Raw genomic sequence first — 72,089 nt, forward strand, 5'->3', positions numbered from 1 at the left:
CCTTCTTCTCCTCTCCATCCCATATCCTTTGTGTACATGTGTATATATGTAAATATGAACATTTGATTTTGAGTATAGTATGCTTATAAGTAACACTTACTATGATTTTATTAGCTACACGTTTTTAGCAAAGTTGTCCACTTGTGTAACAGTCACTAAATTATTTATATCTTGGCCTACAAAACCTGAATTTATGATCTGCTTTTTATTTTTAAAACTAGACTCAATAAAAATTTTACCATAAAAATTTCAGAATTTTTACTTTAGCCAATCAGTACAGTAAATTCTTCAAGTTGGCCCCTGTTCTGCTGCTTGATAGCTTCGACCTTTCTTTACTAAAAATGTATTATCTCTTAGTACGAGATTTGGATGATGTTTTCATTTGTTTCTCTTGAAAATAGAATCATTAAAAATTTAAACATATAAATTTCAGTTCCTAATAATTTTTTTTATGATTTTTGATGATTTTCCAAAATCAGAATAAGGGAACTCGAATCCATTCTAGAATTGTCCCACAAAAACTAATATATCTCAAATTACTTTTCTTTCATCGTTTCTTTCATACAAACTAGACTTAATAAGATTTAATTTCATATTTAATTCAACTTCTAAATATTTTTTCATGAATTTTGGTGAGTTTTCAAAGTTAAGACTCTCCTACTGTCCAAATAGTTTTAATGAAAATACTTTTTTCCATGGTTCTTTGCACTATCTTTCATTCAATCATACATAATCACCATATATATTTTTTTATCACTATTCAATTTAATCACTTATGTTTATGTTTATATCACATACTCATTTCTTAATCTTAGTACTTTTTCAAGATACAAATCACATTCTCTTATTTACCAATTTAGTGTTTTAAGTCTTTTTACTTCATCAAATACTTTCTATTTCTAGTATTTAGATTAAAATACATGTTTCATACATCTCGTTTGCAACATATTTAGCTCAATCTATTGAAATACAAGTAGGATTAGTATGAAACTTACCTCATTTGTCAATAATTTCTTCTTTTTTTCTTCATTTCCATTCATTTATCATTTTCACCACTTTCTTTCCTTTTTCTTCTCATTTTATCCACTTTCATCTACTATTTTCTTGCTCTAAATTGATGAACATGTTCTTTAAAATCTCTACTTCATCTTATCTCTTTGGTGTCTAAGAAAATTTTTAAGAATTTTGAGTGAAAAGGTGCGTTTTCATGGCAAATGACTAAATTGTAGAGAAATGAAAACCTCCATTGCAAAAATCTTACAATAAAATCGTATAATTTAATATGCAATATCTTTATGCCATCATTTCAATCTAATGTTCAATATTTCTTCTTACTTTTCAATTTGATCTAATGGTCCATATTCCACCAATAATCAAGATATTTTTCTCATAATTATCTCATTTAAGTAATGGCCATTTTACCTTTCATGTTTCTTCAAAAATTCCATTATTGAGTCACAACTTACTTTTAGTAAAATTGCAATTTAGTCCATCTTATTTTTCCACTTACTCAATTTAGTCCTTGTCTGCCAATTCCATGTCATAAAAAATTGGGTTATTTTTATTCTTAGTCCTTTAACTTACTCCATTTCACACTTTGACCATTTAGATTTTGAATATTTACACTTAAGCCACAAGCTTTTCACATATTTATAATTTAGTCCTTACTTTAAATTAATGTATCACAACATACTTCTTAATTCAAAATTTTCCTTGGTATCACTCAACCTTTCTTTTACAATCCTTATATCCTTATCTCACTTTATCGGAAAAATCAATTACACTATTCAATTTAATACTACTTTTACAATATATTGAGTTTAAGGGGGTTACAGTGATGAAGTGATGAAAGGTGTTGAGAATGGTGGCTTGGTGGTGGAATAAAGAATTATGTTGAAAGTTGTGGGCTTTGATGGGGATGAAAGTGGAGAGGGCAAGAGTGAGGACAATGAATAAAGGTGAAAGAAGTATGGGTTGATAGAAGTTGAGGATGATGAGAGCGAAGGCTAAGAGAGAGCCATCTAAGGTGGTGAGTTATGGTTGTTGGAAAAGAGTTGGGGAGAGTCAAGAAAGAGAGGTTGGGAGAGAGATCCTCCAAAGAGCCATCTTTGGATATGTTGGTTGATTTTAGTTTTAAGTACTAGAAGGTGATAGGTAAAGGGTGGCGGTGGAGGGAGTTTGAGTTAAGGGCTTTATAGGAATTAAGAACATGGAGTAGGGTGGCTGTGTAAAGGTGATGGGGCAAGTGATAAGAGTGTTGGCAGAGTGGGTAGGGGCATTGGTAGTGTTAGGCTTGGACTAGACTCAATTTTCAGTTCAGATATTCACTTAAGATTTTTAAGATAAAAAATTAAAATTAAAAACAAAACAAACTTAGAATTGTAAGTTGAATATAAGTTCGAATAACAAGAACAAGTCGAAATCAAACAATAAAGCTTACAACATATTCGAACTTGTCAGAATTTGGTCTCAAAATGAAGCCTCTGATTAAATGCAAAACCGTCTAAAAAAACAAATGTGAAATTGACCCAAAATTTGATCTGACCCGGACAAAATTGGGTTACAACAATATGAACAATACACCAATACACGAGTGTATCAAACACAAGAAAAATATTATGATCTAACCTAAAACCAACTATAATGTGTGCATTCATAGGGTGAATTTAACAAAGTTGTTGCATTTCAAGGTAAATAATGATTCTTGACAGCTAAGTTTTCAATGATTCAATCTAATCCAACTTCCTTAATTCAAAGGATTAAATAAGGGTGATCTGATTCGATTCAATCTTCCAAATATGTTTCCCAAAGTGATTCTTCATTGATGGGCTAGATATCATCCATATACTCAACATATCTCATAAATGCGGTTCAATAAATTGCCAACATCTCAAATACGAAAACGGTCTAAAACAACTCTAGTGGTGAGGGAGTAGGCACTCTTTTGGCACTCAATTTGCCAGTTCCATCTTTTTTTAACATTTTTATTACAACTTATATATTAATATGTAAATAGATGTTGTTGAGATAAATTTATAAATCATTATTATAATAATTCATGAAAAGTAATTGCATAACCAACTAGTTGACTTTAAAACTTAAAAAAAAATTGAAGTTGGTAAAACAAATTTATTTTTAATTAAAATTATATTTTACCTTGCTTCAAAAGATATATATTTTATCTACATATAGATTATCTAAGAAAGAAGTAGTATTGAGATTACCCTTATACTGACACAGTCTCCACGTGAAATTATTTGAAATCCGAACATAGTAATCAATTTCCAAAATCTAACATTATGGTTACTAAATGATTTTATATTTTTTAAACCAAATTTCAAATTTAATATTTGCAAATGATTTGAATAACATTTTTATGAAAAAAAATAAAATAAATTAGAGCGTGAGTGACAGGAGAGATGGAGAGGGAGCAGTGCATGGTTGCTTAAAAATCACATAATTTCCAAGGATTTGATATTATGGACCATTTGGCAGTTGGCATGATAAAACCACAGAATTTATATTTTAAAAAAATGGGAACATTGAATGTTTTTTGTTTTTCCTGAAACTACTAAATAAAAATAAGGGCATAAATGCATGAGGCATCTCGAGATCGCACCTTCAGTACGAAAGGCTTCAATTTTTACTCGAAATTCATCGGATTAGATCAAATCACATGAGGACAAATGTCCCCACTCCTTTATCAACTTGTCACTATATTAAATATTATTATCATTATCTATACATTATATTAGGTAAAAGGACCTCTCTAGTCCCTCTCAATTTCTAAATTGAACAAATTAGTCCCTCTAAAAAATTGGAGCAATTTAATCCTTGTCAATTTTGAAAGTAAGCAATTAAGGTCAATTAATCACAGTCTTAATGTCTCAATTGTGCATTGTTTTGATTGGTATATTTACATATTTTGTTAATTTCGTATTGATTCTAAAAAATTCAATAACCTCAACATTTACAAAACTACTGCGGGCCAAATTTGTTAAATCATGACCAAAATTATAGAATGCGTAAATTGTGAGAGCTAAATTTATTATCATATCAGTCAAATTTATGTAAAATTGACTAAAATATTAATGTTGTGATTAATTGTCCTTAGTTGCTTATTTTTAAATTTGACAGAGATTAATTTTTTTAAAATTTTTTTAGAGGGACCAATTTATTCAATATTGAAATTGAGAGAGATTGGAGAGGCATTTTTACCATTATATTAAATGTTTATAGAAGCATAAGTTTAAAGAAATTTTTTAGTAACGTAAATACCTTTTATTATTCATAATATGACTAAACTAATATTAAAAAAATATTATTCAATAAAAATAAGAATAAATTCAAATAGTAATTAAAGCATTTAAAACTTATTCAATATACAGTATAACTTTACTTCATGTAATTAATGCAACATAATATTATTAAAGAATAATTACTAATTAACATAATTAAATTATTTTAATAGTTCATATATAATGCTAATAAAAAAATTCTAATTGTTATTAAAGTATTTGTAAAAGCTATCTTATAAATTAAAGTCTTCATTATTCATTTTTTATTTTTCTTAACAGTTAATAAATTCATCATGATAATTTGTAAATAATATTTAATCAATAAAAATATCATATATTAGATTATTTTAAACTTTTATACATAAAATATAAAATTAATTATTATATGATCAATTAAAATTTACTATCCAAAGGAATTTATTTTTCTTTTTTGTTAATAGAAAAATAATAATTTAAATATAAAATTTGATTTTTATTATTTATAATTATATAAAATTTTCAATAAAATTAGAATTCTCACAAGCATGATAAATTTTCTTATCAAATAAATTTTTGTAACCAATCCGGCTATAAACTTTGTTTAAAAATATGTTTTAGTCACTCAACTTTTAAAAATTACATCATAACCACTACATTATTGAATTGTTACATTTTAATCACTCGTCTGTTGACTTGTATTAAGAAAATGACACCACATATTAATTTAAAGTGATAACATAAAATATAGCTATTGCTTATAACTCATGCTTATATAAATATATATTTGTTTTATTTGCATCTGCAACTTTATGAAGTCAGTTTTAATTAATTATAAAGTCTTATTCACAGTTGTTAAATTAATTTTCAATTATGTTACTAAACCCAACTACTAATCCAGTTCATCTGCAGATGTTTGTTTCAATTAATGTTTTTATTTTTACACGAAGCTTGTTACTACTTATAACCCCTCCAAAGAATTCACATTTTTTTTACGAGACTCAATAAATAACTTTAGTGATTAGGTTGCTTTCAAATGAGATTTTTGTGCCTCTTTATATTCAATACTTACAACTATACTTAAGATTTTGACTAACTTAATCGTGAATTTTACAAAACAATAAATATTATTTTAAGAATAATTTTATTTGTTCATATAAAATTTAGAAAAATATCTCAAAATTTATCATTTCAATAGAAAATAATTTAATGATTATATAAAATTTTCATCGAATAACGAGTGTGTATAATGGGAGACACTCTAAACTCCTCTTCCATACCAACTCTTCAACTAAGGAAATTGGAATAGTTCAGCCGCCATGCAAATGAGAGAAATGTAGTGACAGCAAGAATACTAATATGTTTTTTAATAAATAAAAAGCAGAAGAATACAAGTTTACAACTCAATTTTGGGTTGGTTTTTTAAATCTCTGCAACTTTGGTTTACGTAATACAATTTTTATCTACTAGTTGCATAATTGACATTTGAAACCATATTTTGTGGGAATAATTTCCTACTCCATTATTTGTTCCCCCACCGAAATATATATACGAAATAGTTGAGGATAAAGAGAGAGTGAGGGCATTTGTCAGCCTCCACTACCTTTTTGATTTTGTTGTCTTCCAACTCCTTTAATCAGTCCACTAACTAACTAGTAATAATAAATATTCAAATATTAATTATGTGTTGGATTGTTATATTTGAAAACTCTTTCTCTCTTCTTTTAATATAATGTATTTATTTGCTCCCATCGAAATAAAAGATTTGAGTCGATATGGGCATGCATGTTCAAAAGCTTTATGTTTTTTAAAGTAAAACAATCATATTTGTGTTGAAAGTTAAAAGTTTTATATTTAATGGAACAGCTTGGAGGTGAAAAACTAAATGTACGTGTGTCGTGGATTGTTGTTGGATTTCCATTAATTTTAATGTTATGTTACAATAGATTGAGAAACATTGCCAGAGTTGTAATTATATTCACGATTTTTTTCTTTTTACTTGGTGTTTATCCGTTCTATTAATTATATTGAGGGTTAGTTGTAGTAAATATACTATTTTTATTTGTAATGAGAAAGTAGAAGATGAGCCATACTTAGAAGTGTCCAATCCGGATTCAATTATAAAAAAATAAAATAGTGGTTGTCAAACTCAAAAAGGGAGTCGGCGTTAAAAAAGAAAAGATAGGGGGAAGATCCAGTGATGTAGGTGTCAGTAAATTTTATAAGTTGGTGCTTGACAACGTCAAACAAATGAAGCATTTTATTATATTGAATATGGATGATAGAAAACGACTCCTAAAATGGATTTGCATGGACCACCAATGGGAGGTGGGTGGATAGACATAATTCTTCCTCACTGGGCCTGGCCATTCATCCAAACAAACAAGTTGATCAAATCTAATTTTTATTTTCCACCAAATTTATGAATATCTGCAAGGTTTCTCCAAGAGTTTTGGGTCAAACAAACCCTCATTCTATTCACCTAAATAATTTCATTATAATTATTATTAAAAATACACATTTAATAAGTTTTAAGGATAATTATTTGTTATATTTACGCGAGTTTTTTTTAAATTTTATAAACAATGGGAGATTATTATTATTATTTTGATGGTTGAATTTTAGCTCTGCAATGAGGGAATGTTGGTTTCAACATGTTTTCTTTAAGATTTCATGGTTGACAACATTGTATGGAAAAAGAAATTATTTTTAATAAAAGATCAAGATTGTCTAGGGATTTACGTCAAGATAGTTTTAGGATCGTATCCATGGTCAAGCTAGTTAGGTCACCGATTCTTGATCCGACCAATTTGATTATCAATCTAATTTTAATTAAATAAATTCTTAAAAAATTCTTAAAAATTAAAAAATCATAGAATCTAATTCAAATTAGTTTCTTTATTTTATCTTGATTTATACCAATTTGCAATGAATCGTTTGTCACTCTTGTTCAAGATCAATGTACTGATCAGTTTAAGCTCGACCAGTCTGATTTTAACAACTATAGTCAAGATTATTGTGGATTTAAAAATGAATAGAATAAATATTAAAGAAATTGTTGTGTAATACATGATGAAATATAATGGCTTAACCTTTTTTCCTCTCAATTATCGTCCAAGAATTTGTGTAAAGAGAGATCCTTTTTGGATTTGCGCAAGCTGAGCATAGCCTTGAAAAGACGTTTGCTTTTGGTAGAATATTGTTGATCCACATCTTCGCCCACCATCGACAACGATACTGTTCTTCGAGGCTCTGACGGGTACTGTTCCAATCAACACCCATATATGTAAGCAAAAAAATCCAGTGTTAAATATGTTAAAAACTCACAATTAGTCCTTGGTTCGTGGCCCCTACCCTTTTTTTAGCGTTGGGAGAAGTGGATCTGGGCATAAGAGACACAGTTCGTGGCAGCGGAATGTGTCGAGGAGAGCTTGACCGTTTATCTGATTTCAAAATAACCTGTAATCAGTACGTAACAAGGAATTCAGACGGGCTTTGAATCCGTATCACTGTTACCTTGTCTCGGGTTCATTGAAACACTGGTCAACAACTGGGGGCGTTGTCTTGGAAAATGCCGTGAAGACCGTAACATAAAGTATCCATCACTACATCACGATTGTAATAACATCAATGGTGAATCCTAGTATTAGGAACATACAATATATTGATACTATTAGATTCCAAGATTACCCGGCACGCTCAGAAGGGGTATCTGCAGGTTTTGCTTGAATGCCTGAAAATATATAACATGTAAAAATAATATGGAGGCCTATGTATTAACATTTAGATTGTAATTTATCTCTTTTATTAAAAAAATGAGCAAAATTGTCATTGTATATTGGATCAAAGAGCAAGTCGGTCCTTTTGTTAAAAATTCTATCTATTTTAATTGTAAAAATTGTCCCTGTAGTACACATGATATACCACATATTAATGCCTGATTTTTCCATCAGCCACACTGGTTTTTAATAGTCTAAATGGATGAAATTTTTAATAGAAATGACCAATTTTTTCTTTAATCTAATGTACAAAATGTATAAGGGTTAATTTGCCCATTTTTTAGTAGAGGGGGAAATGCAGTCCGGCTCTTAGTACAGGAGCCTTTATGTTACTTTTACCAACAACACCATCAAAACTTCGTCTGATATGCCTTTGGTCTGAAAATATAAGGACTAAAATGTAAATTTGAGTACAGTAAAAGGACCAAAATCAAATAATACCAAGATTCTTATACAGGTGCAAGTCTAATCTAGCAAACATGTTAGTGCGGTGGGATTTCAGCCTAGGGTTGGCAATGGCAACATCAGTAAGTGTCTCATTAACTGCAAGAGATAACATAAAATTTCGATCACATGGATTCAGAAAAACAAAAAGTTTCTATAACAACATACTTGCCTGGAAATATGTAGTGCTTATGGTGCTTGGGTGCTTCTAACACCAATGACTGCTGGGAAAGACCCCCTAAATTAACGTAGTCTTGGCATGTTCGCAGTCTCTTAACAGAACAATGTCAAACAAGCTCAGTGTAATAAGATTTTGAGAGTAAAGTTAACTAAGCATTTTACCTGTTCCAGGCAAAACAAACGAAGCTCCATTACAGAATAGTCATTAATCTTTTCATCCAAGAAAGTGTTGATCTTGTATGCTATAGAGCCCAAGTGATCCACTGTATTGACCAAAGCTTTAATGGCATAATCTTTCAAAGTGTCTTCCACTCTGCTCATTGTCAAAGAGAAACAGGATTAGGGGATGTTCCTCATCATAAGTTTCAAGTATATGATGACTTACATTTGTTTCTGCATTTCTTTGGTGTAGGCCATTTCAAAATATTCTGCTGCAGAATATAACTGTTCCCTCAGATTCTTCAAATCCTAAAGTATTACTCATCAATGCGGTTAATTTAATCCATATGTAAATGTCTAAAATCGAAAATGAACATGATGGTCAGTGTAAATTTACCTTAAGATTATCTGCAAAAACCAAGCTCTGCTGCATTAAGACTTCATCACGGTGGGAAGATTGCTGAGGAACTGGAACTGAAGTGGGTGAATTCATATTTTTCATATACTGAAAAACCAGAAGATTGTTAAAACAACTGAAGAAATATTTAATCAACTAAAGACTGACAGACTTTGTTTCCACAAAAAAAGAGAAAAAAAAGAGAGCAGATAGTGAAATCACTTGACACTAAAAACCAAACTTGAGGCTGGGTTTCAAAAGATATTTAGTGGTTGTATTTTGTTTCAAAATGTTTGGGGATAAAATGAAGAATCTCACACGTTAAAAAATTGATATATTATAGGCCCCTCTTCTGAAAGCAACATACCCAGAAATCTCTTTGGCTCCTTTCAGTAGTTGCAAAGATGATATGAATTCCCTAGTGTTGAGGACAAGGTTTTTGTTTTCTGTTTATATTATTTTCAAAATAGCCAAACCGAATGCTGGCAATGTGATGGTTATTGGGGTTGGGTTAATGAAACCAGAAAAAGATGTATTAATTTCATAATGGTAGTCCCTAGCACGACTCAAGCATTTAATTAACTGCCATACATAAATGAATATAATTGGGTAGATTGCATGCAAATGTGAAAATGGAGTTTATCACATTATAAAAGGAACCCTTTAATTTGGTCTATAAATCTCAACTGTTACCAATGATGGTTTCCACCACACTCAACTGTGACCTTTAATTGCAATAATGACCCCTAACTCACTTGCTCATTATTGTATTTTAGTTGATTCTGTATACCTAATCCTATTGTTTTATATCTGTGTTTGAGAATATATATTCATATTATGTACTCGCATACTTCAATTTTTTTTTTTTATAATGGGTGGGTTGTGAAATAAAAAAAAGCAGCCGGGACTTTAATTTTGTGTCCCATCTAGAGGATTTGAGTAAAAATGTAGACTTAGAAAATATGTTTGAATAAAAATTTAAAGGCTGTTTTTTAAATGGATCAAGTTTTGAGTAAGTTTTTTTTGTCCGGGCCCAATCTAGCTTGAATTTGCACACACACAAAAAAAAAAACAAATTTGCTGCTTCTTGCTACTTTTGTCACTGTTTTGATATCGTTTCGTTATTATATTGTTACTATTTTATTGTTATTATTTGGAGATTGTATAACTCTTGTTTTATTGTTAATTTTATTACTATTTTAGAGGTGGTTGCTTGCTAAGTTGCACCTATCTTAGTGTTATTTAAGTATAAATAATTTTTTAATTTATTTTCAATTTGGTGTGAAATATTTATTTTAATTTTTTAGTATATTCAATGTATTATACTTTTTAAATTTGTTTTTATATAAAAAATTAATACGAACTGGCCAGATGCAAGTTTTAGTATTTTTATCTGAGTCGGGTCAGAACATAAAATTTTGTTGAGGCCCAGCCCGGGCCAAGATCACATTTACATGGAACACAAGATTCAGTTAAAGGATTAATTATTTTTTGGAGTTTATAGTTGTTATTTTAATAATGTTATTTTTAGATTTTAAATTTGAGTTTTTTTTAGGAGTACAGTGTCACTCTATAAGATTTTTATTTATTAATTGGCTGTGTTCGAACACCACAATGTAACCGAAAAAACGAAATTTATTTTCTCAAGTTTCAAGTTTTTATTATTATTTAAAATTGATATAAATAATTAGAGTGCTCTAATTAAATGCAGACCTATTAATTTATACAATTATTCTTTTTGTTTATATAATGATGTATAAAATTAGCCTTTAATAAATACAATAAATTGAACGGAAAGACATTATGCTTATTGTTTTCTAAATGGATAGTCTAGTAGATTTGATAAAAGTAAGTAATGCTATCAAGCGTTGAAAAAATTTTGATAACTCACAATGAGAAATTTCTACAAAAAAATAATATAGAAAATGATAGGTAGATAGGACCTACTTATCACTTAATAGAGAATAAATTCAATAGTTTCTAAATCTATTAATTTCCTTTAAGATTATATTATCATTTATCAAACAATCAAATCATATTTAATATTTAATTTTAAATAAAATACTAAACATGTTTTATGAATTAAATTCAACACTTAAAATTTTAATTTATCAAACATAGCGTAAAATTTAATATAAAATTTACGACATAATCCCAAATCAAATATACCTATTTTTATAAAAATAAAAATAAAAATATTATATCTTTCATGTTAAATATTTGACATAGAGGTCTTAGTATTTAATATTTTTCCTATAACTAATATTGTTACTTGTATATAATCATCAATGAATACAACATTTAAAAAAAATCATATATTCATTTACAATTCCACTTATAATAAATTTTAAAAGAAAATACTTTTACATAAATTTAGTAAAACATAACATGAATTTGACTTTTGTTGGGGTCAAAGGTAATAAGGCCCATGAATGGAAGTCTAAGAAGGAAATATAAAAATAAAAAGCGTCGACAGCAGGGTTCGAACCTGCGCGGGCAATGCCCAACAGATTTCAAGTCTGTCTCCTTAACCACTCGGACATATCGACTATATACTTCGCTGTGGAAGTATATTATACTTGAATATATAAAATTACTGAAGTTAGTCCGACTTTCATGTGCCATTAGTGTAGTTCGACAAAATTTAAAATTTAGTCCCTGTACTTAAAAAAAAGTTAAAAATAAAGTTTTTTTACTTTTTAAGATTTAAAAATATTAGTTCAATCATTAACATTATTAGTATTTCTCATCAAAATTTGCGTACTTGACATGTTGAATAGACTGATTCATATAACATTGTATATGACTGCCAAAATATGAACATTTTAAATTGATAAATTTTGACAGAAATTATAAACAAAAAAATAATGATTAGACTAGAAATTTTAAATTGAAATAGTAAGATGTAGTATTAATCTTTAAAATAATGAGCTAATTTCGTGTTTAATTTTGGATGGATTGTTGTATTGTGAATAATGAGAAATCACTTTCAAACTTCGGCCTTGTGGATAAATCAATATTGAGATTGTCGATGAAATTGGGTAAGATTATATATCTATTCTCTTGGGCAAATAAGTCGGCTCAAATGGAAAATTGGTGGACAAGACCACAAATTTTACAAAATTATGCAGATGAAAATTAAACACTTCCACTCCTTTTAGATATTCATTGAAGGGAAATAATAAAAGAAAGGGATTACAACTAAAACAAAGTTTAAATAATGAATATTTGATGTTTGAAGATTTGTGGGGACAATAAATTATCTTATAACTTTGTGATATACAAGTTGGATCACCATCTACTAGTGCATGATTGTATCTCTTCATCTTCACATTGATTCCATTTTTAAAAGTTGGAATAGGGCAACATCTGGTCCATCATGACAAAGTTGTTTATGATGCTTTGGACTCTTATTCTTTCACGTTCTTAACGTCCAATAACTTTTTTTTTTGTTACACAACTCAATACCTATAATAAGTATACCATATACAGATGATTTTTGCGACTTGAACTCAGGATGGGAGTTTAGAGGTGAACACTCAATGTTAATGCATATTGAGATATAGATATGGGAATATATAGAGATGTTAGTTATGGCCATTATCAGCATATCACCTCCAACTTGTCAATTCTCTCACAACAACTTTCTTCAAGTCCTCCACTCTCGTAACTCCAATTTGTCAACCCTTTATTACATCTTTAATCGTTGTGTATGGCTCAATTGCATTGCTTCCTTTCCTCAAAGCAGTGCTCTTTTGTTTCCCTTTAAAGATAGTACCTCCAGAGAAACAAGAAAAGAAAAAAAAAAACTAGCAAAAGCAAAAGCAAAAGCACCACTTTGAAAATCATGGGCTTGGAGTCTAGAAAGGATGTGGATAGGGTCTACATTATTAGGGAGAGTCCAAACTTTCAATCATTCATCAACCATTCATTGGAAGGCTAGCAGAAAGTTCACTTATACAGGTTTCGGAAATCTATACTTTTAGGAAACAAAATCATCTTCATTACAATCGGGTTTAGTCTAGTTCGTTCATGTAGACATCTTGGTGCGAGTCTCAAGGCCCAATTTCAAGCACATGAATGTGATGAATTGACGTTACCTTAAGGCCCAATAACAAGGTTAAAGGTCAAGCAAATCAAACAAATATCCGATCAAAGACAATATGTGAGGATGAAACTTTTTGAGGAAAGAGGGAATGATACATACATGTAATGAGTGAAATTTATTAAAGTCAATTCAACCAAATTGCCAATTTTCAAGCTAAAAAGATAGTCAACTTGCGACAAATATTTTTTTGGGATCCAAACATTTATGGGCTTAGATGTCTATATAACGTTTGAAGACTTATTTCTTAGCTCCAAAACGCACTTTGAATCACTCAATTTCAAGTAAGGAGTTCAAGTTATGACCATTTTAGTGACGAGATTATTACGGAAATGACGAGTTTTAGACTTTTTATTCGAGTTTAAATCATATTGAGTTCGAGTTTCAGGCTTAATTTTTATTTTATACGATCCCAATATTTTATTTATTAGGTTTTATTATTTATTTATTCTGAATTTTGGATAATTTTTAAGTATTTTAAGTTATTTAGGAGTTTTACGGCGACAAGAAAGTTTAGCTTAAAACTACTTGTTGTTTAGATTAACTAGAATTTTAGTATACTTGAAAGTTTAATTTATATGTATTTAGTTAGCCTATAAAAAGGCCTCTGCATTGTACACAACAATAAAATCATTCATTATTCAACGATTTTCTCTTTTGAGTTAATAAATTCTCTTTGAATTTTTCTCTTTAAGAATTTCTCTTGAATTTTTTTTTAAAAGAGATTTAACAAATTTTTTAAATTATAGAGATTATCTTCAAGCTTTTATAGAATTGAGTTTCTTATGCATGAAAAATTATTTATAAGATTGGTCATCATATACCATAGAATAATTAAAGGCATAAATGTGTACGTTTTGGCCTACAATGCTACCAGCAGCTTTAACTAGAAGGAAAAAAGATATAGGATAAAGTAGAGGAAGCTATCATTTCATCTTTTTAGGAAAGTTTTCCATATAAAAAGTGATATTGTCCAACTTTATGGAAAAGTGAATAAAAAAAAGTTATGTTATTTAACATACTATTCATGATTCCCAGTTTCATATAATTTACACCGTAAATTATCCAAATTAACAGTGCCTATCAATTAAGCATAAAGATCAGGAACAAGTGTAGGTGTAGTAGTCAAACATATTAAGAGGAAATACATGTTTGAACTTTGAAAATGATATTTTTGAAAAAGATAATTACGAATCTCAATAATGAATAGTAAAATGAACTTGAAGAATATATAAAAAAAAATTGAAAGTGTGGTCTGAAAAGTATGGTCCCCACTTTCCACTTGGTGTTGGTGAAGCTTTGCTCAAGGATACAGGGATAGCTAACTTATTTAAACTCCTTATATGTTGTAATAATAAACAAACTTAGAACTGGAAACTCTTTATATGTTTTTTCTTGTAAGATTAGTTTATGGATACCAAATTAAACTTTTTTGTTGTTCTCACTCTTGTTTCAATTCAATTTTTGTCAACCTTTCCAAAGGCAGCCGTAAGTAATGTAAGTATATATCTGCATACAACTTCAGAAATTAAGTCAGGTGTGGCTTTTATTTTATTTTGTTTTATTGCTTAAGTTTGGTGTTGTGCACATAAATGCCAATGTCACAGGTGCATATTGTGTACATGGGAGAGAAAGAAAATGAAGATCCAACTGTTACCAAAATGTTTCACTACAAAATGTTGTCCGACTTGCTTGGAAGGTATTATAAATTTACATTTACACTAAATTTCAATAAAAAAGAATAACATAAGCTTTGCTCCTTTTTTTGTTTTGGATGGATCTCAGCAAGGAAGCAGCAAAAAGTTCAATGCTTTATAGCTATAAACATGGCTTTTCCGGGTTTGCAGCCAGGTTGACAGATTCCCAGGCAAAGGAAATTGAAGGTGATATAATTTCCTAGCTTTTGTTTTATTTTAGCATCTAAAACTTTAAAAACTAAGAAAATTACTTACAAATTGCAGCATTTCCTGGTGTTGTCCAAGTGATTCCTAATCAAGTTCACAAGTTTCATACAACTAGAAGTTGGGACTTCATGGGGCTAAATGATCATTCTACAACAAATCTTTTAACTAAAAGCAACATGGGTGAAGGAATAATCATTGGAGTAATAGACTCAGGTAATAAATAAATCTCTACACTTACAAGGCTCAATATAAAGGCTGATAAATTTGGAAACCATGATTGTAGGAGTGTGGCCAGAATCTGAGAGTTTCAATGATAGGGGTATGAATCCAATTCCACCTCATTGGAAAGGTATATGCCAAGAGGGACAGTTGTTCAACTCCTCAAACTGTAACAAGAAACTTATCGGAGCTCGTTGGTTCGTCAAAGGCATCTTGGATCAAAGCCAAACACCTATAAATATAAGTAATGGAGAGGATATTCTATCAGCAAGAGATAGCTCAGGGCATGGTACTCATACAGCTTCCATAGCAGCTGGTAATTTTGTAGTAAATGCAAACTATGAAGGACTAGCTGCTGGTTTGGCTAGGGGAGGTGCTCCACGAGCTCACTTGGCAGTTTACAAGGTTTGTTGGTCTTTTGGACATGGAGGGTGCACTGATGTTGATCTTCTCAAAGCATTTGACAAAGCCATACAAGATGGAGTTGATATCCTATCGGTGTCCATCGGCATTTCTATACCTTTGTTCTCTTACGCAGATCAACGTAATTCGATTGCAATCGGTTCCTTCCATGCAACTGCAAAGGGCATTACTGTAGCTTGCTCCGCAGGGAATGATGGTCCTACTGCAATGACAGTTGAGAACACTGCTCCTTGGATTATCACTGTTGCCGCTACTACCATAGATAGGGCCTTCCCAACAGCCATTACACTAGGAAATAACCTCACCCTTTGGGTAAATCTTCACTTAGCACTAGATTAATCAAACAATAGTCCTTTTTAACATAATAATCTTATTGTCTTGCAGGGACAATCTGTTGACACTCGAATGCATAACCATGGATTCACTGGCATTACATTCTCTGATCGCATTGCCTTAAATAACAGCGATGATTCAGCGTTAGGCCTTTCTTTTGATCTAGTCAGATGATTTTTCATATATGTTCTTTTTTCATACATCTGGTGTGATACGTTTACTTTTTCCAGCTTGGGGTGCAAGCGAGGAAGTCTGAATGCAACATTAGCAGCAGGACAGATCATACTTTGTTTTTCACAATCAAGTACTCAGAATATATTTAGTGCTGCAATTTCAGTGGCGGAAGCAGGAGGGGTAGGGCTTATTTTTGCGCAATATAGGAGTGATGGACTTGAGTCATGTCATTATATACCATGCATTAAAGTAGATTATGAAGTAGGAACTCAGATACTTTCCTATATAAGAAAAACAAGGTACACATAAATTAAGAAAGTGAAGAATCAATATATATGGCATAACTTTAACACTTAAATTCCTTTACCTTTTCCACCTCTCTTTTAAGGTCTCCAATTGCCAAGTTAGGTATTCCAAAGACAATTATAGGGAAATGGGTATCTCCTAAAGTTGCAGATTTCTCAGGCAGAGGACCTAGTTCAATTTCCCCAACAGTGCTAAAGGTAAATTTAACAAGCTATAAACTCCCAATTTCATCATTCTTCTTTTAACTGCAGTAAGATTTTAGTTTTCCTTTGTCTAATTACGGTATATAGCCCGACATAGCTGCACCAGGCGTGGACATCATAGCTGCATATATACCATTTGGCGCAGAAAAAAGTAGTGGATTTGCACTACTGTCAGGAACTTCAATGTCTTGCCCCCATATTGCAGGCATAACAGCTCTAATCAAATCTGTACATAAGAACTGGTCTCCAGCTGCAATAAGATCAGCTCTAGTCACCACAGGTGAACAAATTTTACTTCCCATATTGACATTTTTTCATACACTTTAAGGGTGTAATCTTTTCTTCCCTCAACTATAACCATTAGTTCAACGCTGCAGCTTCCCAAAAAGGAACCGATGGATCAAACATAGCCGAGGAGGGCTCAACTCGCAAGGTAGCTGACCCATTTGATATGGGCGGTGGAGTAGTAAATCCCAATAGAGCTATCGATCCAGGGCTCATCTATGACATTGAAACAAACGATTATGTCAAGTTCCTTTGCGGCACTGGGTTCAGCAGCAAGTCTGTGAGTGGTTTAACCCAGACCAAAGCCAATTGCACCAAAAATAGACTAAATGAGTTGAACCTCAACCTTCCATCCATCACCATCCCATACCTGAAAAGAAAAGTAACAGTGAGCCGGAAGGTAACGAATGTCGGACCCGTTGAGTCAATGTATAAAGCTGTTGTGGAAGCTCCACAAGGTGTAAACATGAAAGTAGAACCCCAGATATTGAGGTTCAATAAAACCACCCAAATTGTACCCTTTAAAGTTACTTTCTTCACGACTGGGAAAGTATATGGAGATTATAGATTTGGGAGACTAATATGGAGAGATCCGAAGCACACTGTGACAATTCCTATATCAATGCGAGCTATTTTTGTTTGAGCCATACGATGATGTTGAAACCGTTGCTATTAAAAATAAAATTGATGAAATAAGCTTTAATTTTGTGCCAGGAATGATTGAAAAATGGTTTGTGGTGCCATTTAAAAAAATGATTTATTATTTTTGTATGGTACCAAAATCGTATGAAGGTTATGAGAATATTGGCAAATGTTAGCCAAATTATTAAAATAACTTAATTCTCAACAAAAAAAAAATCATAATAGTAAAAATTAAGGCCGGAAGTTATCACACGAGTACGTTTGGTTCACTGTAATGGAATAGAGCTGTAATTGAATAGAGTTGTAATGGAATAAAGCTGTAATCAGTAACTCAATTGTTTAGTTGAATGAAATGGAATAGTTATTCTTGTATTTAGTTGAATGAAATGATGTTGTAATAGCATAAGGAAAAAAAATCAAAATGACTAGAATACTATTTGCATAATTTTTTTTAGGTAGATGAGTATTGTTATTGGTATTAAATTTTAATAAGATTATTATTAAAAATAATTTAATAAAAATAATAAATAATTTAACTATATTTTAACATAATTATTATTAAATATAATTTAATAAAATAATATATAATTTAATAAAATTATTATTATATGAATTAAAAAATCATAATATATAATACTATAAAAATAATATATAATCTACTTTATTATTTTTAAACTGTAATACATATTTAATGTGCTAAATTATGTTTTTATTATTTTCTTTTTTTCCTTTTAAGCAATATCTACGTCAACTATCATGTGTTTTATTCTAAACACGGCAATTATCACTTAATTTAATCTTTTATTATTTCTTTTAAAGCCGTAATGTCCATTTTAATATGTAAATAATCCCTGGAACTAATTTGAATGATAGTTCTTGCCTAAAAAAATAAAATATTATTTGCAAATATGACGTAGAAGGCCTGCAAGTTGACATCATGACTACCTGCAGTATCCCATGAACAAAGTCGACTTATTAAGGGTGGGTTTGGATGGACGATTGGGTGCGGTGCGTTTAGCTTCCTTTTTGTCTCACGCTACAGTATCGCTACAGTATCTAATCTCACCGCCACCGCTATTTTTACACTAACTGCAGGTAAACGCACTGCCCATCCAAACTCACCCTAAGTTATTGAAGGATTAAAAACAACAGTAACAGTGCTAATCCACGTTACCCAATTAAAGCCAGCCATCAAAGTCTTTCTAAAACCTTTAGCCAAAATATACAACAATCACAGTACTCTAATACTGATAGACATGACACTCGAGCCAAGTCCCCAGCACCATTCACTGTAATTAATTCCACTACACTATATGGATGCTACATATATTAGGACAAAGGGACACATTTACTTCAGTCTAGTTATCTCATACAACAGACATTAACAAGTTCTTTTTTTTTTCTTTTTGACCTAATCAGAAATCTCATCAGGAATACATGGCCAAAATGAAACCAACAACATTTACCATGTAGCACATAAACTACAGCTCCGTTCCTGAACCCTTCCCTGATTGATTCTCATTTCTGATCAATATTCTAGATGAAGGATTAAATTGCTCTCCCATGAAAACTAACAGCGATTGTTGATAGGAGGCATTTATGCTCGAATCTAGTATCTGATGTGGAAGTACCATATCTGGTTTAGCAAATGCTCTAGCCATGCTCACTCGTTGCTTCTTCTTCAACATCTCCCCTTTAGGACTCCCTGCTGGAGAATCCACATGGCAACCAGAATTTGGGGTCAAAGGCTCATGATGAGATGAGAAAGACTCATCTATAGAGTGGCTATTCGCAGAAGTTCTTTCTTTGGCAGCCTTATCCTGCAAAGGAGATTCTGAAGTTGGGGTTAGAGTTGCAGGGTCAGTCTTCTTGTCAGATTCCAGGCCATTGTCACCCAACGCTGGGACTGAAGCTCTTGTGCCAGGTGCTTCTGCAAGGACTCCACCAAGGCGCTGCTCTTCAATAATCTTCTTTAAATACTTTGCTTGAGCCTCTATCCGTAATTATAGCTGTCTCTGCACCTATTGTATATCAGAGGTGAAATCTGTGTTTTGAGAAGACAAGTAAATGCAACACCAAAAACTTAAAGCATGTGTCATTGCACAATGATTTAACAAATTGCACCGGTTTCTTAATAAATACAGAGAAAAATACTGAGCCCGAATGTTGTTGACACTCAATACCATGCTATTCTAAAAACAAGTAGAGCCAAACAAACAAAATAACCAAATTAATATTAAATTTGCATTGAGAATACATGCCTCCAGTTGTTCATGTAAGCGCTTTTGCATCTCCATCTGCAACTTTAGAGCTTCAGTAATTTGCAACACTTTAACATCTCTATTAACAACATTTATACACCTCAATTACAGCAATAAAACATCTCAATTTCCAGCAACTAAACAATTCAATTTGCGATACTTAAAACACTTCAATTTACAACATTTAAACACTTTAATTTGTAGCACTTTAACATCTCTATTAACAACATTTATACACCTCAATTACAACAATAAAATATCTCAATTTCCAGCAACTAAATAATTCAATTTGCAGTACTTAAAACACTTCAATTTACAACTTAAGACAGAGTTCATCATAACTAGAAATGACTTTGACAAAAATTTACTTGATTTTATCACCCTGAACTATCCCCCAACCAAAAAGCTAGGGCCAGCGAGCTAATATGTATTAAGGGCCATGCTTGAGATGCCAAAAATAGAGGTTTTTATTCAAGATTTAGAGGTTCAGGTACTACAAACGACAGACAGTATCACAACATACTGAACATGGAACTCCAACCCAATTTTACTAAAGAAATGTATTATTTGAAATTGAGCAAAACAAATTCAAAGAGCACGATGAATAGAGATAGAAATGGAAAAAGAAATCATAATGATAGCAAAATATATAGCTGAGAAATGAGAAAAGAGGAAAATAAAAGAATACCTTGGAAGCATTGGCTACGACTTGGCTATGAAGCTTGATGACATTGTCCTCTGCACTGTAGGTCCCCTTCTGATATAATATAACATACATCAAGCAAAAGAAGAAAAACGGAGGTTAAAGACAAGGGAAGAGAGAAAGGGAGAAGAGAATACGAGAACTTTCGCAAGGCCAGTGCTCTGAGCAATGACAACTTCAAGAGAGCCATTAGGTTTAAGACACCAATAACCGGACTCAGAGTGCATAGGCTGACCAGAATCTAGTTTTCAGGTCTTGTGAGAGTAGGCTATGACGGGCTTCCCAGACGCAAGATGAGAGAAGTGAAGCTCTTCGCCAGATGTAGGCTTCAATGGGTGAAGAAATACAGGGCCCCCTTCGACGAATAATGATTTGGTAAATCAGATGAATAAGAGAGGAATTCCCATTCGTCGAATGAGGAAAATAGTGAACCAAACGTGGTAAAAAAATGCTTAACTGTTCATCCAAGAATAAGGAGGGAATGGCTATTCCATTCCTTCCAACCAAACGTGGCCTATTTCTTTTGGCTTGTCATTGCTTTGCTCTTATGAATGTGTGTTTATGATGGCCGAAGGTGTTGATAATATTTTTGAAGTAAAAAATGAAGCTGTAACACCCCTAACTCGACCCATCCATCATGTTCGGGTATGGAGTGTCACAAATGTATCGGGTTTACCTATACTTAATTTTTATCAACTAAACTATTATAAAACAAACTATATTGAATTAATAATACTTCTTACAGTAAAAGCCTCAAACTTATCTAAAAGTTGGGTCTCACAAGGTTTCTGTTTCTATACAGATTATTTGTTTACAAGGTACTCTTAAAATTTAGCTAAAGACTATTCGTCCAAAAAATCCAGATTTTAAAGATGTTATCTGGCTTCGTTGATATTGATCTTGAGGTGAAGCCTCCAATGGTACCCCCTTCCTATATACATGACTGTATCTACTTGTGAACCACAATCTCCACTCCATCTAGCTTGGTCCCTCATCTAAGTCCTCGATCATTCTCGTAAGTCTTATGAACATCAATGAAATTCGTAAGTTCAAGAAAACTTAGTGAATTCCTTCACGAGGCCACTGACACATAAACCCTAAAGCACGAGGGTAACAAATATAAAATAAATTAAACTTAAATTAACTTTTTACTTGCTCATGGCGGGTGTTTTTTTTTTCAGGGTGGCAGACTTCACCTGATTTTTTGAGCTATTCAGCTCACTATAAGGCTTCCCTTTGGTCGCACTTTCCACTCGACCATATACCAAATACCTCATCATATCAGCGAGCCCTATTCTTACTTCTCGTCTTTTTTTTCTTTCATACACATCACTTTTCTTGACAAACTTTCCCGATCAAACCAATCCTTGGCAGATTCCCTTTTTCCATCCATGGTCCTAAAGAACTTGTTGACATATCCATATTATGTTGACTTACAATAGACCTTGCCACTCTGGCGAACCCATTTTCGTTCCATCTTACTAGTAACAATGGAGGGAATTACTTCCAGTAATCTGCTCATCACTCCAGCTTTTACTTGGAAACTCACCCGTCCCATAAGTGATTGTCGGTCTGACTTGTTGATCCAACAAGTTATCATCTTTATGACTATATGAGCTTGTCATCCCATTTACTTGTTCCCTCCCTACGGGCTCTGATTATGGTGGTGTACGCACATTAGACTTTCCTCAAAGAGGAATCGTCTTAACAGACATTCTATCCCCTAGACATAATCCTTATCCTGGGAGTGGAAATTCCCATCCCTCTCATAAGATTGCTTCTCGCGTATAACTTCATTGAGCTACCTCTGGTGGTTCTTCATGGAAGATCCTTACTTGCGATCCTTGGATAATTTTCTTTCTTGCATCTTCATAATTAGGCTAGCTTTTGCACGACCTATCTTCCTCTAATTTTTGTTGGGTTCTTGCTCATTCATTGTTGGCTTTCGCATCTAACCTTACCACTATTATCAGTTTTGGCAGATTCCACATGATCCGCTTACCATACATACGCTCTCCCTTAACTCTTCTTCCACGTACGTGGTTTCTTATACTTGACACATTGGCATCATATCCATCGCTTGAGATCTTGATAAATTTTCTACATCTATTTCCTGGCGGACTCTATCGGTTATCGTATTCGAGCTATGGTCTTATACCTTTCTCACCATATTTCTCATGTTTTGTTGAACTTAACTTGTATTTACTGTCCCGACGAACTTAACCCGTATTTACTGTCTTAACGAACTTTATTTGTTCTGTGTTTACTATCCTAGTGGACTTTTTTTGTTTTATGGATGCCATGGAGTCTTTCATCCATGGTCTTACTCATTATACCCAACTGTCATAACATCTTTCATCTATGATTTTACATCGTATACCTTATACCTTGTACCATGCTGCCATGGTGTCTTTCATCCATGGTCTTACACTACGTACCTCATACCAAATTGCCATAGCGTCTTTCATATATGGTCTTACACTATATACCTTATACTAGACTACCATAACATTTTTCATCCATGGTCTTACGCTATATACCGTCGTCATGGTGTCGCCTTGAATGAGCAGTCGATACCATCGTCACGGTAAATACCTTTCCATAATATTGATTTCTCAAATTCTCCTCCCATTCATTTACACCACCTAACCTTGATGCTCGAACACTGCGATGTTCCCTCTACAAGTCCCGGAGCTTTGCTCGTGGCGATAACTAACAGGATCACTCCCCATTTCTTTTCCTAATTTCATCTATCCTCTCAACGGTTTTTCTCACAGTTTTCATGCAATACATGCATATATCATCATATTTTATGTTTATGCAACATGGCATACTTAGATGGCATAAATCATAACAGCAGGTTTGGAGTTTGGAACTCACCTGAATCTTCATCATTTCCACAACTTAGCTTCCTCGAACGCCAGATCTTCCATTCTCCTAGCAGTAAGTATTTCAACCAAAATCATAGGTTAAACTCAATATTCTTAGCTTAACCCCATACATGCAAAACCCTAAAAGCAGTCTTGAATTCCATAACTTTATTCACTTATTTTTACGCACACAGAAGGGATAAGAATCTTACCAGCTTGCTAGTTTTCCTACTTTTCCAACTAAATCCTCATGATGTATGGTTCATACAGAACCTTCCATAACTATTCCTTCTTCGGGCTACCAAAGAAGATGAAGAATGAAAGAAAATGAAACAGAACTGGGAAGAAAATATCCCTGGGAAGCCATTTTTAGCTATTTATAGCCCTTTCTGTGCTATTACCAACCTCATGAAAACCATGCATTCACATTCATTATGTCTCCCACAATAGAATCACTTGGTTCCTTTCTACCCGAACCAAATTTGGTTCTCAACCATGTCCAATTTAGTTTCAAGCTTTCTCGTTTCTTTCAATGGAGGTTGCCAGCTTATGATCTCTTTCGATTTAGTCCTCCAATTATTTTCAACTTTTGGGTTAATTAGGAACCGAGTGTTACAGAAGCTTTATGAAGTATGTTCTAAATATGAACATCAAATCTGAAAGAGAGTTCTTTAAGTTATTTTTACAATCATTGTGTAGGTCCCTTTGCAACTCTTTGACTAATCACCTCTGTTGACCACAACCAAGATCGCTAACACACCTCCAACATGAGTAATATTATTTTGAACACTCAAACGACCACTATTAGAAAGCCCATCATGTTGACATGACAATCATTATCCATTTTATCTACACTTTATAATGTCACACCATCAACTTTATTTAAGGACAGTTGGAAGACCTATCCATCTATAGGAATTTATCACATGACTCCTCGCACTTTTCATATGAGAACCATGAACTCCCTTAAAGAGAGGATATACACAAACGTGCACACACACACACACACACACACACTCTATCTTCTTGATGACTCTTCATTTTCACTGGGTGAACCGGCCTCCTACTTTCTCCGCCCTTCCTCCTAGTCGATCTTAGGTATCAACAATAATATTTCACTTATAATCATTGGTTTGATTTTTTTTGTTATTTCTACCTTGCTACATATAAGTTTGATTCTTTGGTGTTTAACTTTTATTTTTTACATGCTTTCTTTTTAGTCCACTATCAGTTAAAGATCAATTATTAATTGAAACTATTTATTAGGAAATAAAAAAGAACTTATTTATTCAAATTTTGTTGTGGTTTATGAGAAATAGAATGATTTTTAAAACAAATAGAGTAACAATATTACTTTGTTTTGCTTTCAATTTTTTTGAAGCTTCCAATTTGATATGATGTAATAATTTGATTGTTTATCTTAGTATATTTCAGCTTTTATAATTTTTTATACATTTTATTTAAAATTTTATCTTTATAATATTTTCTTCCTCAAATTTTTTATCTTTAAATTTGTTGTTTTATGTCATTTAGATGGTCATTCTCTACATGTCCGTAATGAAGTGAGAACATCATTATGGTATAAATAAAAATTTAAAAAAGTATTTAAATATTTTTTTATGATTGAAGTATTCGTCATGTTTGCATGAAAACTAACATTTTCATTTAAATTAGGGTTTAAATTTCTTACATTAATAAAAAAAATAGTAAGGTGAAAAAAACATAATATGAGATATTTCCTGTCAACCAGGTTGGTTTTCTTTGTTGATTATTTCATCAATCTCACTGAGCTTGATCGACAGTTGTGTCTGCTTTTCCTCTGTTCAATCTTTCATCATTGGTCATCCTTCCTCTTCTCATCTTTTTTTTGTTTGGTTGTTCCGTGTTCTTGAGTGTTGTTTCTTCTCAATTTCTAACATCATATATTTTTTGCCTTGTTTTCGATTGACTTCTTTAGTATTTGTCGGTTTATGTTAATCGTTGTTTTCCTATTTGGAGCATGCACATGCTTCAACTCGATGTTGTTTCATTCTTTGGATAAAGGATTTATTTTCTGTCAGCTGCCGTCACATTTTATTCTTCTAAGCCAATTACTTTCAATATTGTGTATTTAAATTCTAATTTATATCTACAGTCAACTGGTCTATTTGTTTCTTGAAAGATGAGGCGTCCAACTTCATGTGATGAAGATTTGATACCTTTGCCTATTTATATTGGATGTATGTTTGATAAAAGGATCACAAAGTTACTTGTAACACCTCAGAAATTTTTGAAAGTTGAAAATTCAGATGTTGTTAGGAGTTCCTATATTGAACCATTTCAAATAGTTAAATCAATAGATTTTTGGAAATGGGCATGGTGTCGGATTTGTGGTTTTGTTAATTAGTTATTTCTAATGCTAAATTTCTTAAATTCGGTTGTAATTAAAAATTAGAATTAATACTTATGAACTAGATTGTAAGAGTGGATAAATTAGAGGGTCAATGTCTTAAGGTAAGAAAATAGGATTTAAGCTAAGGGAGGTTGTAACAACCCAATTTTTCAGTGGTGTCAGAAACAGTGATTCGAGGCCACCAAATCCGGCGAGTAAGCTCCTAAATATTATTACTTAATATTTACGAGTCAAATATGGTTTTAAAAAGGTTTTTGAATTGGTAATTTACATTTTATAATGATTTATTAGGTTCGAGTAGTAAAAATCTAGGTCAAGTGATTTTAGAAAGTGATGTATCGAGACCTTGTTTCTATAAACCGAGCCATAAATATTTTTTATAAATATTTACGGAGTGTCATTAAGGTGGTATTAAAGTTTCGTTAAAAAATTTTAACGTTTTGATAGTTAATTAATTAAAAAAAGACTAAATTGAAAAAGGTACAAAACTTGCTAATTATAATAATTAAGTGGTGAAATGACTTGATTAATAAATAAGGAAGGACTTAAGTAATAAATACACCTGAATCAAAGTGATGAGGCAACATATGAAGGAAAAATAATAAAATAAAGCCATCGAATGGAAAAATGGTAATTTGGAAAGTTTTCTAGGCATTTCTTCTTCAATTTCGGCCTAAGCCATAGGAGAGAGAGCTTAAGCTGGTTTTTCATATTTTTGCTTCATGTGAATTCAATTGTTACTCGTTTTTTTTTTGTAATTTTTATGTTTTTGAGATTGTTGCAATTAGGTCCAACTAAACTGTACCTTCGTTTTTTATTTTATTAAAAATTTTTGGAAGTTTCCATTGATAAATATTAGATTTTTTTGATGAATAACATGGATTTAGAGCTTTGATTATGTTGTATGATGATTTTATAATGTGATTTTATTAAATATTAATTTTAGGATTAAATTGTGAAAATGTTAAAATATTAGGGTTTGATAGTGAATTTTGGGTTTATTAGGGGCTGTATGAAGGCCTAGAATATTTGGATAGATTATTGATTGAGAAAATTAGTTAATTTGATAGATTAACTAATTAAGGGATTAAATTGCAAAAATTGTAAAAGTTTGGGGTAGTTGTGTAAATTTAAAAAGTAAAAGGATATTAATTGTAAAATGAATTGGAAATGAAATATATGCTAATAAATGAATAATTTTATATTTTAGATCAAGATCCCATAGATACTTGTGAAAAAAGAAAAATAGCGAAATAGTCTCTGAACTTCTATAATTACTACAAGTCAATCTAGGTAAGTTCGTACGGTTAAAATTTAATATTTTGTATAAATTAATGAATGGTATTATGCATTTATTCTATTTTTAGAAATGAATTATAATAATGAATTGGATATTCGGTTTGAATTGAACGCGGGATTTGAGTACATTTGTAATTTGGTGTATGATGGTATTGGAGGGAGACAACGACATTATTTCCAAGTAAACCGGGGTTCAACATTTGTTTCAAACTCTCGTGTTTTACTTTCTGTTGGCGTAATTGGGTGAATTAGCTCTTATGAGCTTCTGTTTAGCTCTTTCGAGTTACAGTTCAGCTTTTACGAGCTTTTGTTTAGCTTTCAAGCTTCTGTTGACATATTTGGGATGACCAGCTCTTATGAGTTTCTGTTAACGATGTACTCTTATCTGTAAGTCGTTCTTCGAATGGAAAATTTTTGGTAAGGTGATTTATTTAATGAATTTGAAAGACATGTTATTTATTTTTGTATTGATTTGAATACAAATGTATTTATCAATTGAAGTTGTGAATGGTAGGGAGTTGTCATGGATAAATTTTAATATTTGATTTATTATAGTTAATTCGGTAAGATTTTCGTTTAACTCGTCGAACGTACTAAGCTTTATTAAGCTTATATGTGTTGTTTAATGTCTTTGTAGATTTTTGAAAGGTTGGACGATCGGATCAGCACTTAAGTCACACTATCCAGGTTATCTCAGTAGTTTTTGAAACGTTCAATACGGTTTATATGGCATGTATAGACTTTTGTGCGGTCTTGGTTAAAGTTTAACATATGTAAATATTATAAAGAATATTTGTTTATATAATTAACTTACATATTGGTATGAGATTAAAGTATAATTGTGATGTTAGTATGAATGTTATATGTATGTATGTAATTGAATTGTAGTGAACTTTGGTAATTTGGTTAGGTAAATTAATTAGGCAAGTTTGGATACTTGGTTGAAATGTTTTTAAGTTGTCATTTGAGGTGCCTAAGGGCATATTGGTTGTATGTGGTGATAATGCATGTTTGAGACTTGATTTTTAGCTTGTTTCGAATGCCTTGTTATGGCTTATTGATGTACAATTTGTTGAGGCTAGGTTGGTGTCAACTTGGGTGAGAAATGTGGCTTAGAAAATAGCCTATTTTCGTCCTCACGGATAAAGACACGGGCGTGTGTCCCTTGTATCTTCTTAAAAATGCAAGTCAGTATGCTCACACGGCCTAACACACGGGCGTGTGACTTGGCCATGTGACCCAAGTTAGAGAGTTACACGAGAATGGACACGGGATGAGACACGGCTGTGTGTCCCTATTTCGAATGCCCACATGGCCTGAGACACGAGCATGTCTCTTGACCGTGTGAGTCACATGGCCTGGCCACACACAACTTTGAAAAATTTCAATGTTTTTCTGAAAATTTTTTGAGTACTCAATTTAGTCCTGACTTGTTTCTAATGGGTATTTTGGGCCTTGAGGGCTTGTATAAGGGACAATATGTTTGATTTCGATTAGTTTCTAACATGATTGTTATATTATATGAAATGTCTGTTTATTTGACTCGTAAACCCCAGTAATGCTCTGTAATCCTGTTCTAGCGATGAATACAGGTTAGGGGTGTTCAGAGGTCCTTATTGAGTAATTAGACCAAGGGTATCTAGGCAACTATCCTTTTTGAAAAATTGGTTGGGGGAATTTTGAAGATTACATTCTCAAACATATAAAAAAATGTTTTCTCGATTTTTCTCTCATTTTTTCATCAAATCTTGATTTTAAATCATTCAATTTCAATCGGTAAGTTTAATTTTTATTAAAATCTTTTATAAAAGAAGATTAGAGGATACACAATTTTAACATTTTCTTTTCTTTACTTTCTAGTTCATGTTAGTTTTGAAGAGCAAGAGGAGGGAATTGAGTTTTGAGTTTCTTTGATCAATTCCCTAATTTTGAAGCAAGATAGAATGTTTTCTAACATAAATATATGAATTTTAATTTTTAAAAATTGGTTTTAAGAATTCTTTTCCATATTCATCATTTTTTTGGTATTTTCAAGACTAGAGAGAGCTTCGATTCTATCACTTTCTTGTTATTTTTGAGCTGGTTTATTAATGATTTTAAGTTTAAAAACTTATGGGAAGAGTGAATTTCAAGTTTGATTAGAGTTAGGGGATGTTCTTGAAAGATGCCAGTGTTGGAGCTAGAGAGAGAAAAAAGTGAGTTCTTATTAGATTCTTGTGTTTTAAGGGTTACAAAAAATTAAGTTTAATTTAGGAATTAGCAAAGGAAGTATTAAATTAGAAGTTTTGAGAATTTAGAGTAAGGATCAAATAAGTGTTCTTAAGGTGGTTTTAGGAAGTGATATCGAGTTTTCACTTTATTGAATAGCATATCATCATTAGTTTTAGTTGTTTTTAGTGTCAATTAGTGATATAGTAACTTAATTTTCTTGTTCGACTATGAATTTGAACCTAAGGACATGGCCAAAATATCTAAGGTTAAAGGGAGGTAAAGGTTCCGAAAGCATAGCTATTTTGGTTTGTGCTAGGTTAACTAAAATTTATAATATATGTTTTAATTAAGCAATTTAGCTTAGGAATGGTTGTTGATGATTTATGTTTGATTGATGTTTAATCCTTTTTATATGTCAAATATTTGCTTAATAAAATGTTGTGAGGAGTTTATAGGAACGTATAATATCGATTGTGGTTGTTGTTAAGAATATGAGACTAATTCGTGAGATATATATTGTGTTAAATGTTAATGCCTATTGATACTGATATGTTTTTAACAACAAGTTCCCTATTAAACAAAGTTGGAAATAGTTTAGGTATAGTTGGCATGCCCTTATATTGTTTATGTAAGAAGATGGTTGTGGCACTTGTGTGCATCCTTGCTGGTGCTTGTTCATGTTTTTATTTGGCACTTATGTGCATTATTGGATTTGGCACATTAGTGCCTATTTGGCACTTGTGAAAAACTATTTGGAGTGTTCAGGGATTGATCTGTATATTTGTTCTTTGTTCCATATTTTGTTAATAGAGGCAGAATTTATGCTATGATTAAAATGTTGAAATGATTTACTAAAATGAATATTGATGAATATGTTATTTGGAGATATGCTACATAATTTTTATTTCATGAAGGGTGTTAGAGAAACTATGATAATTAATGTTAGCATGATTATGCTTTGATTATATGGAGATATGATTTAATTGACGATTATTTTGATATTCTAGCATATTTTGCTTAATGGATATATGTTATGAAATTGATTTTGTTAGCACCACTAAGCTTCGAAAATCACAGTGTATGGATTTTCTATTCTATGCATAGGTGACAGGATTTTGTTTGATTTTTGATTTGGTGTTTATTAGCATCCATACTCAAGTCTCTGCAATACCATGAATTTTGTAATTTGTCCCTTTTGAACTTTAGTATTAGCATGTACCTTGGTCTCTAGATGGACTTTGGGATCTTTAAGTGATGGATTATGATATTTTGCTATTCCTTGACATATATGGTATTGATTGCAACTTATAATCTCTTTTCATTTGTAATTGTAATGCAAATTTTGTTGGAAAATCGAGTTTGAAAAACGCAGCGGAAAATAAATTTAGGGAAAAACTAGAGTTTTATTTTTTTTTTCCAAAATAAGAACTTGGTTGTGATATCTAAAGTAATAAACACTTAATCAAAATTGTACATTTTTTATTCGTTTAATATGAATGCTTCGACCGAGTAGTCTTATCCGTCATCCTTAAGCTCACGTCTGCCGAGTGTGGGCTCGCTTCGAATTAGAAAATTTTTCACAAAAATTACCAATAGGGTAATTTTGCAATTTCTCTAAACTTTTAGGCCAAATTGTAAATAAGAAAAATATCTTTAGAAATTTTCTGAGATAATTTATTCAGAGAATTTTCTCTCTACAAGTTTATCTTGAATTCAAGTGTGTGTAAATAATGACTCAAGACTCTCTTTATGTAGAGAGAGTTTAGACAGTTAAACTACGATTAAACTTAATCACTTTAATATTAAATTAATATAATATTTATAAATATTAGATTAAATTTAATATCAAATCTTATTAAATTAATAGAATATTTATCTACAAGATAAATATGAAATTAAATTTAATATTAAATCTATTAAAGTAATATTATTTTTAGAATGGTTAATCTAAAATCAAATTCTCTGGTAGAGTCCCAGTAGGAGTGTAATTCTTTCACTGCTTAACCACCAAAGACCCACTGCCGCTGACCATTTTTCGGCCATTGAAATGCCACCATTGCTGCCGCCGACACCCTGAGCTGGTTCGATTTCTATCGGTTCGGTTCAAGCCAGTGACAGCTTGACCTGTTTGGTCCAACCATCAGTTGGACCGTCGGTCCGGTTTCACATACCAGGCCTGGTTTGACTAGTTTTTGGGTATTAGTCTCAGTTTTGGACTCTCGGGCGCAATTTACGATATGAGGTCCAAATTTCAAGTTCAATTACCAATTGGGTCAATTATTTGACTTGAAAATTAATTTCTAAAAATATTATATTAATTTTAATTAATTTGATTAAATTAATTTTACTTGATCAGAATTAATTTTCTAAAAAATCACTTAGATTTTCCAAATTAATTTTTCAAGAAATTTTTTAATCAAATTCTCTAATTTAAAAATTCTTATGACCGTCTAATTTAATTCCACATCGAATAAATCGGCTCAATTAAAATATTTCCAAAGGCGTAGAATTTACTTCTAATTGAAATGCAGTCCGATCGAGCTTTTGTTGAGTTAGCGGGGGGACCAATCGGACATATACAATTAGACTCTAGTAATTGCAATTATGTCCAGAAGCATCATTTCCATAATTCACAATTACTTAATCATGGAATTAGTCCACAATAAGTACCATGATTAAAAACTCCTTATTGTATACTATTTACAAAAGCAATTCATCCAATTGCTTTGTCCAATGACCTCGTCATGTGTGTGTTACCCTCATATGATATCCCTTGTTCTTTTTAGTTAAATCTATTCACTCAATACAATCTTATTTTATCTTACTGTCACCATTGTGTCTTCTTAATAATTAATATGATCACTGTCAACAAATGACTGTGATAAATTGCTCGTTCGAGAACAAGTAGGCCGTGGCCATGTTCTATATTTATAAATTCACACAATGCTAATGGGAGGATATCATTAACACTTTAATTGAATTAAGGATTCCACTATTGCTAGTAAAGCCATGCCATACACAAATCATGTACCCAACATACCGCTATCGGCTCAATCATCTTTAGAGTATAAGCCTCCACTTATATCAAAGTACATGAGTTACATACGCATGGTCAGTCGCTAACTTAGGATTTAGGTAAATCACACCATGGATGTCACAAGTGAATTAATTCGGTCAGTCGCTAACTTAGGATTTAGGTAAATCACACCATGGATGTCACAAGTGAATTAATTCACAAACAGATTTAGAATTAACTCATTTCGAGTCCAGTCCAATATATCATTTTGCTAATGAATACATCTATGTCTCTACCCGTGAAGTCAACTGCTCTGATAGCTAAGACTAGTTATCTCCTCAATTGGGATTGTAGACAACATAATAATCCTTCTCAATATTTGAATCAAATGCTCAATTTGATTCTTTTAAAGGATTATGGACTCATTTAGATTATCTATTGAAGTAAGTTGTCTTTCTCACAATGTAAACGTTCTTACATTGCCACTTATCATCAGTTTGAACTTAGACAATCAATGAGCTAATATTTGCTTGTCACAATTTCGCTATGCATGCAAAATAAGAAAGACAAATACAAAAGATATAATAGTGAAATGTGAAATTTATTTATTCATCGTTGAAATACAATTTTGCTATTACTTGACATATATGGTATGTTTTGGATTGATTGCGACTTATAATCACTTTTCATTTGGAATTGTAACGTGAATTCATATGATATAAATGATAATATACTTACATTTTACTTGCCTAATGTTTTGATCCACATTTTACTTTCCTAGTGTTTTGATCCAATGTCTTAGTGGCCATGATTTTTCATGTTCTAAACTTGTTTTCATATGTTAAATATGTATAATGTATTGCATTGGTTTGGTTAAATGTTGTTCTTGTTCAGGGTCATTTAAAGCCTCATTTGCATGATATTAAATGCTTAATTTCTACAATTCTAGGCATTTGGCTCGAGATATCAGGAACATATCTTAAGACCCCAGAATATTTTTATGTTGTTCATGCATTTCCAAATGCATGTCTCGAGACTTTGACATGAGGTCCCAAGTTTCAAGACATTGTGATATTGTTTCAAGGCATAAAACATTGAATCTAAGGGTCTTAATTTAGAGGCCAATGTCTCCAAACATAGTCCCATTGTCTAGAGATATGAAACTTAAAATCTAAAATTTGAAATCACGCGAGGCATGTCTCGAGGCATAGACTTGCATTTAACTCATTTGTCTTAGGATACGTAACTTGGATCCATGATTGACTATCTATGACCTTGAATTATTTTATGTGGTCCCATTTAAGTTTGTTTAACCCTCATGACACTTCATAATTGCAGCATGTTATTTAACTTGCTGTAATTCAACTATTTTGTATGTTTGTTAAAACTTAATGATTGTTTGAGTTGTTTTGGCAACAAATGTAACGTCTTACCTTTGATCGAATTTTGGGTAGAGTATAGGATGCTACATTTATTGGTATCAGTACGTGTTTCGGGTTAGTTAGTTTTAGGCTTGGAATTGTTGTTGTTAGTTAGTTTTAGGCTTGGAATTGTTGTTGTGTTTTGTTTTGGTGACATGCCATTAGGTGATGAGTCGAATTTTGTTGATAGTTGAGACTTAGAAGTTGAATTTTCTTTGTTGTTACTTGTTTTTAAGAATATGATGTCAGAAGAATCTAGAAATGTCATGGACGAGGAGTTGAAAGTTAGACCCTTCAGGCTCTCTAATAAGTTTAAATTATATAGGTTTTTACAACACCTTTTTACTTGGAATTTATGCAAATCCTGAACATTTTAATATCTAATTGTGTACTTTTAGTTGATATTAATACATTGGGCATAATTTAAGTAAAGTTTGTAATTTTACATAATTAGGTAGTACTTTTACATAATTTCACTTTATTATGCTACATGTTAATTTATTGCTTAATTTGCTACAGTTTGGACTATTGAATTGCTAAAGGTTGGGAGCTAATAAAGACACACTTGCATGTGAGCTAATTATCCACTTCATCTGGACAACTAGATAACAATTTGGACCCAAAAGAGTTGATTAAACCCAGTTGAAAGATGTTTGCTAAGAAGGGATAGTCTGCTAATTAATTGGGGTGCCAAATCGTCCATTAGAGGGTAGAACAGCCAAAATTCGGTAAGACATGAAGAGCAACACAAATAAGCTTTGGAATAATTGAAATAAAGGTCCCTACATGTATGAAAAAAATAAAAAATTAGCCCCCCACTAATGCCTTGATTGTCGTCCAACACATTGCATGAATCAAGCAAGAACCAAGCCTAAATCAAGCAACCAACAAACCCCTCATTCCAAAAATCATGGTCGACCATGCAAGGGAGATTATCAAGGAATGTGCATGCTATTTTTAGAAAACTCTCAAGCTCTCCCTCAAGTATAAATAGACTCTTCCATTCACCTTTCATATAATCCCTCACATCCCACACATCCCTTAACACAAAACAGTCTCTCATCTTTCTCTCCTCTCTTCCACGCATAAAGCCATCCATCCTTCCATTTTATTTTAGCTAGCATTTCCTTGAGAAAAAGTCTCTTGGCCGGTCACCTTGAAGAGTAATTTGTGAAGAAGCAACCACGAGAATTGGAGGAAGCCAGCATGACCAGTTTTCGGGATATCACCGAATTCATCAAGAGTTTCTTCTTCATTTATCTTTAAACTATTCTTAGTTATTCAAACATGATTGCAGATTATCTAATTGTTTTTCCATTAATGATGATGACTTAATTTGTTTTAGCTGGAATAATTGCAATGATTTGATTAAATTCATTCGATTCATGTTTATGTTGTTCTGTGCCTTAGTTGTTCATACTTCTAATTAAAATCATTCATGTTATTCATGCATTAAAATATGCTTGGAAGCATTAGAATTAGTTGCTTAATTCTAATCAGATGGTTATTAATGGACACGATAATTGGAAGGTGTATGCTTAATTTATATCCGACCCAGAATAAATAAAGTGTTCGTAATAATTCGAGAGAACACTATTACCTTGCATAAATTTAGGTTTATGTGATTAAATTGTTTCAAACCTAACCCGTCCCTGTTACTTCACATAAATTCTAGGGAACCCTTAGTTAAATATGGATATAGAAATATACATGTTTTTCTAAGTATAAGACTTTGAAAGAACTCATATGAGATTACAAGTTAATGAATGATCGAGTTGCCATGGAATATTTTCTGGGACATTGTTTGTAACACCTCTAACCCGTCTCTATCGTCGAATTAGGGTTACGGAGCATTACCATACAATCAAAAAACATTTATCATCATAATATTAAATAAATGAAAACTTATTATAAACCAATCAATCATATGCATTTTGTTCCTAAATCGAGTCTTCGAGGCCCTAAATCAAAACAAAACAGAAGTTTTAAGAAAAAGATACAAAAATGTAAAAACAAGGGTCACACAACCATGTGACATATCCCAAACCGTGTAACAATTGAACTAGGGACACACGGCCGTGTCCCAGCCCATGTCCTCACCCGTATAACTCATTGAGTAAGGTCATACAGCCGTCTCGCAGGCCGTGTAACTTTTTGAGTTGCCACACGCGCCCGTTTGTCAGGCCGTGTGCTAGGCTGTGTAACTCACTGACTTTAAACATTAAAGTTTTAAAAATGACACACGGTCGTGTGGCCAGGCTGTATGAACCTAAAAAATTACCTAAACTCATGCCATTTCAAGTCCAATTCATACCTAACCATTCAAACCATTTAGGCACACATTTAAGGGATTCAAACATCATTCAAACACACATAAACATGTCATTCCAAATATCCTAAATCACCTAACCAATATGCCATTCAAAGGCACCACAATTGTATCAAAACATTACTTACCAAAAACAAGTAAATGTTGCATATTCCCAAGCATAATAACCTAGTTCAATTAACTACCATACATGACCATTTGAAAGCCACCAAAATATACCAAAAGAACCTTATTTACAAGCACTTAATAGTGACCAATATGACATATCTTGGTAAGGCATTAAAGTACACCAAACCAACGTAACCTCAAAAGCTTAAACACACCAAAACATACATCACAAAGATCCTATACATGCCATTATTAACCTTGGCCAAAATACACAAAATCTACCGAAATGATTGCTGGATTGTGTGATAGGTCTCTGAAGAGTTTCTAATCAATCGAGCTTTTGATAATATATAAAACCAAGGAAAGTAACTAGGTAAGCAACGAGTGCTTAGTAAGCTCGTATAAACCACTACAATTCATAGATTAAGCATAAATCATTACCAATGCCATAAGCTTAGTATAAGCCTATACAACATCATCAAACTCACAAGTTAGTACACTTTTCATGATACAAATGAATTCAAACATAAGATAAGTAGATTTCCATATGTAAATACATCATTTAGCTCATAAATCTTTTCATAAGGTCATGATTCATTCCATTTGAATACTTACCATTTCATTTCCTTTTCTTACCCATTGAACCATCTAGAATTACATCAGATACTCGGGAAAACTCACACATAGTGTGCCTTTACATATAATCATAACCTTTTCTTTACATCAATGCTCACACGAGCTGTGAAATGGGCCTGCATACACGAGTTGTGGGTCGAAATGTAAGCTAAACAATGCTGCTTACACGAGCTGTGGAGAATCTGCAACAAATGCAGGACCTCAACCACCGGTAGGATATTCAAGACCAACACTTGAAACATGAAATCCCTAATGACATGTCATTCGTATCCTAAGAATTCTTAAGGTTCAACCGGAACTACCGTCAATTTATCATAACATGGATACATTTATATATAGAATCATTTATTTTAAAATAACATAGTGATTAGTCAATTTAGCTAACATTAAAATGATCATAATTCATACGAACTTACCTCGATAACCAGGGCGTAGAAGTAGAATCGAACACTAATCCGAAGCTTGAACTTTTCCTCAATTTAAGACTGAATGTGGTTTATCTTGATCTAAATAGATAGTTTCAATCTATTAAGTACTTTTAGTATTCAATTTAATCCATAGTTCATATTTATGCAAAATTATGAAATTACCCCTAACATTTTAACTTTTCACATTTTAGTCCTTAAGCTCATACCTTGAAATTTAACCATTTTAATCCTCCATACTAACTAGCCGAATTTCATAGGGACTTATACCAACCCACTTAAACCAACATTTCATAATTTTAAAGTGAAATTTTACTATTTTCACAAATAAATCCCTAAATGCAATTTCAGAAAAACAATCACTTAACAAAACATTTTTATTTTGCAACCAAGATTAATAATCTATTAACTAACATAGAAACACATTCAAATACATCCATGAAAAGTCCCTCAATCTTTAATAGTTCTACAAATTAAGCCTCGGGCTAGCTAGATTAAGTTAAAACGAACTCAAAAACATAAAAATAAATAAAAACGGGACACAAAATCATACCATGCGAACACAAGGTGTTGGCGGAACCTTCCTTCTCCCTTAATGGCTATTTTAGGGTTTGAAACTAAAAATGATAAAGACAACATCTTATTCTATTTTTTACTTACTTAGTTTTTCTTTTATTTATCAATTTACTACTTTAACCTTATTATTAATAAAAAATTCAATAAAACCTATCCATGCATATCCAAAAAATTTAAATATGATATATTTACCACTAAAGTCCATTATCTTTCCTTTCCAAAGCCATTTATCCCTTTTAACTAATAGAACTCAACTTTTTCACCTTTTACGATTTAGTTCTTTTTACCTAATTAGCCATTTAAACATCAAAATTTCTCAACGAAACTTTAATACGACCTTAATATAATCTCTTAGACATTAAATAAAAAATAAAATAATAATTCACTCATTGGAATTATGGTCTCGAAATCACTATTTCCGACGCCACTGAAAACGGGCTATTACATTGTTAAACATGATAAAGAATGAATTGAGTCAAGTGTTGTAATTGTTCTAGTTTATTCATGTTATTGTTATTAAAACTTGTGATTTGCTGCTAAATCATCTCATTGCATTTTCATTGCATTTAGGTTAACTCATTTGCATATAATTGGTTAATTTAATTTTAACATCCATCACCTTAAAAATATTGTGTTTTCTTAACCAACTTGTAAATATTAATTTTACAATAATTGATTTAAACACAGTCCTTGTGGAGACGATAACTCTTTTTACTTACTTTCTCACATCCGAAATTCGGGTTAGTAGAATTGGACATTAGATTATGGGTTGAGAGAAAAATCAAATTTTGTGTCATAGGAATTAATAGGATAAAATAAATAATTAGTTAATAATAGTAAAAATAATAATTAAATTCAATAATTATGGTATTAATAATTGGGACATTAGTAAAAATAATAATAATAGAGACTAAATTGGGAATAGTTGTTAAAGTAAAGGTTAAATATGTAAAATAAAAACTAGTGGTTAAAAGAGGAGTTATTAGAATAAGAGAGAATAAGGGAGAGCTTATAGGGCAAATAGACCATTTTTTAAAATAGTTGGTTGGCTATAAAAAGCCACACCCATCACTTGTTGCTCTTATTTTGTTTCTTTCCATTTCTTTTTCATTTTTAAATTTTGTTAGATCTAGATTGGAGTATTTCCTCTAAAATTTTTTTTCCATCTCTTATATTTTCTTGGCATCTAAACACTTTTTATTCATTCAATTTTACAAGAAAATCACTCTTTCTTCTCTAATTTCTCACCTAAGCTTAGCTCATGTTTTCTCAATTGGTGCAAATTCGTGGAGGTTTTCGAATTAAAGGTAAAGAGATTATTTTCTTATGTATTAAAGTTTTATTAGGCGTTTTTAATTTGAATTTTCATATATCTAAGCAAGAAAATTAAAAATCCATGGTTTTAAAGCTATCTTTTGCATAAAAAAATTGCGAATGAAGAAATAAAGAGCTAAAAGGAGTTTTAAAAATAATTTTTAGTATATTTTGACAAAATTAAGTGGTTTACAAATTCTATTTAGTAAAATCTTTAAGTAATTGAATGAATTAAATGGTTGTCTCTTGAGAATGAGGATGAACAGTGGATTTCGAGAAAAGTTGTGTCTAATAAAATTGAGTTGAATTATCGGTCTAGAGCTATAATTAGACACAAGTTAGTGGGTTAAGAGGTAGAAATTAAGGATTTAATTCAATTAAAAAAGAATAGGAAATTAAGCATAATAGATTGTATAAAATAAGTCGAATAATTATGTATGAGTGGATAGTTGTTGTATAAACACAAATAAATAAGTTAGATTGTTTTTGAATGTTTAGTAATATGTATATTTTTGTGTGAAGTTGGAAACGTTGGTGGAGCCTCAACAAACCGGGATAAAGGCAAGTAAAAAGTTGTCTAATTCGACGAGTCGTGGTGAGTTATAAGTGAGTGCATTTTTATGACGTGTTTTAGAATGAATTACTAAATCTAGTGTAACACCCCAAATTTAGCCTAGACGTTATGACCGAATCTGGCGATGTCACATGGAATGGGATTTGAAGACAAGATTGTCGAGTTAAAACTGTTAGAGTTAGTTAACTTTTATTTAATTCGGAAAAAATAAGTACTAGTTGATTTGCTTTAAAACTTGTTTCTTAGCAGAAGCTTTTGTAACCAATTAATTTAGAGAAAATCGTTTCTATTTACGAAAACCTTAGTTTTTAGAAAAATCGTGTTTTGTTGAGTTGCAGTTTAAAAAAAAATCCATAAAAATAGTATAAAGTCTCAAATTTAAAGCCAACTAGACCATAGTCTAAAAGTTACATCAAAAACCCTAAATAAGTAATAGATTCTAGACATTAACGGAAAATAGTCTAAAATTTACGTGTGGCCACTGTCGAGTCCTCCGCTGCACCTACATGTTATGTCTGGGGATTACCTGTACAGATTAAACATAAAAAGGGTGAGTTTTTGCAAACTCAGTATGTAATCCCCACAGAAAACATGTATACAAATATTCAACAGCATTTAGTTAGATACAATCTGGGGCCTGGGCCCATCACTGAATCAGTTTGGGCCTTAGCCCGTTCAGATACAGTCTCAAAAATACATTAGGGCCTTGGCCAATATCAGATATAGAATGCAGATACTGTAAATTAGAATCCTACCCACCAACCTTTACACACCATCTTCGTCCAACCCTACACACAATGTGGGGATTAAATCAACCCACCCATCCCTACACACCATGCTGTACCGAAATGCGACACATAATCAGAAGGTTGCAGCTGAGCTGCCAAATAACAGGTTTAATAGCCTTTTAGACACTTCCTCCAAATATCATCAACCCACTCAGATGCAATGCAACATGAAAAATATGTCATGCCATTATACAATTAATATTACATACATTCAGATATCATAAGTCATGCTCAGTATAGAAATCAGACAGAAAGATCACACATATAGGGGTCTAAGTAAAGCTTACCGACCCTACAGTAGGTCTACGGTTGACTTAGGCGACTCGTGCAACCTTACAGAACTTTTTAGAAAAATAAGCTCACATGCCCATGTGGGCCCACACACCCGTGTGGTCCACTCGGCCCAAATTGGCCTTGGCCGCGTGATCCATTTTTAATGTAACCCATGCTAGTTAAATATTCATATATGTTTTCACTATTTACTTATATGTTCCTTCAAAGATGTCTACTTGCGCCACTATTACTAAATTATTTATATCTTGAGCTACATAATTCCAAATTAAGGTTCACTTGATGTATTTGTAACTAAACTCAAATACTTTTCTACCATAAAATTTTCAGAATTTTTGGTTCAACAAATAAGTGTAGTAAAATCTTCAATCTTACCCCTGTACTGCTGTCTTATAGCTTCGACCTTTCATTGCTAAAAATTAATTATCTCTTAGTACAAAATTTGGATGATGTTACCATTGGTTTATATTGAAAATAGACTCATTAATAATTTAAACATGTAAATTTTAACATCTAATCATTTTTCTCCAATTTTTGATGATTTTCCAAATTCAGAACAGGGGAACCCAAATTCATTCTGACCTTGTCTCACAAAATTTATTATATCTCACGATTTAGAATTCCTTTACTTACACCGTTTCTTCTATGAGAAACTAGACTTAATAAGCTTTAATCTATATTTTTTTCATCCTCTAATTTGATTTTCACAATTTATGGTGATTTTTCAAATTTATCTTACCGGCTTTTCGTCGAATCCCATTTTCTGCGTTTTGGGTACACACTTGATTTTGTTTGATGGTAAAACAGTCCCTGAGCACTCTAAAACCTATAATTGAACAAATAACACTAATTTAACCTCACATAACGTGATCCTAAATCAAACTCGTATCGAGGTTTTAACCCATAAGTGACTAAACCTTACCTTCAACCGATGAATAGTAATTCCCACACAAACTAAGACTTCGATTGGTGATTACGAGCCCTTAAATCCTCCCCTAATTGGCATAAAGAAAACACATCAGAAGAAAGTTAACAAATAGAGACAAATCACTTATCTAAAACTTACCGAGCGATCGCAGACAAATGTTGAGTGACACGAGGTAGAGTGGAGAAAGAAAACTCAAGAAGATGAAGGGTGAAAGAAAGCAGAAATTTGGCAGCAATGAAGAAAAAAACAGCAAGAGGGTGGAGGGATTTTGGGGAAAGTAAAAAAAAAGTAAAAGAAAAAAAGATGAATATAATATTTGATAACCACCCCAATCCCTTATTTCTCTTCATCAAACTCCCTACTAAATCTATTACTCATATTTTTAGTCCATCGTAAACTCTCCTGGACGCACTAGCAAAAATAATGCCCACGCCAAGATTCGAACATATGACCTCCTTCACACCAACACTCCACTTATCCACCAGACCAGCAGGCCAATTCTATTAATTATTTGCCAACTTTTACTAAAAAGTCTACTGACCAAAGATATGGCTTATTCATAAAAATACCAAAACTTGCCTAAGTCTTGGCTTGAACTTGGGACCTCCCAAACACACCCAGAACACATAACCACTAAAGCAGACATATATTTTGTGTCACAAATTCAAAAAAACCAAAATTTAAATTTTGGGGCGTTACAATTCTACCCCCTAAAGAAAATTTCGTCCTCAAAATTTACCTGATCAGAACAAATGAGGACACTGCTGACACATCGCATTCTCAGGCTCTTATGTGGCCTTCTCAGTGTTATGGTTATGCCGTAGAACCTTTACCAGTGGAATGAATTTCCTTCTTAGAACCTTAACGTCACGACCCAGAATCTAAATTGGCTCTTCCTCAAAGGTCAAATTTGGCCTAACATTGATCTTTTCAACAGGGACAATATGAGTAGGATCAGAGCGGTAGCTCCTCAACATGTCTTCCAATATCTGAATCACCCTCTCAGACAGACCATCGATCTGAGGATGGAAGGTAGTACTGAAGTCCAACCTTGAACCTAGAGCCTCATGTAACTTCCTTTAAAATCGAGACAGAAAATGAGGATCCCTATTAGAGGTGATCGAAACTGGTACTCCATGCAGTCTCACGATCTCAGAAATATAAAGCTTTGCTAGCTTCTGTTGAGAATAATCAGTACGAACCGGTATGAAGTGGGCAGACTTGGTCAATTGATTCACGATGACCCATATTGAATCCTTCTTAGTGGGTGTTAGAGGCAACCCATTAACGAAATCCATAGTTACGCGATCCCATTTCCAAAGAGGAATATTAACCGGCTGCAGCAAACCCGAAGGTAACTGATGCTCAGCCTTAACCTACTGGTAAGTCAGACATCTGCCCACACAATCAGTAACCTCACGTTTGAACCCTAGGCACCAATATAACTTACGGAGGTCTCGGTACATTTTATTTTTGCCAGGATGCATAGCATAAGGGCTACTATGCGCCTCTCTCAGTATCACCTGTCTCAAATCAGTATCATTCAGAACAAAAATTCTCCCACGAAAACAGAGTACCCCATCATTGTTCAGTCCAAAATCTATAGTACTACCACCCTTAATTTGCTGGAATCGAAGACCCAACGACTCAACCTCCAATTGCTTACCTTTAATCTGCTCAATCAATGATGGCTTAACCTGAAGCTCGATAATAAACTACCATCATCAAATAAACTTAGGCGAGCCAATATCACCCTCAAATCAGTCATAGCCCTACGGCTCAATGCATCAGTGTAACAGCCCAACTTTGGGCCTAGTCAGAACAGTGGTTTCGGGACCACAAATTCGACGAGAGAAAATATGGTTATTATTATATTTTCATGGTCTACAATTTCACGGAAAATTTTCGTAAAAATTTCGTTCAAAAATTTCGACGTTTGGGCACTCAATTCAGTCAAAAGGACTAAATTGTAAAAAGTGAAAAAATTGAGTTCTAAATCTTAGAGGTATCTAATTGTTATGAAATTTTAAATTGGAGGTCTTTGTGTGGTAATTAGACCATTAGTTAGTTGATGGACAAAAATGGGCATAGAATTAGTGAAATAGATTTTTTTTAAGTAAGGGCATTTTAGTCATTTGGTAATTAAATAGAATTAAATGGGAAAAAGATGGAAAAATATGCTCATCTTCTTCAGGGTGAACGAAATCAGCAAGAGGGAAGCCATAGTTAGGGTTTTCAAGCTTCTAAGCTCCATAGTAAGTGGTCCCAAGCCCCGTTTTTAATGTTCTTTACGTTTTTAGAGTCCCGGTAGCTTAATTTAGCTTATTCTAGCAATAATTCGTGCTAGGGTTCATATTTGGAAAAATACCAATAGGTGAAATGTGTTTATTTTGCTATTTTATGGTGGAATATGAAGCTAGGGTTCATATTTAGTGGTATCAGAGCTACGGTTTAGTCGGTTCTCGGACAAATAAAATATGTGTGAAAGTCTATACATGCCATAAATATATTGTGATAGTGTGATGATTTCTGACAATTTAAAATTTTATTTTATATAGTAAATGGATCGTGACCGAAGTATGGCAGATGATGTTGGAAGTAACGTGCCAGTTCCCGCACAAGGGACTGCGCATGAAGAGAGTAGACATGAGACACATATCCAGGATGAGGCTCGGGAAGCCTTCCTTCGGATGATGAGTGATTGGTATACAGAATATGTTCGTGCAAATCCAAGTGTTGGGTTGGTAAGATGAAGTAAACCACCAGTTGACAGAATTCGAAAGCATAGGGCTGAAGATTTCAGGGCTAATGTTGATGATGATCCAGAAAAAGTAGTGTTTTGGCTTGAAAATACTATCCGGGCATTTGATGAATTATCCTGTACTCCTGAGGAATGTTTGAAATGTGTTGTGTCTTTACTGAAGGATTCAGCATACCGTTGGTGGAAAACATTAATATCGGTGGTTCCAAAAGAAAGAGTTACTTGGGACTTCTTTCAGGAGGAATTCAGGAAGAAATATATAAGCCAACGGTTTATTGATCAGAAACGCAAGGAGTTTCTCGAATTGAAACAGGGTCAAAGGTCAGTGGTAGAATATGAACGGAAGTTTGTTAGGCACAGTAAATATGCCCAGGAATGTGTGCCCATAGAGGCTATTATGTGTAAAAGATTCGAAGAGGGGTTAAACGAAGATATCAGATTGCATGTTGGGGTTTTAGAGTTAAAAGAATTTGTAGTATTGGTTGATTGAGCCTGTAAGGCTGAAGAACTGAGTAAAGAAAAGAGAAGAGCGGAGATGAAAGCTCGAGATGTAAGAAAAAGGTCAATGAGCAGGACCTTTCAATCTAAACCGAAGAAGTTTAAAGGGATGGATCCACGACCAACTGGTTCATCTGGGTATTCACGTAGAGATCGAGGGAAACCATATTCTGAAGCTAAAACTCAAGCTACCTCAGTGGCCAGTGCGGGCAGTGTGGGGAATACCAGACTTGAGTGTCAACAGTGTGGTAGGTGACATGCTGGTGAGTGTTGGGGATTTAAACGAGCTTGCTTCAGATGTGGTTCTCAAGAGCACTATATAAAAGATTTCCTTGAGAGAATAGAGGAAGAAAGATTACAAAGAGCTGGATCGGGTGATATTGTTGGTAGAGGTAGACCACCGAGGAATGTTGGAAGCAAAGCCAGTGGTAAAAGTGTAGTAAAAGATACAGCTGGGAGATCAGAAACTAGAGTGCCTGCCAGAACTTATGCCTTACGTGCTCTTGAGGATGCATCATCTCCTGACGTGATTACTGGTACATTTTCTCTTCATGATATTGATGTTGTTGCTTTGATTGACCCTGGTTCTACTCATTCATATGTATGTGTAAATTTGGTATCTAGTAAGAAATTGCCCGTTGAAAATACTGAATTTGTAGTTAAAGTATCAAATCCTTTAGGCAAGTATGTCTTAGTCGATAAGATTTGCAAGAATTGTCCTTTGATGATTTGAGGTCACTGTTTCCCAGCTAATTTGATGTTGTTACCATTTGATGAGTTTGATGTTATTTTGGGGATGGATTGGTTGATATTGCATGATGCCAAGGTAAATTGTAGACAGAAAATTCTAGAATTAATATGTGAAAATAGTGAAATTCTCCGGGTTGAAGCAAAGGAGTCGAATAAATTGCCTATTCTGCTCAGAAATACTTGAGAAAAGGATGTGAAGCCTATATTGCTTATGTGTTGAATACTGGTATAACTGGGTCGAAGCTTGAATCAGTGCCGGTAGTTTGTGAATTTCCAGACGTATTTCCAGAGGAGCTGCTTGGGTTACCTCCGATTAGAGAAGTTGAGTTTGCTGTTGACTTGTTACCGGATACTACACCGATTTCTATTGCTCTGTATCGGATGGCTCCGACTGAATTGAAAGAATTAAAAGCTCAGCTACAAGAATTGACAGATAAAGGATTTGTGAGGCCAAGTTTTTCTCCTTGGGGTGCTCCTGTGCTATTCGTGAAAAAGAAGGACGGTTTTATGAGACTTTGTATTGACTATCGTCAGCTCAACAAGAAACTATAAAGAACAAGTATCCTTTGCCGAGAATTGATGATTTGTTTGACCAACTAAAAGGGGCAACAGTGTTTTCAAAGATCGATCTGAGGTCTGGTTACTATCAATTGAGAGTTAAAGAGTCCGATGTGCAAAAGACCACTTTTAGAACGAGGTATGGACACTATGAATTTCTGGTAATGCCTTTTGGGTTGACTAATGCTCCGACTATTTTTATGGATTTAATGAACCAAATTTTTCGGCCGTATCTGGATAAATTTGTGGTAGTGTTCATAGATGATATTTTAATTTATTCACGGGATGAATCCGAGCATGCAGAACATTTGAGGACTGTGTTGCAGATTCTGAGAGAAAAGAAATTGTATGCTAAATTCAGCAAAAGTGAGTTTTGGCTTCGTGAGGTTGGATTCTTAGGACATATAGTTTCAAGTGAAGGTATTCGGGTTGATCCAAGCAAAATTTAAGCAATTGTTGATTTGGAACCACCAAAGAATGTATCCGAAGTTAGAAGCTTTCTGGGCGTAGCCGGGTATTATAGACGCTTTGTCAAGGGATTCTCGATGATTGCTTCTCCTATGACTAAGTTACTACAGAAGAATGTCAAGTTTGAATGGACCGATAAATGTCAGCAAAGTTTCGAGAAATTGAAGGCATTGTTGACTGAGGCGCCAGTGTTGGTGCAACCTGAGTCAGGGAAGGAGTTTGTAATTTACAGTGATGCATTGTTGAATGGCCTTGGGTGTGTGTTAATGCAAGAGGGCAAAGTAATAGCTTATGCTTCAAGACAGTTGAAACCGCACGAGAAGAATTATCCGACGCATGATTTAGAATTGGCTACTATTGTTTTTGCTTTAAAAATTTGGCGTCATTATTTGAATGGTGAAAAGTGTTGAATCTTCACTGATCATAAGAGCTTGAAGTATTTAATGAGCCAAAAAGACTTAAATTTACGGCAACGAAGATGGCTCGAACTAATTAAAGACTATGAATTAGTGATTGATTATCACCCCGGGAAAGCTAATGTGGTTGCTGATGCCTTGAGCAGAAAATCTTTATTTGCTTTGAGAGCTATGAGTACGAGATTAAATTTATCGAATGATGGTTCAATTTTGGCTGAAATGAGAGCTAGACCGTTATTTCTTCAACAAATTCAGGAAGCTCAAAAGAATGACAGTAAATTGCAAGCCAGGAGAGCTCAGTGTGAAGCAGGTGTTGACTCAGATTTTCAAATTGGTTCAGATGATTGCCTAATGTTTCGGGATAGAGTATGTATACCGAGAAATGATGAGTTAATTCAGACCATTTTATGTGAGGCACATAGTGGTGATTTGTCAGTTCACCCAGGTAGTGTGAAAATGTATAATGATTTGAAGAAATTGTATTGGTGGCCGGGCATGAAAAAGGATATCTCGGAATTTGTATCAAAGTGTTTAATTTGTCAACAAGTGAAAGCTGAGCATCAAGTACCATCGGGTTTACTTCAGCCGGTAATGATCCCAGAGTGGAAGTGGGACAGTATCACGATGGATTTTGTGACAGGATTGCCTTTAACTCCAAAGAAGAAAGATGCTATTTGGGTAATTGTTGATAGACTGACAAAGTCAGCCCATTTCATTCCAGTACGCATTGATTACTCACTTGACAGGTTGGCGGAGTTATATGTTGCTGAAATAGTGAGATTACATGGGGTGCCTAAATCTATTATATCGGATAGAGATCCGAGGTTTACATCGAGGTTTTGGATAAAATTGCAGGAAGCCTTGGGTACGAAATTGAACTTTAGTACTGTGTTCCATCCGCAAACTGACGGGCAATCAGAAAGAGTAATTCAAGTTCTTGAAGACATGCTCCGGTGTTGTATTTTATAATTTGAAGGCAGTTGGGAACAATATCTACCATTGGTTGAATTTGCTTATAACAACAGCTATCAGTCAAGTATACGAATGGCACCGTATGAAGCGTTATATGGGCGTAAATGTAGAACTCCTTTATATTGGACTGAACTCGGTGAAAACCAAATTCATGGAGTTGATTTGGTGAAAGAAACCGAAGAAAAAGTGAAAATAATCCGTGACTGTTTAAAAGCTGCTTCAGATCGGCAAAAGTCATATGCGGATTTAAAGAGGAAAGAAATTGAGTTTCAAGTGGGTGATAAAGTGTTCTTGAAGGTATCTCCATGGAAGAAGATTCATAGATTTGGGTGTAAAGGTAAATTGAGTCCATGATTTATTGGACCGTATGAAGTTATTGAAAGAATTGGACCTGTAGCTTATCGGTTAGCTTTACCGGCAGAGTTGGAAAGGATACATAATGTATTTCATGTATCGATGTTGCGACGTTATCGTTCAGATCCTTCACATATAGTTTCTCCTACAGAGATTGAAGTTCGACCGGATATGACTTATGAGGAGGAACCGATAAAGATTCTGGCTCGAGAAGTCAAACAGTTAAGGAATAAAAGTGTAGCCTTAGTGAATGTGTTGTGGCAAAAACATGGAATGGAAGAGGCTACGTGGGAACTGGAGGAAGTTATGAGGAAACAGTACCCAAACCTCTTTTCTGGTAAGATTTTTGGGGACGAAAATCCCTAAGGAGGGAGAATTTTAACAGCCCGACTCTAGGCTTAGTCGGAACAGTGGTTTCGGGACCACAAATCCGACGAGAGAAAATATGGTTATTATTATATTTTCATGGTCTACAATTTCACGAAAAATTTTCGTAAAAATTTCGTTCAAAAATTTCGACGTTTGGGCACTCAATTTAGTCAAAAGGACTAAATTGTAAAAAGTGAAAAAATTGAGTTCTAAATCTTAGAGGTATCTAATTGTTATGAAATTTTAAATTGGAGGTCTTTGTGTGGTAATTAGACCATTAGTTAGTTGATGGACAAAAATGGGCATAGAATTAGTGAAATAGATTTTTTTTAAGTAAGGGCATTTTAGTCATTTGGTAATTAAATAGAATTAAATGGGAAAAAGATGGCAAAATATGCTCATCTTCTTCAGGGTGAACGAAATCAGAAAGGGGGAAGCCATAGTTAGGGTTTTCAAGCTTCCAAGCTCCATAGTAAGTGATCCCAAGCCCCGTTTTTAATGTTCTTTACGTTTTTGGAGTCCCGGTAGCTTAATTTAGCTTATTCTAGCAATAATTCGTGCTAGGGTTCATATTTGGAAAAATATCCATAGGTGAAATGTGTTTATTTTTCTGTTTTATGGTGGAATATGAAGCTAGAAATTATGTTAAACAAATTTTGCTAAGCGATTTTAAACGAAAACGGGTAAATAGACATAATCGGTAAAAATACCTAATGTTCAAAAGTGTGTGTTAGAGTGAGAATTTGATGTTGTCATAGAAGGGAAAAATGTCCAGCATGTCATAAAACATAAGAATAAGAGATGAAGTTTAATTTCCGAGCTTAGGGACGAAAATGTAAATATGCAAAAGTTTGGGGGCAAAATTGTAATTTTTCAAAAATTTGGATGGAGGATTATTTTAATAAATGTGAACATTAAATGAGTTAAATTTGTTATTATAGATCAAGAAAGACGAGAAGAATACCTCAAACGGGGAAAAGAGAAAGTAGTGGAGTAAATTGCAAAATTACGATATTTTGCACTGAGGGAAGTAAACATGTGAAATAATGCATTATTTTGATATTATTTGATATGTGTTGAGATTGATTTGAACATAGAATAAATATTTGGCAAAGATTTAAAAAAAATGTGGCTAAGTGGGGAAAGGTGGTAAAGTGTTGAAAAACACGGTTTCCGGTTGAACACTCGGAATAGGACGGATTACATTGAATAAAAAGGGGGTTGCTAAGTGCTGATTCCCCCAAGGGGTTGCTAAGTGTTGATTCCCCTATTCATTGGTGGTTGCTAAGTGCTGATTCCACCGTATCTTAAATGTGAAGGGGGTTGCTAAGTGCTGATTCCCCCAAGGGGTTGCTAAGTGCTAATTCCTCGACTCATTGGTGGTTGCTAAGTGCTGATTCCACCGTATCTTAAATGTGAAGGGGGTTGCTAAGTGCTGATTCCCCGAATCATTGGTGGTTGCTAACTGCTGAAACCACCGTATCATAAATGTGAAAGGGGTTGCTAAGTGCTGAATCCACCGATAACGGTTAATATTACGAGTGTTCAACGAGTAAATTGGAAAGGTGAATATTTATACATATGGTGGAAAAGGTTATGGGAGGAATATTGGGTTTGATACTTAATCAACCCATGTATAAGATGGGAGGAAATATCAAAAGTACAAAAGAAACAATTTAAATACAAACTTGTTTTGAACAACAGCAGTTGGGAAATTTTGAAAAATCACCATAAATGTTGGAAAAGTAATTGGAGGTTGAATAATATATGAAATTAAAGCTGAGCGAGTCTATTTTCATATGAAAGAAAAAGAGGAAGCAAAAGAGTTGTATGTTTGGGGATATTTGGATTTATTTGAGATAGGGCTAGATTGATTTCGGAATCCCCTGTTCCAACTTTGGAAAATCTCAAAAAATTGTATAAAAATATTTATGGCTTGAAATTTATATGCTTGGATTCCTTAATGAGTCTATTTTTAATATAAATAAACAAGAACATTTTTTGAATTTTTTACAGGGAGTTAAGTAAATTTTAGTAAATGGAGGTCAGAGCTGTCAGGCAGTGAAACAGGGGAAATTTTAAAGAATAAACTGTACTAATTGGCTAAACCAAAAATTCTAAAAATTTTATGGTGGAAATTTACATGAGTCTAGTTTTGGATAAAATTTACTCAATTCAATTTGGAGTCCTGTAGCTCTAGATAAAAATAAATTAGTGACTATGACGCAGAAAAACAGCTTGCTGGAAATTGAACAAACAATGAAATTTATTGGTGATTAAAATTATACTATGGTGTAACCTTGTGAGAAATTTATTTATCTGTCATATGTTTACTTACTAAGTTGTATGATTACTCGTTTTTATTTTCCCCTTGATTATAGTGACATCAATCAACTTAGAACTTGGGCGGAGTCAGATAATCATCTACACTATCATCAACGCTTGGGTATTTTGCAACTCATATTTTGGAAACATGGCATGTATAGACGACTTTATGTATTATGGCGTAAACAAATATATAGTATGTTTCGGTTCAAAATGTTGATGTTTATTATTAGACAAATTGAGTATGATCATACAACTATTTTTGGTTGGATTATTGGAGTTGTTTAAAAGTGTGATTGAAAACTTGCAGGGGGTTGTACGTAAAAATAAGCAGAAATGCTGTCGAAATTTAAAAAAAATAGTAATACCTCATACTCTATTCCGTTAAGGAATACGGGTAAGGGGTGTTACAATCAGCCACCGCATTGGCCTTACCAGGGTGGTACACAATGGTGCAGTCATAGTGTTTAAGCAGCTCAATCCATCTACGCTGCCTAAGATTAAGTTCCTTCTGGGTGAAGAGATACTTGAGGCTCTTATGATCAGTGTAGATGATACACTTTTCACCATACAAATAATGCCTCCAAATTTTCAATGCGAATACTACAACAGCCAACTCCAAGTTATGTGTCGGATAATTCACCTCATGTGATGCATCACTATAAACAGTGAACTCCTTTCCAGGCTCTGGCTGTATTAGAACAGGGGCCTCAGTCAGTACAGTCTTGAACTTCTCAAAGATCTCTTGCAAGGCATCAGTCCAGTTAAACGGCACACCCTTACGTAGCAGCTTAGTCAAGCGTGCTGTAATCAATGAAAATCCCTCTACAAATCGTCGATAATATCTCGCCGGTCCCAGAAAACTGCAGATCGTAGACACGTTCCTAGGCTGCTTCCTCTCCAAAACAGCCTTAATCTTTCGAGGATCAAGTTGAATCCCCTCAGCGGAAACTATATGACCAAGAAATGTCTCCTCAAGCAACCATAACTCACACTTACTAAACTTAGCATAGAGCTGTTTTTCCTTCAAAGTCTGAAGAACGACTCGAAGGTGCTCATCATGCTCATCCTCAATCCTCTAGTAAAACAGTATATCGTTGATGAATACCACCACAAACTGATCCAGATAAGGCACGAACACTCGATTTATTAAATCCATGAAAGCTACCGGTGTATTAGTCAGTCCGAATGGCATCACTAGGAACTCGTAGTGACCATAATGAGTCCTAAATGCCGTATTTTGAACGTCAGCCTCCTTAACCCTTAATTGATGATATCCAGATCAAAGGTCAATCTTGGACAAAACCAAAGCTCCTCGAAACTGGTCAAACAGATCATCTATCCTCGGTAGGGGGTAATTATTATTAATGGTCATCTTGTTCAGTTGCCGCTAGTCGATGCACATCTGCATGGATCCATCATTCTTCTTTACAAATAGTACCAGTGCTCCCCACGGAGACATATTAGGGCGGACGAACCCACGATCCAATAACTCCTAAATCTGAGCCTCAAGCTCCTTAAGCTTCTTCGGTGCCATTCGGTAGGGGGTGATAGACACCGAAACTGTACCAGGAAGGAGCTCTATCCTAAACTCCACTTCACGATTCGAAGGTAAACCCGGTAGCTCCTTAAGAAAGACGTCTGAAACATCTTTTACTATTCTGATATCCTTAACTGTAGAGTCCCCAGAATTTGAAACACTTACATAGGCCAAAATCGCCTCACATCCCTTACGAACCAACTTCTCCGCCACCAGTGCAGAGATCATATTAGATAAATAGTTCCGACATTTTCCAAACATGACTACCTCCATATCCTCTTTGTTGATTTTAGCTTTCTCGACTACGGTAGAAAGATCTCACTCCCTCTGCGAGGTTATCAAAACTCTCAAATTATCTTTGAGGCCATCTTCAAAGCGAACACATTGCTCATACTCAGATGCCACCATACCTTGCGCATAGTGGCTTAGTCTCAGAAACTCGACCTCATACTCAGCCACTGATCGATCCCCCTGTGTAAGATTCAGAAAACGTGCATCCACATAACTAGCTCCGACATATTTCCCTTGGAAGGCGGTCTTAAAGAACTCCCAGGTCAGATGTTCAGGCTGAGTGCCCTCTTTAACGGTCAACCACCACCGAGATGCGCACACGACCGGAAAAGAAAATTAAGGTTCATTTTCTTATTTTCAAAAAATCAAGAAATCGAATCTTGTACAATTTTGTTGTTTTAGACAGTTTCAAGAATCAAGAAAATCAAGATTTCAAATATTGGAAATCTTGGTCCAAGAAACTGAATATTGCTGCCAAGGTGCATTGGATTTCATGTACAAGCTTGAACAAGCTAATTTTGAAAGCAAACGGATCATAAGACTAAGTTCTTGAAAAAATGGCCCATTAAGATGTCTACAACCCCATCTTGAAGTATAGAAAGTAACTGAATATTAAGCCAAATTATCAAAGTGGCCAAAATTGTAAAACATTTAAACTTTAGGTCCAATTTTATTTTAATAGGTGGACCATCATGTATGACTTCAGCTGAAGGAGACCACTTAATTCCTTTAGACGAATTCCCATTAAAAGTCCACACTTAGAATTATTTTGTTTTATTTTATTTGATGAGTTGTCATGCTAATTAGTCCTATAAGTAGAATGGTCATCAACCGTTATACACACAATTTATTTATGTTTTTTTGAGTTAATAATAATTCTCTTTGAGTTTTTCTTCAAGAATTGCTCTTGAGTTTCTTTCACAATTGATTTATGTTTTATTGAGTTAATAATAATTCTCTTTGAATTTTTCTTCAAGAATTGCTCTTGAGTTTCTTTTAGAAGCTGTTTTATCAATCTTTCAGGTTGTGGGAATCATCTTCAAGCTTTTTCTTGCCAATATATTTTTCTTGGAGGGGGAATTAGAGCCATTGAAAGGGGTTGTTGATTCTTAATGTTTCCAAGGCTTCTGACAAATTTGTTTGTGTTTTACTTTTCTAGGTCTGGTTGGAGCATTCTTTTGAGGTTCAATGACAGTTTCTTTCCATTCAAAAAACCCTAATTCGTTCTCTATTGGACTCTTTACCAGTAGATTCATCTTTCTTTTGTTTTAATTTCGTTTGACTCTCTTTTGTGACAACTAATCTGTTTTCGTTGTTTCTCGTTTCAGTTTACATTCGTCTAGAGATCTAGGATAAATTCGCGATTTTGAAAAAATTTACGATCTGATTTCACATTCATCTGTCTCATTCCTTATCACTTGGCCAGGCTCAATGTATCATGCAACAAGGTAAGAGGTGAGGTTATGGCAAGACAGGGGACATGGAGTACAAAGGGGATCATGTACCCCCTAGCTATGGTAAGTTTGACATTCAAATAGAGGAAACAAGGTAAGAGGTCAACGACAATGCTCATTAAGCATGAGAAAAATTGTAAAACAAATTAAATGCAAGAGTGTGAACAATGAGGCTTGAACCTTGGACCACTATGATAGCTAAGTAACTACTAAACCTCTAGGCCATTAATTCCCTTGTTCTCATTCATTTGAACAAAATAAATAAAATATATGGGATGTGACATGGGCTCCATTTATTTCATTTAGATTAGGTTTTTAATTAGATATTTTACCCTTGATACAATTTTGAAAGAATATGTTCAATATTTCATAACTTAACATGTTCACTGTGACCGAATAGTTTATTTTCATTTTCGGGCTTCAAAACAGCTCAAAAACATAACCTCATTCTTCAGATCATTTTTAAGTAATCCATATAGAATTGCAAATGAATCATTTCCATTTTTGGAAACCTACATTCATTTTCAAATGGTTTCATTTTTCCATTTCAGACTAAAACCATAATCATTCATGAATTTTTTTCATTTATCTTTTCCTATTCATTTTGTTCATTTCTATTCAAACACGTAACTCATTTCTAGTTTCAATGAGCTAGCGGAAGGGCCGATTGGACATATGTAATTAGGGCTCAAATGATTTATAATTAAGTTCTAACATTTTGCCTATTAATTATAAACTTATTTAGTCATGAAATCATTCCACTGTAATATCATGACTGAGCTCTTCCTAACGAAATACCATTACGAAAACATCTACTCATTGCTCATCCAATGATCTTGTCATAAGTGTGCTACCCTCATAGGATATCATTGATCTCTTTAGGATAATATCCGCTTTCTAAATGTAATTCTATTTTATCTCATGGTAACCATTATATCTTCTTTCATGAAAAGTCAATCACTATCAAATAGTGGTCAAGTCATTCAATACAAAGACGAACAACCCATGGCCATGTTTACTTTTCATCAACCATGTAATGCCAATGAGAAGATATCATTTACCTATGTCTCGGGCCATAAAATCCTCTGTTGTGAATGATGCTACATACTACAGAAGTCATACACCCAACGCACCAACTTTCGGTTCCTTTTCTATTCGAACTTAGGCTTTTACTTACATCAAAATGTACAAGTCATGCATACATAGTTCACCACCCACTCAGGATTTAGGTATGCCACACTATGAACGTCACAAGTGAATAGATCCATAAACAGATTCAGGATCTATTATACTTGGATCTAGTCCAATATCCTGTCAGTCCAGTCTAATGTCCTGTTAGTCCAGTCAGTTACATTTATGTCTCTATCTTTTGGGATCATTTGCTCCGATGCCCAAGACAAAGCATCTCCTCAATTGTACTTGATAGATGGCATATTAGTCTTTCAATCGGTTTGCTCATTTCCGATTAAACTAAGGCATGTTTAGGTTCGTCTACTAATACGTTGTCTTTTTGTATTATGATCTGACAACGTAATGCCGATTAGTATTTGTTAAACATTAGACAACCAATAAGCAACATTTTCTTTCATTTTGCTTTGCATGCAAAAACCATGTTAGGACAATATACAAAGTATTAATGAATAATTTTATTAACTTATCTATTTGTAAAGCTACAAGTGTACTTAGACGAAAATACTACATTGAGGGCACCAGATCCAACGCTGTCGAGACCAACAAAAAAATAAATCATTCTCAATAAGAAAGAAAAAACAAACTTTTGTAGAATGGTGAGCAAGGTCGAATCCATAGGAAATGGGATTTGAGTAATTCGTAGAATATAAACGAGATTAAAACCTATTCACAATTATGGATGAAAAGATCCTAATTTGTTGTATATTAAATCGGTAAATTAAAGAGTGGCCATTTCATACAATTCTCGAATCAATAATAATATGAAGAACAGAAGATGTAAAAATATTAAAGGATCTAAACGCATGAAGAACAGTAATCTCACAATTCAATTAATCAAAAACTTTGTTAAAACCCTTGAATAGAATGAAAATTTTAACAATACATGAAGAGAAGAAAAGCAACCCGAAACATGAAGGACGTCAATTTTCTTTTTCGCTCTTCTCGTCCCCTCTCTTCACATCAAAACCCCTTTTAAAAGTATCCCATAAAATCCTAATCAATCTCATAAAATATCCTATAAAATCCTAATCAATCCCTAAAAATAGAGTTTCTAAAAATCCCATATTATCTCCAAAAAGATAGAGGTTTGTTGAAAACTATAGAAAATTCGTGCATCTTTATTTTTCCAAGCATAAGCCGTAAGCATGCCTTATTCTCCGACTTTTTCTTCTTACTCCATGAAATACCCAAACTTCATTTTGTCCATAAAAGCCTCCATATGGCTTCTAAATGATTCCAACTCTCTTTTTATCCTATAAGATACAAAATTCAACCAACAGATGAGTTTACAAGCACATTAGGTCATCAAAACCCATGGAAACCTTAACTTACTCCTTGTGCAAATCCTTACAGTTTTGATTGAATCATTGAACATATACACTGTGTGATTTTAATAATGCAAAATGCATGAAATTATAATACATATAAATAGGTTTTATTGTGCATACAGTATATATATTAGTGGGTGCTATATATATAATATATAAATGGAGGGGTTGGTAATATACATTTACATATGAGTGGGGTTGTATATATATACATATATATACGTGAGTTATTATACATATATAATATATATTCATGGTTCTATTGTATATAATATATATAATTATGGGTATGACTTTATATAGTATATAAATTTATGGGACTTTTAATGTATGCTAAAATTTGACGTGACTATAGTCACTAAATAGATATGTATAATTGTGTAATATATATTCGTATATGATTATGTAAATCTTGAAAATGGATATAAAAGTAAATATTATAATATGAATTTTTATAAACTGTGAATTTTATTGATAGAAATATGCAAGCACGAACCTGTAAGTTAATTATGGTATCTATGATATTTCGAGTTTTGATTAGTGTAAAATTACATTATTGTGAAATGCTAAGTGTAAGCTCAACTGTAGTGCAAGCCAATTATATTTGTGTATTATGTTATATTGTGAACCATGTTAATTTGATGAATTATATTATTATGTCAAACTGTATTAATTTGCCGAACTGTGTATTGTGAGATTTTGAGTTGTATTGTATGTAAACTAAGTTATTGCGTGCCCTATGCTAAATAAAATATGCGAACAATGATTTATGTGAGCTATTTCATGAATAATATGTGAACTGTGATTATGAGTGCAATATATGTTGCATGGAAGTTAACTTATTTGCGAACCATGCTCTATTGTGAACTGTGCTATATTGTGCGAGCTCTACTTAATTGCGAGCCCTATTATACTGAATATTGTGAATGTGTTAAAAGAGATATGTTGGCATTGTGACTTTATGGAACCATTGGATATAGTTGGCATGCCATAGGATTGTGAATACTCACCTTTTTTTATTGAAATGGGCATTGTGGCTCGAAGATAGCGTTGGAGAGATAAAGGAATGTCGAACATAGCTCCATTCACCATAGATAGCATGGTGTGTTTGGAGAGTGTGAGCATACATGCTACGCTTACATGAGATAGCTTACGACTTTATGAGTCTTGTGGTGTGTTTTGGAGATCCGTTTGTCCAATAAGTATGTAATTTGATTATGTTTCATATTCACAAATTGCCAATATATCAATGTGTTGAGTATGAAAATTGTGTTGTAACGCCCCAAAAATCCCTTATATATTTATTTTTGCATGTTTGTGATACAAATATCTGTCTGCTTCAGTGGTTAAGTGTTCTGGGAAGTTTTTGAGAGGTCCCAAGTTTAAGCCTTTGCTTGGGCAAATTTTTGTTTTTAATTGAATAAACCCCTATCTTTAATCAGTAGGCTTATAAATATATGATGGTAAAATATGTCAGAGTGAGCCTGCTGGTCTAGTAGTTAAGTGGAGTGTTAATGTTGCAAGAGGTCTGGAGTTTGAATCCTTGCTTGCGAAAAAGGGGTCAATTTTTTTTCTGTTATGTACACTAGAGTTTGTGTTTTATTAAATGTCTGAGTGGTGGGAAGGTTGGAGTGATTTTAGGAGAAAATTATGGGATTAGGGAAGTTATCCCGATTTGGTGGGATGTAGAATTCGGCTTCCTCCCCTCATTTTTTCCAATTTCAATTTTTGATAGAGCTCTTTCTTTCTTTTTCAATTTTACTACTGCCACACCCTCCTTGTTCTCTCTACTGAATTGGTTTGTTCCCAAAATACCTCCCTTTTGCTGCCGATTTTCTACTTTCCATCCCTATCGATTCATTTTTATTTTCTTAATTTACTCATCTCAGTTTCTTTTTTTTCCCAAAAGCCTTTGCCGAATATTGCTAGGTGTGTGTTTGCTATATCTTTTGTTCCCTTTGGCCTTGTCCCTTCCCACGACAGTCATTCTTTCCTCCTATTTTACCGATTCTTTTTCTTTTTCTACTTCCCTCTTGGTGCATCTCTTTCTTTCCTTGTTACTACTGTTCTTTGCATTTTTGCTCTCTACCGAATTGTGGTTACCTTGGTCACTTTTCTTTTTGGTTTTATTTTTTTCAATTGACCCATCCGCTTTACGCAGTTCTGCATTTTCGGTAAGTTTGATATTCGATTTGGCTCAAACTGTTCATGTGAATAATTGTTAATAGGGGTTTCGGCTAGAATGCAGGTAATAATCGAGAAGCTAGTGATCATTCTTTTCCAACGGTTTGAGGGTTTAGGGCCTCAGTTGCTCAAAAAAGGTTTTGGAGTGCTCGTGGACTGTGTGCGTATTTTTTGTAACCAGGTGTGTAAACACAACACTGAAAATTGGTAATTGGCGAAAAGCCAAAAAGTGGGACTATCTACGCCAATGGGCATGTGGTCGCTCGTGTGGTAGGCCGTGTGATCGAACATGGGTGTGAGGTCGACAAGGTTAGACATGTGCGATTCATGGTTTGGGCCGAATTAGGCCGTGTAGGCCACACGGACGCGTGGTCCCCACACGGGCGTGTGGGAATATTGGGCCAGACGGTGAGATCCATACGGCCAAGGCCATTTTGGGCCGTGTGGGCCCACATAGGCATGCAATATGGGCCGTAGGCCCATTTTCACTGTTTGACTGCTAAGGTTGCACGAGTCACCCGAGTCGACTGTGGACCTACTGTAGGGTCAATAAGCTTACCTCGACCCGAAATTGACTGAAATAACTGTATGACTGATTCGATTATGCATGTTATTAAGTATGATGATGTCCCACTAGTTTGATACTGTATGCCCTGATTTTATGCATGATATTATGTTTTAGCATGTCATATATGTATATTGCATGTGCATTGGGGTGGGGTGGGGTAGGGCTATATTGTTCGGAGGTAGTGTGCTGAAGGGCCTCGAGCCTAAATTACTGGCAGCTCAGCAAAAAACTACTGTTTAGTGCTGCATTCAGTACTTTTTGGAGTGTAAGGATAGGTGGGTTGATTATATCCCCACATGGAGTGTAGGGTTGGACGAAGTTGGAGTGTAGAGGCTGGCTGGGTAGGATTTGATACTACATATCTGTTACTGTACTGAGTATTGATACTGTTATAGGCCAAGGCCCAAATGCATGGTTTCTTCTGTATTGTAATGGGCTAAGGCCCTAATTGAAACTGAAGCTGTTACCGAAATGGGCCTAGGCCCACACTATGATTGCATACCTTCTGCTTGTTTATGTGTGGATTACACACTGAGTTTTCGTAAACTCACCCTTCTGATTCATCTGTTCAGGTAATCCCCTGACTTGGGCAGATCGGAGCAGTGGAGGACTCAGCTGTGGCCACACGACTCCTTTTTACTGTTTCGTATTTTATTAGGTTTATTTTTTTAAAGCTTTATTTGGGGTATTTTCTGTAATGACGGCCGCTATGAGTTTTTGCTTAAAATTTAGATTTTATACTGCTTTATGTTTTATATCTTCTAGAGGTAGATAAAACACGGGTTTTTAAAAGAAATGCTTGTGTTTTAGCAAAATACCCACAAGGACACAAACTGTTTTAAAAAGCTTCCGCAACGTATAATATTTTGCAAACTAACGATTGAATAAAAATCACTATTTTAGGATTAATAAAAGATAACGACGAGATCTAAATGAAAAATGTTTTAAGAAACGTTATGATTTTTTAACACGAGCATCGGTTTATGAAACACTATCATGTGACATTGCCAGATTCGACCATAACATCTAGGTCAGGTTTGGGGTGTTACGTGTTATATGTGAATTGTTAAAATATGTTTAAATCCTAACATGTCTAGTGTGTATATATTTGTGTTGTATGCATGTGTACTCACTGAGCTTTCCTAAGCTCGCCCCCTTACTTTACCTTACAGATAAATAGTTCTCGAGTTAGCGAGGAGGGTGGCAAATTGGTGATCCATTGCAAGGTATTTTTAGAGTATGTGTGTTAAGATTTTAAACTTTGAAGTGAAGGCAATATGGGCCGTTCCAAGGGTTTAGTACTGGAATTAGACTTAAACTTTTCAAGTAAAATTTTCAACGGGTTGTAAACGGACATTATGGACTATTTTTTTTTTGGATTTTTGGATGTTATAATTGCTTGCTTGATTGCTGGTTTAGATGATTTTAATTACTTACTTAATGTGATGATAATTGAATGTACTAACAAATTTTTGCAACTAAGGGAGAACTCTGAGTATTAAGGTATGCCTTATACCTTCTGATTGTATGAATGAAATGATTAATTTAGAAAAGCATGCACTTAGATCTAATTTCCTATATGAAATATTCTGCAATTCTGTGGTATGTATTGTTGGTTGGTGTGGTTCGTAAAGTTTTAAACGGAGAGTCACCTCGGTGGTTAATGTAATGTTCTGAATTTGGGTCGGATCGTCCCGGTCGGATATGGGGCACCACATACTTATTACTTGATAACGATTGTATATACATGCACATTCCGTCGCGAACCACTTTCGCTTTGCCTCAACTCACCAAGTTGAAGCTGGGGTTGAAAACCGTCCTCAAGCACTAAATATGGGTGTTCAAGCCACTGGTGGTGGGAAGAATTCTCTAAACGATGATGTATTAGTGCGCATTATTTGTGGATACACTTCGTAGAGCTGCAAGAGTTGCACCACAAACTCAACCTGTTATTGTTGTTCAAAGAGCCCTACTGAGAAATTGAGGAAGTTTGGAGTTAAGAATTGTAAGGGTTTTAAGGGTATGGATACTTAGACTACAGGATATTGGCTTGAGACCAATGAGAGGGTCTTGGAGCAGTTGGAATGCAGTCAAGCTTAAAAAGTGCAATGTGTTTTTGAAAAAAGGTATATCAATGGTAGATAACCGTTGTATGACTGATTTTGGTAAAGCGGTTGACTTGGATTTTATTTCAATTTTAGTTCAAGAAGAAATATATTGGTGAGGTGTATTGGGAAGTAGGGGTGATCAAAACTTGATTTGATCCGATAAGTCTAATTTTTTTATAATTTCGAGTTAATCGAATCAAGTTATTCGATTTTTTGAAATCAACTTGAATAAGTAAATCAATTTTTCGAGTTTGAGTTCAAGTCCAGTTGAATTTCACAACTCAAGTAATTTAAATAACTCAAATAAAAAATTGATGTAAATACCTATTGAGTCCTTGATAGTTTTGAAAATGTGTAATTTGGTCCATCTCAAAACAATTACAAAAAATTAAAAAATAATCTTCAAATATTCAAAATATTTTTAAAATATTTTTAAAAAAGATTGTAAATATATATAACTTTAAAAAATAAAAATCTTTAGAATATATAAGAATGTCGAATTATATTTTAAAAAAATTTGGAACAAAAAATTTGAGGCTTTCAACAAGTAAATTATAAAATCAAGTTTATAATACTAATTATCTTGTTTTTTTTTTCTCTTATTTTGTTTTAAAGTTTTGTCAACTATATATGGTAGTTATGTTCTTTAACTTAGAAACTAGTCATATTGTCAGCAAGATATCAATATGGCCAACTTAATTTTTTTTATTTAACTTGAAAATAATTATTTGTCTCGATTTGAATTTAATTTCATTTGTCTTTATTTGAAAATTTCAATTCGAGTCAGGATGATAAAATAGGACTCGTCAACTCGACTAGCTCAAAATTTGTTCACTCGATTTAATTGAACACTCACCTTTATAAGGAAGATCAATAGAGAGAGTTTATGTTACTTGTTTATGAAAGGTTTTCAATAGCCGATTACGAGAGATTTTTTTTGTTTGAGTCGGTATGCTCTTCAGATGGTACAAATAGAGGTCAAGAGTTGAAATTGGTTTCTCCAAAGGTTGAAGGAAAAGATTTGTTTGCAATCAATAGCTCGTTGACTTAAGGAGTTTTCTAAACTGTCTAAATGGGTTAAGAGGGCTGAACAGGTACTTAAGTTACAAAAATTTTAGCTTTACAAGTTTGTGGTTTGGGGAAAAATATATTTGGCAGATCTAGTTTGCAACCTAGTAGTTCTATGCAAGTTTGGGATTTTTGGGGTTTGAGTCGATCTGCACCTACTAGATATCATAGCACAACAAGGGGACAATATCATCAGTAATTAGTATCTATAGCTAGTACTAGTGATTCTATTCATGCTTTAGGTATAGACTGGTTGTCTCAGCATAGTGTTGTGGTTGACTGTTGCTTGAAGAAAATTTTCCTTTGAAGATCAGATGGTAGTGAGGTTTTAGTTAGTGGTATTAAACCTAGTAGTGGTGTTAGTGTTGGATCTGGTGCCCTAAGTGTAGTATATTCGTTTTATATACCTGTATTTTTCAAACAAATTGGTTTAGTAATAACAATTCATTAATTACATTAGTACCCTTTGTATATTGTCCTCAATGTTTTTTCATTCAAAGCAAAACGGAAGCAAATATTTACTCATTGGTTATCTAATGTTTAACTAATACTAAGTGGTATTATACGACCGGATCGTAATATAGAAAAACAATTTGTATTAGTAGATGAACTTAAACTTGTCCTTAGTCTACTAAAAAATGAGCAAGCCGATTGAAAGACTTATATGCCATCTACCAAGTCCAATTTGGAAATGCATTGTTTTTGACATTGTAGCAGCTGACTCCTAGAAGATAGAGACATAGATGTGACTGACATTACATCGGACAGGACCTGTAACAACTCAAAAGTCATTGGTGTCAAAAAATATAGTTTTGGGACTCTATTTTTGTAAATGGAGCCCACAAATATTATTATTAATTATTTACAAATTTATTTTATAAATGAATTGAATTTCAAATTAGTAATTTGGTCAAATTAGTTATTAATTAAGGTTCATAGATTAAATCGTAAAATTTTAAGTATTATAAATTTTTTATGTATAAAAGGTTTGAGGACTATAATGGTTATCAAACCATTGTTCTTACAAACTGGGTGGTATTAATGATGATAGAACAAAGGAAAATTTGAAGTATTTACAGTATTCGTTTGCTGAAGTAGAAATTTTGAAAATTTCAAGGTAAAAAGATATTTGAGTTTACCTTCAAAAACAATAAGAGGATCTTAATTTTGAATTCTATGACTCAAGATATAAATAATTTAGTGACTATGACACAAGTGGACAATTTTGATATGAAAACATTAGTAAATAGTGGAATTATAGTTAATGTTACATATAGGATGTGGAATGGAAAGGAGGAGGGAAATAATAGAAAAGTTATAAAATGAATTAATAGTTGATTATGATTGATCAAATCATATTAGTGTGAATTTGATTGATGATTGAGATAGAGTATTAAATTGAAAATAGTATAACTTGGTGAAATTGGTTTGAAAATGAGACGAATCATGTTATGCTATGTATGTAATGATATCTTGATTTATGAATTGATGATATTGAGATTGATAAAATGAGAATAGAACTTATAATGAAATTGAATTATTGGTTGATGGATTGGAAATGATGAAATGTAAGTTAAGTTCAATCATACATTGGAAAAATGGTTACCCTATTAACTGGTCGGGCAAAATTGGATATATGATAAATTAAGTGTGGGTTACTTTGACTATATGTCTATATGCACTAGGCGTATTTTCCTTTGGGCGTTCCAATGAGTGATGGGCATAAACTAATTACTCTAGACGTTTCGATGAGGCACCGGTGCCAAATTGTTACTTCAACTACGTGTTGATGAGTGTTGGGCACAAATTGTACTTCGGCCAACTGATGAGCATTGCGCGCTATCTATTTTCTTTAAGATTGTTTAATAAGGCACTGGGTGTCAAATTAGTGTGTTGGTTGGATCTATGTATCCGTTTTGAGTCAGTGACAAGTTAATAGGGTTATAAAGATTTAAATTAATGAAATGATATAAGTAAAGAAATGATATTGAATTGAGATATGTATCAATATGTGAAATAACCAAAAATGAGCCTTAGGGGTCGAGTAAGTAGGGGAGATATTTCAGGATCGAAAATGATTGGAATGTTAAAACAAAAGGAAACATATAAGCTTAATTTTTATGATAATAAATTATATGTAAGAAACGTTAAATTGTGCATGAATGTGGTCATGGTAATTTGGATGAATGATATTTGAAAATGATTAAATGTTGTAAGTTTGAAATACAGGCACTTATATACGAAATTGAATTATCAAGAGTAATTATAAGATAATGTGAGCCTCTTAATAAACCGGGAAGCCGATATGGTAAGATATGGAATCAATCATTTGACGTGGTAATGAAATGATTGTTATATGATAAGAATAATATACATAGTATGAGTATGCATATGTGATCAAATTCATGGTATGATAGGTAATTGAAAATAATTACAAGATATGATATGTGAAAATATGAATGGTTCCATCGAATGTAATATTATAATTGGAATTAGAAACTTGAAATTGTAATGAAATAGATTGACAATAAAATATGGTAATGAAATGAATTATGTGAAATTGGTATGAGTTTGTGACTTGATAAAAGATATTGAAATGAAATAGTATAATGCTATGGAAGCAGTTGTGCATATATATGTGGATCATAATAAAAAGAAGTATGTGAACTTATGTGTGAATCAATTGGAAACAAGGCTTCGGGGGATGAAATGATTACGAATGAATCGACAGAGTTCAGAAACATACTTAAATGGTCTATTGTTGTGAAATGAACATGAAATTGATTGTTATAATGTTAATGATATAAATGTTTAATTCATGATTGTTATTGAATTTTAAAAAGGGTTTATGATAGGTGTTGGCATGTAAATGGAATTGATTACTTCTATTGCAATGCTAAATGAATGAGTTTGCCACTGGATATGAATGACATATTAATTGGATGTTACAATTTTCTAAACTTGAAATTTTTTTATTTGAATTGTAGAAATACTACTGAGTTTTTATTGCTCAACGTACGATTTGTTTTCCCTGCGCAGGTTAGGTATAATTCAAGATATTTGAACTACGACTTCCGCATCCAGTCAACAACTTTGGACTCTTCAACATTTGCATATTGTGTTTTTATTCTAAGTTGGCATGTACCTAGTGCCACACCTGGTTTTCCTTAAATCTAGAAATTAGGAACAATTGAGGGTTAAATTGAAAGAAGCCATCAGTTGGCGGCTTATACTGAAAAAAATCAGGGAAATATAGTGACTAAATTAGACAATGTTGAAATCCAATACTGTTCCGATTGGGTTCAAACCAATTGGTTTCTTAGTGGGAGACTATATGATTACCAACTGATGGTTACTATAGGGTTGAAAGTTGTGCGTGAAGGGCTATAAATGGCTAGGAAATTACTTCCCAGGGAGAGTTCTTCTCAATTCTTTTTCATTTTCCTCTCTTCTTCATCTTCTTCCTTAGCTGCTCCGAAGAAGAGATGGTTATGGAAATCTCTGCATGGAGTGGTGATCGTAAGGATTTAGTTGGAAAGTAGAAAATCCAAGAAGTTGATAAGGTTCTAAGTCCTTCAGTGTGTGTAAGTTTTAGAAAAACAAATTTAAGGTTTTCAGAACCATTTTAGGGTTTTTTCTTGTTTCTAGAAAACTGAGTTTTAAGCTGGAAATGCTAAGTTTAACTCATGATTTTGGTTATATTGCTTAGCTGCCAAGAAAATGGAAGCTCTAACATTTGGAAAAGTTAACCTGGTGAGACAAAGCAGTATCAGGTGAGTTTCTATAATCAATCTCTGGTATGATCTCTGTTGATTATGAATGCTACGATGCATAAAATTTGCATAAGTAATTGAGTATCCTCAAGTGTGTCGGCAAATATGAAAAGGGTCATGGTAATATGTATATAAATTGCATGTATTGTATATGTGGCAATGGAGTACAGAAGGGAAATTATGGACGGTATAGATGAAGTTAGGATTGGGAAATGGGAAATTCTATGAGATAGTCATACGAAGTTGTTGTGTGCAAATCGTGATGTGCGAAGCTCCGGGCCTTGCGGAGGGGGGGACACTTCGATGTTCAAGCATTAAGGTAAAATATAAAAAAGGAATGATATCGACTGGACATTCGGGGTGACATCGTGATGATGGTATTTAGGTTCCAAAGAGAAACACCAAGACGTCGGTCAGTAGGCTCTATGGGGCGACACCACGACAACGATAAGGTCCTTCGGGAAGACACCTCAAAGAGGTATAAGGTGTAAGACCATAACTCGAATATGGCAGCATAAAGAGTCCACCAAGATAGTAAACATGAGGTATGTTATGTATGATCATAGTTCGGCTATGGCAGCAAAGAGAGTCTGTCGGGAGAGTAAACACGGGGTATGTTGCGTAAGACCAAAGCTCAACTATGGCAACATAGAGAGTCTGCTGGGACAATAAACATGGTGTATGTTGTGTAAGACCATAGCTCGACTATGGCAGCATAAAAAGTTCGCCAGGACAATAAACACATGGTATGTTGTGTAAGACCATAGCTCGCCTACGACGGCATAGTGTAGCACCCCTAACCCATCTCCGTCGCTGGATTAAGGTTATGGGGTGCAACAATTATTAACAATTTTCAATTTTCAATTTAATCAAAAATTTAGAAAATTTCAATTTAATCATCACAAATCAATATTCAATCATTATTCATAGCATATATGCGAAAATGGAACTTAAATCGAGCCTACGAAACCTAAAAATCAATTTAGAAACAAGTAAGGATTAATCTGAAACAAAACAAAAAAATATGGAAAATACTATAAACAAGGGTCACACGACTGTGTGGTCAGGTTGTGTGACATGGTTGAGGCCGTGTGGTGCTACTCTACACACCCGTGTCTTCAAACCGTGTACAATTCAAAAATAAGGTCATACGGCCTTGTCACCATGCTATGTAACATTCGTGAATCGTGTGAAAAATCCTGCCACTTATAACCTAAATCAAAATAATCACAATTTATACCAAATCACTGAACAGATAGTGTGATCTCCAAAAGCAATCCAATTGATAGCTTGAGTTTGACGATCTACAAAGAAGAAAAACCAGAACGAGGTAAACTTGCGTAAAGCTTAGTAAGTCCTAATAAACTTAAACCTTAACTTACCAAAAAGGATGTAATTTAGACATTTTACAAGATAATTCAATATCCCAGTAATGAGTTCATTAATTACCTATGCACATCACAAGTCTCACAAGGTTAGTGAGTTCATATATAAAACATGTTATCATGTTATCAAACATATACCTAAAAACCTTTTTGGTACATAAACCAATCATCGCATATTCATTTAACATTTAACATCTTTATTTCAAGTATTCATTTCAAATGTCTCTTTTCACATATCTATATTCCTACAAATATTTCGTATACACACTTCATATAACCGTTTCATATATCTATTTCTATATAAACATTTTGTATAACCATTTCATTTACACATTTAACACATAATCATTCTGTATATCACATTTCGTTTCAATAATTCATATAAATTTCTCCCTTCAATGTCTAATTCTATATGACTGTTTCGTATATTTCGTTTCATTTTATACATTTAACACCACATGAACCAAATTAAATAACGTTGGATACGCGGGAACAATGTTCACACAAAGTGTGCCTGTAATTGTAACTGTATTTGCTTATACGAGTTGTGAAATGGGCCTGCTCACATGAGTTGTGGGTCAAGATGTTAAACTACATCCGCAACAAATGTAGGACCTCAGCCATCAATAGGACATCCAAGACTAGTACCCAAACTGTAATAACTCTAATGACATGTCAATTGTATCCTAAGCATTCACAAGATTCTTACAAGTTACGTTTAATATCCACATCATTTAACTTTATTCACACTATAACATTACTAGTATACAAATCCATATAATTCTCATTTTTCAAACATAATCGTCAACTTAGATAATATTGCAATTTAGTCCAATTCACTAATCGCCATATATAAATCAATTTAATTTATTCATAACATGAATATTAATAAACATATCACCAAAAACAAAAATTAATAAGTTTATTCAATAAACGAACTTACCTAAATTAATTTTGTAGCAAACACGATTTCAAGGACTAATCAATAATTTTGCCTTTTTGCATTTGTCTACTGATTGATCCATTTCTTGATCTATATAATAATTTAATTCAATTATTGAGTTAAAATACTTTTAAATACAAAAATTCACATATTTGACCTTTTTTCAACATTCTGCACTTTTACCTTAAATTTTTACCTTTCATTCAATTTAGTCCCTAAACCCAAAACTTTCAAATTAACCACATTTAATCCCAATTCATGCTATCAAAATTTCCTATAGTCCCTATACAGACCATATTTATCACATTTTCACAAGAACTTCATGCAACTTTACTATTTTAACAAATTAGTCATTAAACTTTAAAATTGACCAAATCCACTTTACGAAATAGTCATGTTTAACTATCAAGCTTATAAATCTATCATCAAACTTCAAAAAAAAATCCCAAACTCACCAATGAAAAGTCCTAAAAATTTTAAAAATTTTACAAAATAATCCCCGAATTAGTTAACTTAAGCTACAACGATCTAAAAATATAAAATTTATGAAAAACAACTTGAAAATAGATACCATGCAAGGTTGAATAACTTGAAAACTCAAACCCCTCTTTTCTTCTCCTATTCGTAAGGTTGAAGATGATAAGAAACAAAAAAAAGTTGTTTCTTTTTTTTTTAACTTATATTATGTTTATTATTATAACTTAATAATTCACTAAATCTTAAAATATTTACAATTTAAAAGCCATAAACCATCCAACCTAATTAAAATTGGATAAAATTTCAATTAAATCATTAACCATTTCCTATTTAAACCTTTTTAACTATAAAGTTCAATAGCGATTGATTTTTACAAATTTTATGATTTAGTTCTTTTTCATTAATTAACTATTTAAACGTTAAAATGACTGGACCACATTTTAATACACCAATATAATCACTCTGTAAATATTTTTAATTTATGACCTTGGTTTATAGAAATGAGGTCTTAATACCTTATTTTCCAACACCACTTGACTTTAGGGACAAACCACTTGACCGTTAACAATCCAATTAACAAAATTTACCAAACCAAAATTTATTAAAACAATATAATAAACTTTTAAATATTACTCAATACTATTTATGGACTCACTTGTCGAATTTGTGGTCCTAAAACAACTATTCTCGACACCACTAAAAATATGGGTTGTTGCACATAGAGAGTCAGTCGAGACAATAAACACAGGAAGTTCGCCAGGACAGTAAACATGGAACCTGACGAGTAAGACCATAGCTCGGCTATGGCAGTATATATGGTGTCCGTTGGGACACTAAACATGGGGTAGTCTGCTAGGATGTTAAACACGAGATCTTGTTGCGTAAAACAATAGCTCGGTTGTGGTAGCATGATGTAGTCCATTGGGATAATAAACACAGGTGGATAACCAGGACAATAATCATGGAAAACCCCATAAACAAGGAAAAAGGGTTAGAGGGAAAAATAAAGATGCTGGCGAGTCAAAGGAATCCACCAATGAATAAAAGTGAGGAAATACTATTAAAATAGTTGTTGTGAAAGCTAGAAAGGGCATATGGGTGGTAACCTAGTAAGATTCAGACAGGGGAAATGATGTGTCAATAATTACTGGGTAAAGACAATCGAGAGAAAATGTATCCAAGGATCATAGATGAGGATCCACCATTTAGGTCCGTCAAAAGTCATTCAATAAAATTTGGTATGTGAGAGAAAAACACCAATAAAGGATACCAAATGACAAATATGTCTATCAAGACCATTCCTTATAGAGGAGGATCTATCGCGAGATAACCGTCTGATGAAAGCTGTCGGCTAGAACAATTCTCTGTTGGTGGATACGTCTCACCTTAAAGGTAAGGTCTAGTAGTCAGGGCAGATTACCAAGAGTAATCCAAATAACATTGCAACCCAAGTGTAGGGTAGAAGTAGAAAGGATGAAACAAGGTTGAGATCGCCAATGCAATGCGACCCTTTTCTAGAATGACTTATGAGTAGATACGTCTTATGAGCAGTTATGGAAGTTATGGCTTTTGCGAGCCAAAATGAAACTAAAAAGGATATTTTTGATAGGAAGTGTGGAAGGAAAAGTGAGAATCCACAAGTATGACGAATCATCTAGGAAACTTCACAACATGATGATTGGTCATAAGCTTGACCAAGTAATGATTGTAAGAGATTGATCCACCAAGAAGGAAATATGAAAGTCTTCATAGAGTCTGCTACTCTGGATAAAGCATGAACGTCAAAGCCAAACAGGGAGTAGCGCCTTTATTTATTTCTAGTTAAAGCCTCAAAAAGATAAGGTTTAGTATAACTGTTTATATATATACATCTTAGTAAAGAAACTCACTAAGTTCTTTGAACTTACAGGATTTTGGTCCTTGTTGCAGGATTATTTGAAAAATCGAGGAGCAAGAGGAGAGACCAAGCTAAATCCTGATGACCTTGAAACATCATTAGTTAGGCGACATGCACATAGATGGGGGTACCTTAGAGGCTTCGCCTCGGGTTTGATTATATTGTAATTAAGTAGTTACCTTAGAGTCTGGAAACTTGAGATGATAAACTTCTATTTAAGGATTCTATATTGTAAGGGACATATATTATTTAATAAATTTTGTCTTAAATTTATTAACTTTGAAATTTGATCTTTAGCTCAAATCAAGTCCATTTGTGATACTCCATACTCGAATTTGACAATCGAGTCAGGTAAGGGTGTTACAAATTTAGTGGTTACAAGTTTAGTCGGTCCTTTGAACGTACTAATTGGGAAGAGTACCCTTTATGTGCATGATGTTGA

General features: G+C 33.3%; 2 protein-coding genes, 1 non-coding gene and 1 pseudogene across 7 annotated transcripts; 1 reads left to right on the top strand and 3 right to left on the bottom strand.

Moving 5' to 3' along the window:
- Positions 1-7,297: 7,297 nt before the first annotated feature.
- On the bottom strand, positions 7,298-9,747 carry LOC107950129 (protein ABIL3). Of its 4 annotated transcripts, none has more exons than XM_016884902.2 (10): positions 9,601-9,746; positions 9,234-9,341; positions 9,063-9,145; positions 8,840-8,990; positions 8,670-8,769; positions 8,495-8,596; positions 7,965-8,007; positions 7,791-7,879; positions 7,629-7,717; positions 7,298-7,536 (listed from the first exon to the last, which is right to left on the bottom strand). In XM_016884902.2, exons 2-10 carry the CDS (start codon positions 9,336-9,338, stop codon positions 7,378-7,380), a joined length of 921 nt encoding a protein of 306 aa, XP_016740391.1. In that variant the 5' UTR covers positions 9,339-9,341; positions 9,601-9,746; the 3' UTR covers positions 7,298-7,377. The 4 variants fall into 4 exon arrangements, 3 of the variants coding, with proteins under 3 accessions (XP_016740391.1, XP_016740393.1, XP_016740396.1); XM_016884904.2 differs by having other exon boundaries at positions 9,552-9,714; XR_001697950.2 differs by having other exon boundaries at positions 7,466-7,536; positions 7,629-7,733; positions 9,601-9,747.
- A 1,953-nt stretch (positions 9,748-11,700) lies between these two features.
- TRNAS-UGA (transfer RNA serine (anticodon UGA)) lies at positions 11,701-11,782 on the bottom strand. Its single transcript has one exon. It is a non-coding gene; the product is annotated as a tRNA-Ser (tRNA).
- A 2,880-nt stretch (positions 11,783-14,662) lies between these two features.
- On the top strand, positions 14,663-17,888 carry LOC107950127 (subtilisin-like protease SBT3.5). Of its 2 annotated transcripts, none has more exons than XM_016884901.2 (10): positions 14,663-14,835; positions 14,946-15,037; positions 15,124-15,221; positions 15,300-15,455; positions 15,526-16,097; positions 16,269-16,360; positions 16,448-16,690; positions 16,780-16,894; positions 16,988-17,180; positions 17,278-17,888. In XM_016884901.2, exons 1-10 carry the CDS (start codon positions 14,749-14,751, stop codon positions 17,826-17,828), a joined length of 2,199 nt encoding a protein of 732 aa, XP_016740390.1. In that variant the 5' UTR covers positions 14,663-14,748; the 3' UTR covers positions 17,829-17,888. The 2 variants fall into 2 exon arrangements, with proteins under 2 accessions (XP_016740390.1, XP_016740389.1); XM_016884900.2 differs by having other exon boundaries at positions 14,677-14,835; positions 15,526-16,196.
- A 1,078-nt stretch (positions 17,889-18,966) lies between these two features.
- Positions 18,967-21,292, bottom strand: LOC107949931 (myb family transcription factor PHL7-like; annotated as a pseudogene).
- Positions 21,293-72,089: the final 50,797 nt, after the last annotated feature.

Source organism: Gossypium hirsutum, chromosome D03 (assembly GCF_007990345.1).
Source record: "Gossypium hirsutum isolate 1008001.06 chromosome D03, Gossypium_hirsutum_v2.1, whole genome shotgun sequence".
In the NCBI taxonomy this organism is placed as follows: domain Eukaryota; kingdom Viridiplantae; phylum Streptophyta; class Magnoliopsida; order Malvales; family Malvaceae; genus Gossypium; species Gossypium hirsutum.

What these genes read in the sequence shown, in the direction of transcription:
- LOC107950129 (XM_016884902.2), bottom strand. Translation starts at nt 9,338, where the DNA reads ATGAAAAATATGAATTCACCCACTTCAGTTCCAGTTCCTCAGCAATCT. An exon ending in ACCCCTTCTGAGCGTGCCGG is followed by an intron (nt 7,880 to 7,964) that starts GTAATCTTGGAA and finishes ATCGTGATGTAG; the next exon opens with TGATGGATACTTTATGTTAC. An exon ending in TTCAATGAACCCGAGACAAG is followed by an intron (nt 7,718 to 7,790) that starts GTAACAGTGATA and finishes TTTTGAAATCAG; the next exon opens with ATAAACGGTCAAGCTCTCCT.
- LOC107950127 (XM_016884900.2), top strand. Translation starts at nt 14,749, where the DNA reads ATGGATACCAAATTAAACTTTTTTGTTGTTCTCACTCTTGTTTCAATT. An exon ending in AATAACAGCGATGATTCAGC is followed by an intron (nt 16,361 to 16,447) that starts GTTAGGCCTTTC and finishes TACTTTTTCCAG; the next exon opens with CTTGGGGTGCAAGCGAGGAA. An exon ending in TCCTATATAAGAAAAACAAG is followed by an intron (nt 16,691 to 16,779) that starts GTACACATAAAT and finishes CTCTCTTTTAAG; the next exon opens with GTCTCCAATTGCCAAGTTAG.